The sequence below is a fragment of the Puma concolor genome, chromosome E2 (genome assembly GCF_028749965.1).
Source record: "Puma concolor isolate L17-30 chromosome E2, mPumCon1.1.hap2, whole genome shotgun sequence".
In the NCBI taxonomy this organism is placed as follows: domain Eukaryota; kingdom Metazoa; phylum Chordata; class Mammalia; order Carnivora; family Felidae; genus Puma; species Puma concolor.
The window spans coordinates 50,752,653-50,824,741 of record NC_141681.1 but is presented as its reverse complement, the minus strand read 5'-3'; the positions used below and the strand labels follow the sequence as shown (position 1 = coordinate 50,824,741).

The window sequence follows — 72,089 nt, the reverse complement described above, 5'->3', positions numbered from 1 at the left end:
ATCTAGGAAGGATTTCATTACTGATTTCTACCTTTATTGAATTTTGGCCAGAGAGTATACTTATATTATTAGTGTTTTGAAATTTGCTGCTGTTGCTCTATGGCCCAGTATATGGTCAAATTTTATTAACATTTTATATATACCCAAATAGATGTGTATTCTACAAAAAAAAAAAAAAAAAAAAAAAAAAAAACCTATTAGATCAAATTTCCTGATGGTGCCAAATTTTCCATACACTGTTTTCACTGTTTTACTGCATGTGTTTATTCTATTTGGTAATTGGAGAATATTTATCCTTATAGTTCTGCCTATTTAAAAAAATATATATATTTGAGGATATTTATTACAAGCATACAAAGACACATTTGTGTTATGTTCTTGGAAGATTTAATCTCTTTATCATTATGATTAATCCATTAGTAATTCCAGCATAGTGTTTTTGCCTTAAAGTTTACTTTGCCCATTATTTATGTTGTAGGTTTAAATGTGGTAATAATTTGGGGCACCTGGGTGGCTCAGTCGGTTGAGCATCCGACTTCGGCTCAGGTCATGATCTCACGGTCTGTGGGTTCGAGCCCCACGTCGGGCTCTGTGCTGACAGCTCAGAGCCTAGAGCCTGCTTCGGATTCTGGGTCTCCCACTCTCTCTGCCCCTCCCCCGCTCATGCTCTGTCTCTCTCTCTCTGTCCAAAATAAATAAACATTAAAAAAAATTAAAAAAAAATAAATGTGGTAATAATTTGTGGCCAAGGATGGTAATGACTTTCTTCCACAGAAAATTTTATTTCCTTCTGCTAGTTAGCTGTGAGGCCATCAGTGATCCAGGATCAGCTTAAAACACTCCTGGAGATAGAAATGACTTAGAGCTGGGCTGAAGGCCTACTTCCCTTTCACTCTGACCCTCAATGTGCATCGCTTTGGAGGCCTCTACATAAGACAACAACTAAGGGGAAAATTAAAAGACAGATTTGTCAGGGAGCTGTCTGACAAATCCAGTATATGAGAAAATTCAGTACATGAGAAATCCAGTATATGATATAGCTTTTTTAGCAGGCCAAGAGGATGGCAAAAAGGAGTAACAGAAGTCAGTTCTAGATTACAACAGACTCAAAGACTCATGCAATGATCATGCAATGAATGGACAGGTTTCGATATTGATTCAAGGAAACCAAGTGTGAGGGACTCGAGAGAGAATTGGGAATTTCAAATAAGGATAGAGTAAATTAATATTAAGGAAGTGTTGTCAATTTTGTTCAGTGCATTATGGTTATATAAGTAAGTGCTCTCGTGTGTTTGAGAAATATATGAAAATATTTTGACAAGATGGACTTGTATTTAATTTAGTTCAGTAATAAAAAGGAAAGAAAATAAAGTGAGATGAAACAAGTGGGGCAACATGTTGATAATTGTTGAAGATGGAAGATGAGTTTCTGGACATTTAATTGTTTTTTCTCAGTGTGTGCTTTTTAAAAATTTCATAATAGAAGAATATTTCATTCTTGTGCAAGAGAAAAGCAGACAACACACACTTTCTGGGTTTATGTGTGTGTGTATTTTCTCTTGGTGGTGGTGGTTCTAAACTTTTCCTGGACTTGAGTCCGTATCTCACAAAATAAATCATGGCTTCTCTGATTTCAACTGGTTTGTGGAATAATGAGGCATGTGGCTGATTTTTTTTCGTATTTATTAAGAGCAAGTTAAAAGTAGGTGATGTGATACCTAACGATGAACTCAAAGAAGAAACATTTTCAAGATTTTATACAGGATTTACTCCCTTTAATACTGTAATGCTCTCTCCAACTCCCTGACAGTGTAGCTTTCACTTATCTAAAGAGACCACAATTCTTTAGCGTGAGCAATTAAAACCAAGGAAATTTGAGAAGTTTTTGCCGTATCCGCATTATGACCTGATTAACGTTTGTGCTTTTGTCATTTCTTGGTGCCCTGGAAACAACTCAAGCCAGCTAACATTGAGTTCCAGATGCATCCAGGTGTACATGGAACAAAGGAAATTCAGTCCAGGTAAGACTGAGATAGTGTTCCTTAAATTTGGTGTCCGGTGCAGCTTATGCCAATCCTCCTTCAAAATCTTCTACTCATGGCTTCCACTTTAGGATGGTTTGTATTTTCTTTCTGTATTTCAAGCTTCACTTTTCTCTCCTTCACAAGATATTTTCTTGACCACTGCCAAATTTGTATGGCTACATGTATAATTTTTAAAAAGTGAGAAAAAGAAAAGGGAAGGCTAGGCTTGACCAGAGGCACAGAATTCATCTACACTGAACCTCATTACAGGTTTCCACTGTCTGAAAGTAGGGCGTTCTAGAGTATCCCCAACTTTCTGAACATTGGGATTACTTCGTTTTTATGAAAGACTTACATTTAGTGTGGTAATGGCTTTTTTCGTAACAGTGAAAATGCTCTTTGGATTTCTTCTGGGTAGCAAAGTCAGGTACAAACCTAAGTCTTTTATAAAAGCAAAGTGGGGTAAAGCCAGGGATACTTGTATTCAAAACACCAAAGGGCCACCAGGCCAGAAGCACAACTGCGCGTCCAGGAGTGTAGAACGTTAGTGTAGAAGATCCATGTAGCTGAAGAAACTTCTACGCCAGGCAAGCGTGTCAGTGGCGCTCAGTCCACCAGAGATCTGGGCTTTTTTGAGACATTTCGGCTCCAGAAAGATGTGTCTATGGAAAAGTACTCAGTGTGGTAGTCCACATCTCTGACGGAGTGTCGGGACTGTAGTTAATGTTGTCCTAGGGCATTGCAGGAAGCAGAGTCCAGACGCTCCCAGTGGCCCCTAGCACACCAGCCCCTGGGAGGCGTGACCCGTGGCCTCTACTCTACTCTGACACTCTGGAAAGCAAGAGTTCAGGAGCTCCGAACAGCGGGAAGGAGGCACTTCTGCCCCCAGGGTCGGAGCAGTAGATGATATCCTCTCGGGCATTCTGGGAAGTGTAGTCCGGAACTCCGTGTAGTCTCAGACACTTCCGCTCCCACGAAGCAGGTGCTGGGGCATTCTGGGAAGTGTTGCTCTACAGCGGCCGGTGGTGGCTGGCACTTCCGGCCCAGGTGTGGGAGGTTATGGCCATCGTTCCCCTCCCACTGGTTGTCAGTTAAGCATCCCGCAACCCTTAGAACTTTTCCCCCCTGCTCTTGAGGCAGCAACAACTCAGTAGTCTGTATGAAGGGGGAGAGAATGGATATTTGAGGTATGGGGAGGGCAGCTGTAGTTCCCTTAGGCCGAGTCTTCTCCCGTTTGGGGAGGTTCTTGCCTCCCTGGGGCGGGTGCGGCTTGAGTGTCTCCTCCCTCTCGCCCAACTACCAGCCGCTTCCTGGCAGGACAACATTGGGAAGAGTTACGTAGTCTGTGCCTTGTTTGCTCATCTGTAAAATAAGTAGATGATAGTGCCTTCCTAATTAAGTGTTGGATTGCTTGGTGTGGCTCGCTCTGGCAATGGTGATATTTCACAGCCTCCTTTCCTTCCGCACTCTTGACTTCCCCAGGACGGTGTGGAAGTGGAGGCAGTGACCCCTTGGCTCCTGGCAGCAGGGCCCTATGTAAGTAGGACTTGGCATTCTTCTTCTACAAAGATATTTACATAAATCGGAGAAAATGTGGGATGTGTCCTTGGTCGTGAGCAATACTAGTAATTAAGCCTTGGTTTTTAAGTTCCAGTCTAAACTTTCTAAGCTTTCTTTGTACTATGAAAATTAATAAAGAGAAATCTCACTTAAATGGAGTGGGGAGATGGGGCGCCTGGGGGGCTCAGTTGGTTAAGCGTCTGACCTCCGCTCAGGTCATGATCTCAGGTTGGTGGGTTCCAGCCCCACTTCAGGCTCTGTGCTGACAGCTCAGAGCCTGGAGCCTGTTTCAGATTGTGTCTCCCTCTCTCTCTGCCCTTCCCATGCTTGTGTTCTGTATGTCTCTCTCTCTCACTCTCTCTCTCTCTCAAAAATAAATAAACCTTCAAAAAATATGTTAAAATATGGAGTGGGGAGACCAGAAAAGGGAGCTCTCACCCCCTACCATTTGAGGTCAATCACAGGAAGAACTGCCAATTACAGACCCCTACAGAAGAACAGGAAAGACTCACTTACAGGCCCCAACAGGAAAAGAGATACCATGCATCTCCTACAAGAAATCCACTGCCCCAGCACCATAGCCAATGAGAAACCTCATCACTCTGGACTGTTGCTTTTCTCAAATGGACTTTATGCAAAGCAACCTCTCCCAATTCCCTCCTTCTCCGTAAAGTAATGTGCCTCTCCTTTGTTTGTTGGACTTACCTATAGTTTTGATATAGCTTCCATGTCCAAATTGCAGTTCTCTGCTATTCCCAAATACACCCCTTTTTCCTAGTAAAATAACTTTTGTTTTTAAGGTCAACAATACAAATTACTTTAGGGTGACCCTATGAAATGTGTATTTGCTGTTTAGGAATTAATGCTTAAGCTTTTAATTTACTTTAAAAACAAACCTATAACATGAGACTATAAGTAATAGCATTTATGAGAAAACTGTATTTCCATAAACAGATTTAAGAAGAAAGGTGGCAATATTTTACATTTTTGCAGATCTCTTTAATTTCTGACTTTAAGAAAACAGGTGGATTTTTGTATCTTCTGTGTTCTATCTGTTGTGATAATACTGTTTTGGTTAAGTAATGAAGAAAATCCAGCCTCCCACAGTTATAGTTGGAAAAAGAATTACCTTAATAGATTACAGATAATATTCTTCTTTGATACTGCACCAAAGTTCGACAAGTGATAGTTTTTTAAAGGCTATTGCAGTGTAGAGTCTGAAACCATATCGGGTACTTTTTGTATTCCATTACATTAAGAATCCTTTAGTCTGTCTTGTACTTTGAGTCTTCTATCCATTCATGGTTTTGTGACATTATGCATTGCTCATTTAGAGAATATTAAATCGCTGAGTTTTGCAGATCTTTCAAATACTGACATTTTTTATCTTACAATATCTTTCTCAATTTTTTATTTAAACTCTAACTAGTTAACATATAGTGTAATATTGTTTTCAGGAGTAGAATTTAGTGATTCATCACTTATATATAACAGTGCTCTCCCCAACAAGTGCCCTCCTAATGCCTATCCCCCATTTAGCCCATTCCCCCCGACTCACCTCCCTTCCAGCAACCCTCAGTTTGTTCTCTGTGTTTGAGTCTCTTATGCTTTGTCTCCATTTCTGATTTTATCTTATTTTTCCTTCCCTTCCCCTATGTTCATCTGTTGTGTTTCTTAAATTCCACATTTGAGTGAAGTCATATATTTGTCTTTCTCTGGCTGACTTCTTTAGCTTAGCATAATATGCTGTAGTTCCATCCATATTATTGCAAATGGCAAAATTTCATCCTTTTTGATCACTGAGTAGTATTCCATTGTGTGTGTGTGTGTGTGTGTGTGTGTGTGTGTGTGTGTGTGTGTGTGTGTGTATTACATACACACACATACACACCACATCTTCTTTATGCATTCATCAGTCAATGGACATTTGGGCTCATTCCATAATTTGGCTATTGTTGATAGCACTGCTATAAACATGGGGAAACATATACCCCTTTGAATCAGCATTTTTGCATCCTTTGGATAAATACCTAGTAGCACAATTGCTGGGCTGTAGGGTAGTTCTAATTTTAATTTTTTGAGGACCCTCCATACTGTTTTCCAGAGTGGCCACACCAGTCTGCATTCCCACCAACAGTGCAAAAGGGTTCCTCTTTCTCCACATCCTCACCAACATCTGTTGTTTCCTGAGTTAATTTTAGCCATTTGACAGGTGTGAGGTATACCTCAATGTGGTTTTGATTTATATTTCTCTGATGATGAGTGATGCTGAGCATCTTTTCATGTGTCAGTTGGCCATGTGGACGTCTTTCTTGGAAAAGTATTCATGTCTTCTGCCCATTTCTCCACTGGATTATTTGTTTTATGGGTGTTGAGTTTGATAAATTCTTTATAGATTTTGGATACTAATCCTTTATCTGAGATGTAATTTGCAATATTGATTTTTTCCTTTGCTGTGCAGAAGCTTTTTTACCTTGACGATGTCCCTAGTTCATTTTTGCTTTTATTTCCCTTGCCTCCAGAGATATGTCTAGTAAGAAGTTGCTGTGGCTGAAGGTCAAAGAAGTTGCTGCCTGTTTTCTCCTGTAGGATTTTGATGGTTTCCTGTCTCACATTCGGTCTTTCATTCATCTTGAATTTATTTTTGTGTATGGTATAAGAAAGTGGTCCAGTTTCATTTTTATGCATGTCACTGTCCAGTTTTCCCAGCACCATTTGCTGAAGAGACTGTCTTTTTTCCTTTGGATACTCTTTCCTGCTTTGTTGAAGATTAGTTGGCCGTACACTTTTGGGTCCATTTCTGGGTTCTTTATTCTGTTCCACTGATCTATAGACACATTTCTTTAGAAATAAACTAGCACTGGGGTGCCTGGGTGGCTCAGTCAGTTGAGTGTCCAACTTTGGCTCATGTCTTGATGTCACAGTTCATGGGTTCAAGCCCCACATTGGGCTCTGTGCTGACAGCTCAGAGTCTGGAGCCTGCTTTGGATTCTGTGTCTCCCTCTCTCTCTGCCCCTCCCCTGCTCGTGCTCTGTCTCTCAACAATAAATAAATGTTAAAAAAAATTTTTTTAGAGAAATAAACTAGCACTAATGTGTGGCTCCTGTACATGTCACGTGGTGTCTTTAATGATAATGATGGTAATTACTAGCATCTATTGATCACATATTAACAGGAAGAGCCTTGACTACTTTGCATGTATTAATTTGTGTATTTCTATATGAACCTGGTCTTATTTTACAGATGAGAGAACAGAGGCATGGCGAGGTTACTTGAACAATGACTTGTGCTAAGTGTCACACAGCCAGGGATAAACCTCAGTGGCCAGGTTCCATTCCACGTTCTCTTGGCCATTACACTCTGCTTTCATTAGGTTGTAGGGGCACCTGCGTAGCTCACTTGGTTAAGTGTCTGATTCTTGATTTTGCCTCAGGTCATGATCTCACAGTTTGTGGGTTTGAGCTCCACTTCAGGCTCCACACTGTCAGCATGGATTGGCATTACTTGGGATTCTCTCTCTCCCTCTCTCTCTCTACCATTCCCCTGCTTGCACTCACGCTCGGTCTCTCAAAATAAATAAATAAATAAATAAATAAATAAATAAATAAATAAACAAACAAATAAATAAATAAATAAATAAATAAATAAATAAATAAACTTTAAAAAAGGATGTAAAGTAGGCTTGGAAGCTAATGAGAATGAGGCCAAATCTGAGTAGGAAGCATCTTGAAGCAGAGGATATTTAAACTGAGAATAATTAAAGTCTAGATGCCAGTTGAGCAGGGAAGGAAGGCACGATAAAATAAAAAGAACAGCACAAGCAAAGACCTCGAGGCCTTTGTGGGAAAGCAAGGGACACACTCAGGCTGGAAATTTAGAGTGGAGAGAAGGTTTAGAGAGGGAGGGGAACGGTTCTGACCTGGAAAATTTCTGTGAATTGTGTGTTTATCCTAAAGACACAGAGAAGCCACAGAGGTATGTCATGCAAGAACATAACCACATTTCCATCTTAGACCGAACACTAACAATAAGAAGCCAAGTTAATTGATCAGGGGTAAATATTCTGAGAAGTTAAGGCTCAGACTCTGGATCCAGACTTGCTAGTTTTGAAACTGAGTTCTAACACTTATAACCTTGGGCAGGTTACTTAATCTCTCCGGGCCTCAGGTTCAAAGATGTAAAATACGGGCAATGTTATCACACCCTTCATAAGGTTGTTGTGTGGGTTAAAAGGGACTATGTATACATGCTGTGTGAGCCAAAAATGAAATCCTTGTAGCAGACATTTTAGTGTAATATAAAAGCATGACAAAAGCAAGAAAATGTTGGAAGGAATATATGGGGCACCTATAGATATTTTAAGGTACTCCCTTCTCTCTCATTCCCTTCACTTGTCATTTGAAACTTCAGTGTTACCTTTTGTTAACCTTAAAAATACAACTGCCAGTTATTTTATGAGCAAAATTGGGTTTATTTGGGAATGACAGAGAATAGCAGAGAATTCCAATTCAGGACAAGCAAGCTGCAGCAAAACCATAGACATGTCTCCAGAACAAAGGAGAGGAACAGTCTATTATGGAGGAAAGGGGGAAATTGGGAAGACGGTGAGAAACAATGTCCCTTGGAGTAAACTGGGAGTTTAAAGCACAGTGGCTTTTCATTGGTTGAGTTGTGGCAGTCTCTCATTGGCTGGGCTGTTGCAGAGTGGGGGCAGGGGAAGGGAGGGAAGCCTCCTGCTGGGATAGTGAAGTAGAGTCCACCTGCACAGTGTGTCTCTTCCCATTGGGTCTGCAATTGATGGGGAGTGACAGACCATGAGAGCTCCCCCTGCTGGCCTCCTTTCTCCATTCTAAACAAGAATTCCTTTTATGAATTTTTAACTTTGAACAAACACAAATATCGTGTCTGAAGACTACTTTTTAAATATCTAGTTAACATGATTTCTTTATCTTTCAAATTCAGAAAGCCCCTTGGGGTGGAGGGTAATAAGAATTGCCTGCATTTAAAAAAAAAAAAAGCTGATCTGGGGGAGCATGTGAGTGGCTCAGCTGGTTAAGCGTTGGACTCTTGGCTTAAGCTCAGATCATGATCTCACGATTCATGAGTTGGAGCCCCACATCATGCTCTGTACTGACAGCACAGATCCTTGGGATCTCTTTCTCCCTCTCTCTACCCCTCTCCCCCACCCCTCGAAATAGATAAATAAACTTTTTAAAAAGTGAATAGAAAAAAAAAAAAAAGATGATCTGGTAGGTCTAAAATAAAGTCAGCCTTTCTACTCTGAGTATTTGCCCCCAAGAGCACTTACAAATCATGAAGCTACCCTTTCTTCTTAGAGACACCTCTGCTAGTATCTTATAATGGAGAGACACAAGAAGCTGACAATCTGCCTGGCATGCTGGGAACCCATGTGCGATTCCTTTACTCCTAGTGAGGCAGGTTAGCATAGGGGTACCAGAAAGGACTCAGGTCACCAATCACCTGGGTTCTCACCTAGTGCAGTGGTTCTCTGCCCTGACTGAGTCCTAAAATCACCTAGGGTCCCTCCCCAAATTACGGATGTCTTGACAGATTCTGATTTAGTTTTAGAAGAGGCTTATGTAATTTTTTTGTTTATGTGCATATAAAAAATATTTTATTTATAATTATATATAAATACAACATATATATATAAATATAATGAATATACATATTTCAGATTCTAATTTAGTTTTAGAAGAACTTTAGGCAAGTTTTGAGCGTCCCTGAAATTTTAGCACGCTGCCAGGGTTGGGAGATACTATCTTGGAAGTTAAGGCTCTGGGTAAAAATCCTGGCTTTTCTGTTGGCTACTGGCTTATCAGGAAAAAGTTCCTGAACTCTCTCTGTGCCTTAATTTTCTTATCTGTAAAATGAGGATAACTATTGTCCTTATCTCCATCTTATTGCTGTGAATCAAACAAGATATTAAATATAAAGCACTTAAATTACTGCCGTGATATGCGTAAGTGTTCTATAGATGTCAGCTGCTGTAATTATTATTGGCAGAATTTTATTAATGTTTACATTTCATTATGGGATGGAGACTGCCAGCAGTCAGTCAGGCGTGGGGAGGATTTCTTATTTTTACAGTGAGCAGCAAAGAAGGCCACCCAATGTAAAATAACCAATTTTCCATTGACATTTGAGCAGAGACCTAAGGAAAGCGAAGAGTCATCCATATGCTATCTTCAGAGAGTTCCAGGCACAATATAAGCCCCTTTCAAAGGGTGGCTTTCAGAGTTTGTGTTGTGCCCTGTTCTTTTCATTCTCCCAGGCTCTATCTGTGTTGTGAAAGATGAGCTTTTTCACTCCCCGCCCCCCCCCCCCCAGAATTTATGGAGCTCTGAATTACTATTTGGTTGTAAAATAATGTATGTTATCACTTCTGCTTTCTTTCCCCCTTCATTTTCATGGAGAAACCATCTCAAAGGAGCCAAAGGGCCACTCTCTGCTTAAACACTGCCTTTCAGGAGTGGGTGATAAGGTACCTTCTCCCAAACTTGCAAGTTATTCCAACTATCCCAGGGCCTCACAGTCCCTTGGACATTGGCATCTTTCCAATATGATACTCAAGACAGAAAAAGGATTTAAACTCTGTATGAAAATATCCCCTGGTAATCTATCTGTAAACATTTTACTAAACATTTTGAGCAGAGCCCCGAAGTTCCGATGTGCAGTCTGGCTCTGATTCTCAAACGCTCTGGTAGGCAGAGTTACATAGAGGCTGTTTACCAGGCACCCACCACAACAACAGAAGAAACTTTTAATGACTATTACAGGGAGGGAGGTGAAGTTCTCTAAACATGTCCTGCTAAGTCATGTAGCACTGAATTGAAAAGTTCATTGGAAAAAAAAAAAAAAGAAAACGACCTCAAACATTTAGATATCAGTATAAATTTAGAAACTTTGGAATAATAGTGAAAAACATTATAGAAAATAAAATTCTGAAATTATTTTGGAGGTTGAGAGTTCATAATAGTGGTTAACTAACTTATAAATGGTTATAAATCTAGAAAATATGATTAGATATACATGTTGTGCAGTAAGATATAAGCTCTATGAACGCAGAGACTTTGTTCACTGCTGAAGCTACGGTCTTTGCTTTTTGCCCCGAAAGCATATATTTTTTTAATATTTATTTTATTGCTTTAATTCCAGCACAATTAACATACAGTGTTATATTAGTGTCAGGTGCACAGTACAGTGACTCAACAATTCTATACATTATTCAGTGCTCATCACGATAAGTGTGCCCTTGACCCCCTTCACCTATTTCATCCATCCCCCCATCTACCTTCCCTCTGGTGACCAGAAGTTTGTTTTCTATAGCTAAGAGTCTGTTTTTTCATTTGTCTTTTTTTTTCTTTGTTTCTTAAATTCCACATACTGGTGAAATCACATGGTATTTTTCTTTGAATGAATTATTTCACATGGCATCATACTTTCTAGATCCATCCATATTGTCACAAGTGGCAAGACTTCATTTTTTTTTTTTTTTTTTTTTTTTTACAGATGAATGATATTCCATTGTGTATGTATTTACCACATCTTCTCTAGTTGTTCATCTATCGATGGACACTTGGGCTCCCTCCATGACTTGGCTATGGTAAATAGTGCTGCAGTAAACATAGGGGTGCATATGTTTTGTTTTGTTTTGTTTTCACTTAGTGTTTTTGTATTCTTTGGGTAAATAACCCGTGGTGGAATGACTGGATCAAATGGTAATTCCATTTTTAATTTCTTTTTTTTAATGTTTGTTTTTGAGAGAGAGAGCACGAGCAGGGGAAGGGCAAGGAGAGAGGGAGACACAAAATCCGAAGCAGGCTCCAGGCTCTGAGCTGTCAGCACAGGGCCTGACATGGGGCTCCAACTCACGAACTGGGAGAACATGACCTGAGCCGAAGTCGGATGCTTACCCAACTGAGTCACCCAGGCGCCCATATATTTTTAATATCTTGAGGAACCTCCGTGCTGTTTTCCACAGTAGCTGCATGAGTTTACATTCCCACAACAGTGCACAAATGTTCCTTTTTCTCCACATTCTTGCCAACATTTTTTTTTTCTTGTGTTTTTTATTTTGGCCATTCTGACAGGTGTGAGATGATATCTCACTTTAGTTTTGATTTGTATTTCCCTGATGATAAGTGATGTTGAGCATCTTTTCATGTGCCTGTTGGCCAACTGTGGGTTTATTTATGGCCTCTCTATTTTGTTCCATTAATCTATGTGTTTATTTTTGTGTTAATATTATACTGCTTTTATTACTATAGCTTTGTAATATATCTTGAAATCTGGGATTATGATATCTCCAGTTTTGTTATTTTTCAATATTGCGTTGGTATTTTGGGTCTTTTGTGACTCCATACAAATTTTAGGATTATTTGTTCTAGTTCTGTGAAAAATGCTATTGGTTTTTATAGGGATTGCCTTAAATGTGTAGAGTATTTGGGTATTATGGACATTTTAACAATATTTGTTCTCCCTGTGCATGAGCATGGAATATGTTTCATTTGTTTGTGTCATCTTCAATTTACTTAATGAATGTTTCATAGTTTTCAGAGTACAGGGCTTCTTTCACTTTCTTGGTTAAGTTTATTCCAGGAATTTTTTTTTGCAATTATAAATGGGATTGGTTTCTTAATTTATCTTTCTGCCACTTCATTGTTAGCATATAGAAAAGCAACAGAATTATGTATATTGATTTTGGATCCTGTGACCTTCCTGAATTCATTTATCAGTTCTAGTAGTTTTTTGGTGGAGTCTTTAGGGTTTTCTATATATGATATCATGTCATCTGCAAATAGTGAAAGTTTTACTTCTTTGCTGATCTGGATGCTTGTCATTTCTTTTTCTTGTCTGATTGCTGTGTCTAAGGCTTATGGTACCATGTTGAATAAAAGTAGTGAGAGTAAACATCCTTGTCTTGTTCCTAACCTTAGGGAGAAAGCTCTCACTTTTTAACCGTTGAGTATGATCTTAGCTGTGGGTTTTTCATATATGGCCTTTATTATGTTGAGGTATGTTCCCCCAAACCAACTTTGTTGAGGGCTTTTATCCTAAATGGATGTTGTACCTTGGTAAGTGCTTTTTCTGCATCTATTGAAATGATCATATAGTTTTTATCTTTCCTGTGTTGATGAGCTGTATCACATTGATTGATTTGTGAATATTGAACCACCCTCTTATCTCAGGAGTAAATCCCACTTGATTGGGGTGAATGATTTTTTTAAATCTGCTGTTTGATTCAGTTTGCTAATATTTTGTTGAGGATTTTTGCATCTATGTTCACCAGAGATATTGGCTTGTAGGGTTTTTTTTTTGTAGTGTCTTTATCTGGTTTTGGTATCAGGGTAATGCTGGCCTCAGAGAATGAATTTGGAAGCTTTACTTTCTCTTCTATTTTTTGGAATAGTTTGAAAAGAATAGATACTAATTCTTCTATAAATGTTTGGTAGAGTTCACTTGTGACTCTGTCTGGTCCTGGAATTTTGTTTGGTGGGAGTTTTTTGATTACTGATTCAATTTCATTGCTCATCTATTCAAATGTTCCATTTCTTCCTTATCCAGTTTTGGTAGGCTATATTGTTTTAGGAATTTACCCACTTCTTCTAGGATGTCCAGTTTGTTGGCATATAATTTTTCATAATGTTCTCTTATAATTGTTTGTATGTCTGTGGTATCAGTTGTTATTTCTCCTCTTTCATATCTGATTTTAGTTTGAGCCTTCTCTCTCTCTCTCTCTTTCTACTTTTATTCAACATAGTACCATAAGCCTTAGTCACAGCAATCAGACAAGAAAAAGAAATGACAAGCATCCAGATCAGCAAAGAAGTAAAACTTTCACTATTTGCAGATGACATGATATCATATATAGAAAACCCTAAAGACTCCACCAAAAAACTACTAGAACTGATAAATGAATTCAGGAAGGTCACAGGATCCAAAATCAATATACATAATTCTGTTGCTTTTCTATACGCTAACAATGAAGTGGCAGAAAGATAAATTAAGAAACCAATCCCATTTATAATTGCATAATCCTCTGGCTAAAGGATTATGAATTTTGTTGATCTTTTCAAAGAACCAACTCCTGGTTTCATTGATCTTTTCTATTGTTGTTGTTGTTGTTGTTGTTTTGTTTTGTTTTAGTTTCTGCTCTTATCTTTATTTCCTTCCTTCTACTGGTTTGGGGTTTTGTTTGTTCTTTTTCTTGTTCTGTTAGGTGAAAGGTTAGGTTGTTTTTTGAGGTTTTTATTCCTTCTGGAGTAAGGCCTGTATTGCTAAACTTCCCTTTTAGAACAGCTTTTGTTGTCTCCCAAAGATTTGAGACTATTGTGTTTTCATTTTCACTGGTCTCCATGTATTTTTTTGATTTCCTCTTTGATTTCTGGGTTGACCCATTCATTGTTTAGTAGCATATTATTTAACCTCCATGTACTTGTGTTCTTTCCAGATTTTTTCTTGTGGTTGAGTTCTAGTTTCACAGTGTTGTGGTCAGAAATGATGCATGGTATGACTTCAGTCTTTTTTAATTTGTTGAGACTTGTTTTGTGGCCTAACATGTGATGTATTCTGGAGAATTTTCCATGGGCACTCAAAAAGACTGTATTCTGCTGTTTTAGTATGGAATGTTCTGAACATATCTGTTAAATCCATCTGGTCTAATGTGTCATGCAAAGCTACTGTTTCCTTGTTAATTTTCTTTTTGGATAATCTTACCATTGATATTAAGTAGGGTGTTAAAGTCCCCTACTATGGTATTATTCTCGGTTATTTCCTTTATGTTTGTTATTAGCTGCTTTATATATTTGGGTGCTTTCGTGTTAGGTGCATAAATATTTACATTGTTATATTTTCTTCTTGGATTCTTCCCTTTATGATTATGTAGTATCCTTGTCTTTTGTTACAACCTCTTTTAAAGTCTATTTTGTACAATATAAGTATTGCTACTCTGGCTTTCTTTTCATTTCCATTTGCATGATAAATGCTTTTCCATCCTTTCACTTTCAATCTGCAGGTGTCTTTAGGTTTGAAATGTGTCTCTCATGGGCAGCATATAGATGTGTCTTGTATTTTTATCCATTCTGCCATGTGTTGTCTTTTGAATGGAGCATTTAATCCATTTAAATTCAAAGTAATTATTGATAGGTGTGTACTTATTACCATTTTGTTATTCATTTTATGCTTTCTCTTTCTAGTTCTTCTCTATTCCTTTATTCTCTTGCTCTCTTCTTTCATGGTTTGCTGGATTTCTTTAGTGACATCCTTGGAATCTTTTGTCTTTATTCTTTGCATATTTATTAGTGGTTTTTTATTCGTGGTTACCATTAGGCTTGTATATAGCACCTTCTGCATATAGCAGTTGGTGGTCATTTAAGTTTGAACCCATTCTTTATTCCTCCCTCCCCCCAACCCCATGTATTAGGTAAATGGTGTCATACTTTATATCCCTTTATTTTGTTAATCCTTTGACTTATTTTTATAGATATATTTAATTTTGCTGCTTTTACGCTTCCTACTTTTCTTACTCATGCTTGTGGCCTTTCCTTTCCACTCAGAGTCCCCTTTAACATTTCTCATAGGGATGTTTTAGTGGTGATGAATTCCTTAACTTTTCTTAGTTTTTGAAACTTTTTTTTTGTCTTGGAAACTCTGAAACTCTTTATCTCTCCTATTCTGAATGACAGCCTTGCTAAATAGAGTTTGTTTTGCTGCAGGATTTTTGTTTTCTTTCCGCACTTTGAATAGATCATGCCACTCCCTTCTGGCCTGCAAAGTTTCTGCTGAAAAATCAGCTGATAGCCTTCTGGGATTTCCCTTGTATGTAACTGTTTTCTTTTCTCTTGCAGCTTTTAAAATTCTCTATCACTACTTATTGCCATTTTAATTACTATGTGTCTTGGTGTGGATTTCCTTGGATCGATTTTGTTGAGGGCTCTCTGTGCCTCCTGAATTTGGATTTCTGTTATTTTTCCAGATGCAGGAACTTTTCAGCTATTATTTCTTCAAACAAATTTTCTGCCTCCTTTTCCCTCTCTTCTCCTTCTGGGGTCCCTATAATGCAAATGTTGTTATGCTTGGTGGTGTTGCTTTTTATTATTCTTTTTTCTATCTCATGTTCAGTTTGATTGCTTTCCATTACTCAGTATACCCATCACTGATCCATTCTTCTACTTCCTCTAATCTACCCTTTATTCCCTGTAGAGCATTTTCAATTTCACTTTTTGAGTTCTTCATCTCTGGTCCTTTTTATGTTTTGTCTTTGTTGAGGGACTCACCAAGGTCCTTCACTCTTTCTCAAGTCCAGTGTGTATCTTTATGACCATTTCTTTAGATTATCTGTCAGACATATTACTTGTCTCCATTTTGTTTAACTCTCTTTTGGTATGATTTTGTCCTTTTCTCTCATTTGTAACATATTCCTCTGTCTCCTCATTTTGTCTAACTCTGTGTGTCTGTTTCTGTGTTAGGAACGTCAGCTATGTCTCTTGCTCTTGAAAGTAGTGACCATATGAAAAAGAGGTCCTGTAGTGCCCTGAAGTTCAATGTCCCCTATTCACCAGAAACTTGCACTTCATGGATGTCTCCTACATGTGTTGTATGCACCCTACTGTTGTGGCTAAGCCACATTTGCCTTCAGTCCAGCCATCTGCACTGACTCTTTGCCTGTTGTAGGCATAATTTGGTCTCTGTGTTGTTAGGGGGCCAGTCTGGGGCCACCTTGGGCCTGAGTTGGGTCAGACCAGGCTTTTTCCACAGATTTAGTAGCACTGAACTGCAGGGTGCTCTCCGTGTATTGTCCCCTAAGAAGTTTTCATTGGTTTGCAGGGCCTGCAATCAGACCAGATGTCTGTCCCTAGCCAATTGCTTGAGCCACAATTGGACTGATATATGTGCTTATCTTCCCCTCTCTCTGGGAAAGGAGTCACTTTAGAGTGGTGGTACTGGCCTCTGTTGGGGCTGCTTGCATACTGCCATATTTGTGTCACCACTTTGGATAGACTCCTGCTGAGGGCACGTTGGAGATGTTGGTCTACAGGAGAGTACAGGGGCGGGGGCAGCGCATGATGTTAGCAAGGTTTACACAGGTCTGTTGTGGGGGACCTGTAGCCACTTAGGAATACTGCATAAGGTAGGTCAGAGTGTGTGAGTCTTCAGGAGAGTGTGGGGATGGGGCATGCTGTTCGCAAGCTAGGTGGAGAGTGTTGACACTATGCTGATTCCCACAGTTGTCTTGTATCTAGACTGGGGTTGGGGGGAGGGAAATGGTTTCCACCAGTTCTTTTGTTCTTGGAGAAGTCTCATAAAGATCTTTGTCCCTCCAGCACATGTTCTGAGATTAGTAAATAAATCCCCTTCCTTTGAGCCTCAGGTGTTTTTCAAACTGCTGCTTCTAAGCTATATCTTGGTGGGGCTGTTTGTTATGCTCTTTTTAAGGTCAGGGACTCAGTTTCCTATCAACCTCCACTTTTCCCAGATCTGAGCCCCACTGATTTTTAAAGTTCTAGGTGTTAAACCCCACTGACGGTAAGAACTCATGAAATTAAGTCCCTCTGATTTTTAAGCCAAATGTTAATGGGGATTTGTCTTTCCAGTGTGGGTCCCCTATGCCAGGGTTGCCTAGTGTGGTCTGCTCCTTTCCTTTCTCTCCAACTGAGGCATCCTCTTGTGTATGATCCTGCAGGTCAGTTTGGTTCCTATCTGCATCTCCACCCTTCCTACCCTTTCTTATGTGGTCTCTTCTCTACATTTAGGGGTGGAGAGTCTGTTCTGTCAGTCAACAAATCACTTTCTGGGTTATTTACACTGATGTGGATGTTATCTAGGTGTATCCAAGGGATAGGGTGAACTTAGGATCCCCCTACTCCACCATATCCCCCCCACTTCCTGAAGCTACATCTTACCACTGGTTAGCACTTTGTAGCTGCGCCCAGAACTTATTTGTTAAATGGGTAAAAGGGAGAAAATTATATTGAGTTCATCTCAAAAATTTCATGTAAAATTTACTCAGAAGAATCCTGCAAAAGGTCTTAATATAACTAATACAGGTAAACAGTCAAAATGAAGAAGACCATTGACTTTACTGGGGCTTTATTATGTAGGCATGGTCGAATGAATCATTAGTCTTGGGGCTCAGTCTCCAGTCTCCTTCCCCTCCATAGATTGATATCACCTGGTTCAAAGTACCAGCCCTCAATCACATGGATAGTCTTTCTGGTGTGATCAGCCCCCATCCTGAGTCATCCATTATCATAAAATTATCTTGCCCTCCCCCCAAAACTCATCTGTCCGGTGTAAACTGTCAGGTGTGGTCTGAGGGAACCCTCATAAATAAGAAAGACTCCCGTCACTTAGCAGATTCTAAGGATTTAATGGCTATCTTCCAGGATCTGGGGACAAAATTCAGCCAGCCTATTAATTATATAGGTGCACACAATTTAGAATTGTTATATGTTCCTGGTGAACTTAACATTTTATGATTATGAAGGGTCTCTCTAGCAATGTTTTTAAAACATGTGTTGGGGCGCCTGGGTGGCGCAGTCGGTTGAGCGTCCGACTTCAGCCAGGTCACGATCTCGCGGTCCGTGAGTTCGAGCCCCGCGTCAGGCTCTGGGCTGATGGCTCAGAGCCTGGAGCCTGTTTCCAATTCTGTGTCTCCCTCTCTCTCTGCCCCTCCCCCGTTCATGCTCTGTCTCTCTCTATCCCAAAAATAAATAAACGTTGAAAAAAAAATTTAAAAAAAAAACGTGTTGATTTAATTCACATTTGATAAAAGTCACCCTTTTAAAGTATACAATTCAGTGGATTTTTAGTATATTCACACAATTGTGTACCTCACCATTATTCTCCCTCCAGAACATTTTCATCACTCCAAAATGAAACTCTATACCCATGCACAGTCCCTCCCTATTCTGCCTATCCACCCCCAGCCCCTGGCAACTCCTAGTCTACCTTCTGTCTCTATGTATTTGCGTATTATGGACATTTCATATAAATGGAATCATACACATCCTTTTGGGCTGATTTCTTTTACTTAACATAATGTTTTCAAGGTTCATCCACGTATCAGTACTTTATTCTCTTTTTATGGTCAAGTTATATTCCATAGTATAGATAGACCACATTTTGTTTACCCATTCATCAGTTGATGGACACTGGTTTCCACTTTTCTGGATATTAATATAATGGGCTTCGAACATCCGTGTGCAACTTTCGCGTGGTCTATCAATAGTTTTTGACTTAAAATATATTTTGTCTGGGCGCCTGGGTGGCGCAGTCGGTTGAGCGTCCGACTTCAGCCGGGTCACGATCTCTCAGTCCGTGAGTTCGAGCCCCGCGTCGGGCTCTGGGCTGATGGCTCAGAGCCTGGAGCCTGTTTCCGATTCTGTGTGTCTCCCTCTCTCTCTGCCCCTCGCCCATTCATGCTCTGTCTCTCTCTGTCCCAAAAATAAATAAACGTTGAAAAAATATATATTTTGTCTGATATTGTATTTAAAAATTTGTCAAAATAATTTCAGGCTTAGGGTGGTATCTTTTTTCCAAAGAGGATATTCCCTTGACCCTCAGGTACCCGAAGGTATTAGCAATTCGGGATTCCTTTTACATAGTTTTAAGGTTACAGCTGATTTGGACTTGGGCTGCAGACCCCTACCAGGGCAGATCTGTATGCTATTCACTCTTACCTCCAGGGTTCAGTGGTTCCTGGTATCCAACACAAAATATAGGAGTTTTATCAGTTATCCACTCTTGGCAGGCCGTGGACTCCAACTTTTATAACCCTGGAGTCATCACAGTGTCAGAGATGAGTGCCTTGCTTCTCAGCCTTACCATTTTCAGAACTGGCCAGTGCCCCTCAGGGGAAAAAGGGCTCCAAGTTCTCCTGAATTTCAGAACTTATTCTCCTGAAATTCTGTACACACTGTTAGCTTACTGCTGCTTATCAACAGACTCTGTGTGTGTGTGTGTGTGTGTGTGTGTGTGTGTGTGTGTGTGTGTGTGTGAAATTAATGGGAGTTACCTATTTTGCCATTACTCAAAGTGGAAGCCTCTGTTATATTTTTTTGTCAGTCATTTTTATCTTTCCTATTATCAGGTTGATCCTGCTTAATATATAAAACAGCAAAACAAATGTTACCAAATGTTTTTATTTTGGGGAAGAATCTTTTGATCTTAAAATGGTTCTTTTCTTTAAAATCACCATTTTTCACATATTTAATGTTATCTATTTTCCTATTCAGAGGTGCATTGCCCAGGATTTGAATTGGCTTCAGTTGGTGTTCAGATATTTTCACTATCCTCCATGGTCTTTTTGTCCAGAGAGATAAACTCAAATCTATCAGGACTTTAGATTTAAACTTTTAGGAATTGAATCACTATACTATACACCTGAGCTAATATAACACTGAATGCTAAATAATTGGGATTAAAATTAAAACTTTAAAAAATAGGGGCATCTAGCTGGCTCAATTGGAAGAGCATGAAACTCTTGATCTTGGGGTCATGAGTTCAAGCCCCATGTTGGGTGTAGAGATTACTATAAATAAATAAATAAATAAATAAATAAATAAATAAATAAATAAATAAATAAACAAACTTAAAAAATAAACTTTAAAGGAGATACATAGAAGAACAAATTATTTAATGACACAAAAAATAATTGGAGAGATCCAATTATTTGGATCCAGTTAACTGGGACATCATGACAACTGACCCAATTCCTCCACAGGTCAAAGATCTGAAAAGGTAAACTGAAAGGGCTGTATTCAAGGATAAATGCGCCTGAGTAGATAAACGGAATGAACAACTCTGGATGCTGACTTGAACAAACCAGTTATGAAAGATTTGGGAGGTAATTGGAAAATCTGAATAGGGATTGGGTATGTCAAAAGGCAATTTCTGCATACTGAATGAAACAGCGCAGGATGAGTTTACGGCAAGGCTTTTGACCTGCAAACCAGGAATCTCAAAGCTACAGAAACAAGAGTTCTGAGTTGTTCACAGGCTAAGGGGTATTTATGGGACAAATATGGAAGTCATTTGTCTTTTTTAGTTGATTGGTTGCCCAGTGGTCTTCTTTCTTATTTGGATCAGGGTAGCTGAGTCAAGGAAAGGAAGTCCAGACATAGCCGTGAACAGACTTGGCATTTGGGGATTGACTGGTGTCCTCCACTGATTTCTGAGATGAGCTGTAAATTCCTGTAAGGTTAGGTTAAGTTTCCTTTTTGCACCTGCATTAACCATCTCCATTTTGTCCCTGACCTAAGAGACTCCATTTTAGTTTGGTTCTGCCACCAAACTAATGTGAGTTTGCTCCTTGGTGAGTTACAGATAGAGACAACACCAAGTGGAGCTGTCACACAAAGGAAATTTTATTTGCAGCAAATAAGGAGATCACAGGGAATAACTTCCAAAGCTGTGACTCCCCTGGCAGCGGTGAGAGGTTTCTTCTTGGGGTTTAGGATGAATATTCAGTAGGAGGAGCTTTGTCATTTTATGCAAAGGTGGGCATAAGGTCGTGCATAGGCGCTTAGAAAACATGCCTACACATGCATCCTATGTTATGTTAATGAACTCTTGTGCTTCTCTTCGGGTGGAGACTTCAATAGGATAATGAAGCAGAGGTAACTGTCGGACAAGGAGAAGGGGCTATGGGCATGCTCTGAGAGCCAGTATAAACTGGATGGGGCCTTGGGCTCTTTATCTCAGGTGAGGAATGAAAGGTCTTGTTTACTTTGGAAAGCTCCCAGGAGCTTCTTTCCATTTACTAGAAGGGATGCTGCTCAATTCATGAATGGTTACATAAAGCCAATTAGATTTTTTAATTTACTTGGCTTTTTTTTTTTAAACACAACTCATTTTTTTTTTTTAAATGAAGTTCAAGATATTTCTCCTTTAGGCATAATCAACATTTGTATCTACTTTTTGTATATTCTTAGCATATTGGAATGAATAGATCATGCCACAAAACGGTGTCAAGAGCCCTTAGGTGCCTTGTGGAATAAAGGAGGCAGAGGAGTCAAACACACTCCCTTTACCTCTGTGCCTTCCCCTCCGCACGAGACACAGGGTGGAACAGCTATGGTCACCGAAGACTGAAATTTCCTATCTACCTACCTCCTTTACCACCGTCTACCATCTACGTTAACATAAGTGTTCAGTCGTCATTAGCACACGTTTACTACTCCAGGGGATTCCTGTCCTAGCAAAGTGCTTGATTGTTCAACAAAGGAACTTCCACAAGGTCCATCAATTCTTCAATCTCTGCAAAAGAAAGCAACCGTTGGCACCTAAAAACCCTTGCTGTTCTCCCCAGTCCTGGCCTACGCGAGTCTAATCCAAGTCCATCGCACTGAAAGACCCGCCTGCAACCGAACTTGCAATTCTCAGTAAATTCAACCTTGACTTCGTGTCCGTGTCAAGGTGCCGTGTCCATCGCGGTGGTGTTCTCCGTCCCTGCGATTAGCAATAAACTCCGTGTATTACCCGACGGTGGTACTGGAGATATCGGGGAGCCGGCATTTGATACAAGTTTGAGATCCAGCCTTCCCCTAAAAATTTTGGTCCGTTTTTCTTCAATACGACCGAATTTTTTTCAACTCGCAATTTTCTCAGGCGCTCTAAGAAATGAATAAAACAAAAAGAAACCTGACACTTACAGCACCAGCGAGGTAACCCAACCTGAAGCCGCTTTACACCCAAACAAGAGTCAGCTGTTGGAAGCGCGGTCCCGCAAGCTGCATCCTGGGAAATGTAGTCCAGGAGTTGCGTGAAATCGGAGGCGCTTCCGTTTGGGCATTCTGGGAAGTGTAGTCCAGGAGCGGGGTACAGTCGGGGACACTTCCGCTCCAGGAAGGCGAGGTCGGGCCGAGATTGTTGGCAGGGAGGTGAGTTAACCCCGCGCCCCTGCGGTCCCTCCGAGCCTTCTCGGCCTCGGCGTGAGGCCAGCAGCCGCCGGGTCCTCGCTCATGGGGCATGGGAGTCGCGGCGGAGGGCGGGGACGGAGGCAGCGGCGACGAAGCCTCCGCGTGGGGGCGGGCGCGCGTGGCGTGCGGAGTTTGAAGGTCTCCCGCGCTCTCCGCGCCCAGAGCTCTCCTCCCTCACCCCTAGAGCCAGCTGTGCGTGTGTCTCGAGGTGACACACTGGGCCAGTGATTAGCATTTCCCTGCCTCCGTTTCCCCCTGGCTGAAAAGGGTTAGTGCCTGCCCAGTAGTGTTCTTCCAAGAATTAGATGAGATTATATACGAAACGCTTAAAACCAGTGCCTAGTGCCTAGTAAAATGTTGGGTGGTGCCGGGAATGCTGTCATAATATCGGGCCCCCTGTTATTTAGAAGCTCCTGAGAGGCTGGCATTGGGGGCGTGGGGTCGGAGCCCCGCTGCAGCTCCACTGGCCCTTCACCGATCTCTGCTGTGGGGCCGTTCCGGGATTCGTGGACTCTTCCCAGACCCTTGGTTAGGAAGGAGAGTTATCTTCAGCTGGATCCCGGGGAAAGTTCTTTGTGGCTGATCCCAGAGAAACAGTCCTGCGCACGACTTCGCAGAGTGCCTGCGGTGTACTGAGTCCTTAAGTGTTGAGAACGTGTAATAGCTGCGTGTTGTTCATTTAAGATGCAGCAGGATTTCTTAGTCTGCGGTTTCAATCAGTCATTTCCTGCATGCATATGGGAGAGGAAACTTTGTTGAGCTTAATAACATGCTCAAGTAATTACACCTATTAAAATGCTGTCATTGGGGGGAAATCATGGCAGTTTTTCATTAGCAGCAGAACAGATTATCTGGGGCAACCAGTCGGAATTAGACTTTCCTAGGGGCTCCTGGGTGGCTCAGTCGGTTGAGCCTGCAACTTGGGCTCGGTCGGGATCTCACCGTTGGTGAGTTTGAGCCCCGAGTCAGGCTCCGTGCTGGCAGCCCAGAGCCTGGAGCCTGCTTCAGATTCTCTGTGTGTGCCTCTCTCAAAAATAAATTAAACGTTAAAAAAAAATAATAATAATTAGACTTTCCTAGGGTATCGGTGACTCGCCACCTGGAGCCTTCATCTCTGAATCAGTGGGTTTCTGAAAAGATTTATTTTCTAGAAAGCACATTTGCAAGGGAAGTTTTGGGAAGCATAAAAGCATCTGCCTGTCTGACACCTTAGGGAATAGGGAATACCCGCATTATTATTATACCCATTTACAGGTGACTGGATTGAGGCACAGAAAGATTAATAATTTGCTCAAGGTTTACACTGGTGGTGAGTAGAAAGTAGTAAGTAGAAATGCAGAGCTTGAACCCATGCGCCTTGGCCCCGTTAAGTTATACTGCCTGCCTGCTTCTCATTTCCTCTGAGACCCAGGCTCAGGAATACTCTGGAAGCTACCAGGAGCACTTAGGTGAGGGACTGTTCCTGAGCTCAGGCAGCCGCCTGGGGGAACCCAGAGGAAGCTGGAATCCAGCCCCTGGTCTACAGGGGCACCTCTTGGGGTTCCCACAAGTGCCACGTGGACTGACGGCTCTCTCACGACGGCTTTCCCATCCACAGCTTTGCCTTCCCAGAACTCTGCCCTTCCCCAAAAGGAAAAGGAGAAAAAAATGACCAAATTCCAGGTAAGTTGGTTTTGCCTTTCTGTTCCTTAAAATGACCTCTCGTTTCACAAAGCGTGGACGCATTAACCCCCTACTTGGGAAGGGTGGAAGCATTTACCCTCCTACTTGGCAAGAACCCCAGGCACTTGAATAATTGTTGTGTACCAGCCTCTTGTTTTTTGTTTATTGCCAAATAACAGCGTGAAAATTGATATTTAAAAAACTTAAAAAAAAAAAAAAACTTGCACGTTCTAAACATGTTTACAAATGAACAGTTTTAATTGTGCCGTATTCTTTCCCATTTGTGTTTACGTGTCTGGACTTGTAATCACAGTTTAAGTAGCATTTTGGATTTTTAATATTTTATTTCTTTTAATGTGTATTTCGTTATCTTGAGAGAGAAAGAGAAAGAGTGTGAGTGAGCAGGAGAGGGGCAGGGAGAGAGAAGGAGAGAGAACCCCAAGCAGGGTCTGAGCTGTCAGTGCAGAGCCCGACACAGGGCTCAGTCCCACGAACAGTGAGATAATAACCTGAGCTGAGATCAAGAGTCTCAACCCACTGAGCCACCCAGGTGGCCCCCATTTTGGGTTTTTAAAATGCAACTTGATAATTACCTACAGTGTAAAGGGTCACATTATTTTCTGTAATTTACCTGCTGTTTTACCCCATTCTCCATATAAAACCCACATGGATTTTACCATTTTTGAGATGTTTACAATAACAATTTGCTTACGTATAACCTTTCACCCCATACAGAAATTCTGAGAAGTCAGTCATTTTTTATTTCTCTTGAAAGTTCTGGGGACTCGATTGTTTTCTCACATGTGGTGCCTCATTCATTGTGATAAGAATGTCTGCAGTATGGCTTGGTGCAGCAGAGTCTGCCAGAGACTGAACTCAGAAAATAATTTTAGTTTTCAAACAGCAAGAGCTAGATTCTGAGAGCGCCTCGCTGGCTCAGGGTAGAGCGTGTGACTCTTGATCTTGGGGTTGTGAGTTCAAGCCCCACATTGGGTGTACAGGTTACTTAAAAATGAATAAGTAAATAAATTTAAATACTTCTTAAAAGCTAGATTCCTTTTTTTAATTCTAAGTTAAATCATGTGTGTATTATATAGTTAAATTTGTTTTATTCGTTGATGCGTTAGTATGTTTTGAAGAAGCACATTTTTTTTTAAATTTTTTTTTCATGTTTATTTTTTGAGAGAGAGAGAGACAGAGTTTGAATGGGGAGGGGCAGAGAGAGAGGGAGACACAGAATCCGAAGCAGGCTCCAGGCTCTCAGCTGTCAGCACAGAGCCTGATGTGGAGCTCGAACCCACAAGCTGTGAGATAATGACCTGAGCCGAAGTCAGACGCTTAGCTGACTGAGCCACCCAGGCGCCCCAGCACATACTTATTTTTAAAAATCTTGAGCACTAGGGATTTGCCAGGCATTTACTCTGTGGAACAGCTGTGTGAGGATATACCTGGTCTTCTCTGCGTTTTCACATGAAGAAACAGGTTTGTGAACCTTCAGATACCTCCTGAAATCCACTCGGTTCCCAGCTGACCCTAAAGTTCCCATTGCCTAAGTCGGGAGTTTCAGGTGTCCGATTAGGGTAAATGGAAAGACCCAGAAGAAAAGAGACTTCTCTGTTCGGGGACCTCAGGCCAGGCTACATGTGTGCTGGCAGATCTGGTGGATGGGGGTCTCCAAACATAACATTGTCATCACCTGATTCCTTTTCTTAGTGCCTGTCTCTTCTGTGTCAGACGTGTCAAGTCGTTGTTTAGTACACAGGTGCTCAGAACTCCAGCTAGAATTTTTATTTCCACGCAGAAAAAGTTATGACACAAATAGGAAACAGGAGTTGGGGCGGGGGTGGTGGCTAAGAATTTATACATGCTAGAAAAAAGGCTTGATATTCTCAGTAGGAATTTTACTGATGCATAAGATACTCCGGTAGGATTATGAACAAAGGAAATGAACAGGTAATATGTGAAAACAAATGGAAAGATGATCTTTTATTATTATTTGAGCGTAGTTGCCACACTGTGTCGAAAAGACTATGTTCTCGTTGTTTTGTTTTGAAGATTTTATTTTTAAATAATCTCTACACCAAATGTGGGGCTCAAACTCACAGCCCTGAGATCAAAAGTCCCAAAGCTCTACCAACGGAGGCAGCCAGGTGCCCCCAGTTTGGGCCAGAGTGTAGAGAATCCAGAATACTTGTAATCTTTTACAGGAAGAGTTAATGGGGAAAATTGCCATTATATTAACAAAATCAGGGTGCATATTTTTCAAGAGTGCAAATGCCACTTCCTGGAACTTATCCTAGGGAAGTAACAGGACAGTTGGCTGAGATCTGTATAAAAACTGTATAAAGGGCACGATGCTACCTGTATACAAGGTATTTTTCTCCTTCTTCCCTCTCCTTCCCCTCCCCTGCATGGCCCTAGCGTGTTTGGTAAGACTGTGGAAGGGGAAGAGGAGAAACTATGAGAAGAGTTGCTCGGTTCCCTCAGAATCAGGAACGGCTTCCCCCATATCTCCACCTTCTCTTCCCCCGTATCTCCACCTTCTCTTCCCCCGTATCTCCACCTTCTCTTCCCCCGTATCTCCACCTTCTCCGTGCTGCCCCGCTCCCAGTGGCCATGGGGTGCGAGCTCGAGGTTACGTGTGCTTGGTGTTGTAGGAGGCGGTGACGTTCAAGGACGTGGCTGTGGTCTTCACGGAGGAGGAGCTGGGGCTGCTGGACCCCACCCAGAGGAAGCTGTACCGAGAAGTGATGCTGGAGAACTTCCGGAACCTGGTCTCTGTGGGTGAGCGCAAGACCTTTCTGTCACTCATCCCCTCGAGCAGGGTTTCTTCACCTTGGCACTGTTGGCATCGGGGGCAGATATTTCTTTGTCGTGAGGGCCGTCCTGTGCCTATTGAGATGTTGATGACATCCCTGGCCTCCGCCCACTAGTTTAAGGCTTCAGGGCTCCTCAGAGACCAGGGTTTCCCAGTCCCTTTAGAACATGGAGACAAGATGTTTCTAGTCTTTGTTCCGAGGCAGACATGGTCTCGTGTAAATGAACTGTAAATGAACAGTTAAGCTTGTCTTCGCCTGGCTCCATATTTCAGGCATCTTTTTTAAACTTGTAGATCATGAGCCACTGGTGGGTCAGGACGTTCGTAAATGGCACCGACTATCTTCTAATCTAGAATACTTACAGGACAGAGCTCCTTAGCGGGGGTTCACCTTGACGCGTTAAGTTCAGCTGTTTACATTGAGGGGTGTCAGACGGGGAAGGATGTGAGGAAGACAGACAGTGGTTAGAAACCGTTCGTTTGGTCATTTATTTCAGTAATTTGTGTGGTAAGAATAGATTTCTAATGATGCCAAGCGTACTGCTCACCGCGGGTCGTGACGGAAAAGTGTTTGGTAACCACTGCTGCGGGGAGGGGCAGAGCCTCACATTACGGGATGGGAACCCACGGTTTTCAGTACTCGCGCCCTTCGTGTTTTCACTCGCGTCTTCTCTTTCCACAGGGCATTCATCCTCCAAACCAGATGTGATATCCCAGTTGGAGAGAGAGGAAAAGCTTTGCATGAAGGAGATCCACACCCAAAGGGGTAGGCACTCGGGTGAGAATGGCGCGGCTCGGGTCCTGGCAGGGGACGGTCCCCTCGATCTGCCTGCGTCCTGGATAATCTCCATGCAGCAGCCAGAGAGGCCCCTTGAAAACCTCAGTCCCGCTGCGTCACACCTGCTTCAGTCCCTCCCCGGGCTTCTCCTTTTACAGAATAAAACCCAGCGTGTTCCAGGGGCCTGGAAGGTCCTGTGGTATGGGCTCGTTCCCCCAGCCTCACCACTCATTCTACGTTTTTCTCCCGTCACGTGCCCCTCCCTCTGTCTGCCAGCCTCACGGCACTCAGGTGCTTCTGCATTAGGACCTTTCCCGTTCTCTCCTCCGGCCGGAATGCTGCCAGCCGGTACACGTCTGACCGCTCTTGCTTTCTCTCTCGCTCCTGTCTATCCGAAGTCCTTCTATCCAAGGCCTTATCCGACCACCACTTCAAATGCCATCTCCCGGCACTCGCCGTGTCCCTGACTTGCCTTCATTTGCGCGTAAGCACTATACCACCAGACTTATTAGCATCTGGGATTTTTACATTGTGGTAAAATACACACAATACCCTTTATTTCAACCATCTTTAAGTGGGCCTTAGGTACATCCACACTGTTGCACAACCCTCCGTGCTGTCCATCTCCAGAACGTTTCCATCATCCCACACTGGAACCCTGCACCGTAAACAGCGCCCCCTGTTCTTCTCTTACCCCACTTCCTGGCGACCACTGTTCTCCTTTCCGTCTCTGTGGATTTGACTGTTTCACATACCTCATGGAAGTGGAGTCATGCGACATTTGCCACTTGCACCTGGTTTATTTCACTTAGCATAACGTCTTCAAGGTTGGTTGTGTTGTAACGCATGTCAGAATTTCCTTCTTTTTTATGGCTGAGTAACGTCGCGTCGTGTGCACCTATCACGTTTTCGTCATCCATTGATGGACATTTGGGCTTGTACCATTTGGTTATGGTGAAAAATGCTGCCGTGAAGATGGGTGTACAAATATCTGTTCAAGTCCTTGCTTTCCATTTTTTGTGTGTATACCCAGAACAAAAGTGTTGGATCATGTTAGCAATTCTATTTTTTTTTTTTCCTTGGGAGAGGAAGGGAGGGGGAGAGAGAGAGAGAGAGACTGCAAGCAAGTTGGGGAGGGCAGAGCGACAGAGAGGGGGAGAGAGAGAATCTTAAGCAGGTTCCATGCCCAGCACAAAGCCCCAGGGAGGCTCTATCTCACGACCATGAGATCATGACCTGTGCTGAATCAAGAGTCAGATGCTTACCCGACTAAGCCACCCAGGTGCCCCTGGTAATTCTGTTTTTAATTTTTGAGGGACTGCCATACCGTTTTTCACGATAGCTGCACTATTTTATGTTCCCACCAGCAATACACAAGGGTTCCAGTTTTCTTCATCCTCACCAACACTTGTGTTCTGTGGGTTGTTGTTTTTTTTTTTTTTTTACGCTTAATAGCCACCCTAATGGGTGCAAAGCTGTACCTCGTTTTGATTTGCGGTTCTCTGATAATTAGTGATATTGATCATCTTTTCATGTGCTTATTAGCCATTTGTGTTTCTTCTTTGGAGAAATATCTGTGCAAGTCTTTTGTCCATTTGTGAGTCCAATTGTTTGTTTTCCTTTGAGTTTTAGGAGTTCTCTGTGTTCTGAATACCAATCCTGTTTCAGATATATGATTTGCAAGTATTTTCTCATTTTTTTTTTTTAATTTTTTTTTCAACGTTTATTTTTGGGACAGAGAGAGACAGAGCATGAACAGGGGAGGGGCAGAGAGAGAGAGGGAGACACAGAATCGGAAACAGGCTCCAGGCTCCGAGCCATCAGCCCAGAGCCTGACGCGGGGCTCGAACTCACGGACCGCGAGATCGTGACCTGGCCGAAGTCGGACGTTTAACCGACTGCGCCACCCAGGCGCCCCAAGTATTTTCTCATTTTGCGTGTGGCCTTTTTACTCTATTGACAGTGTCTTCTGATGCACAAGAGTTTTTAATTTCCATGAAATTTTCAAATTTGTCTGTGTGTTTTCTTCCCTGTGCCTTTGGTGTCCTAGCCAAGAAATCATTGTCAAATCCAGTATCACAAAGCTTTTGGCGTATTCTTTCTCCTAGGAGTTTTATAGTTTTTGCTCCTATGTTTTGCTTTTTGATGCATTTTGAGGTAATTTGTGAATATGGTGTAAGGAAAGATCTGACTTCATGCTTTTGCGTGTAAATAGCCAATGTTTCCAGCACCATTTATTGAAAAGACTGTTCTTTTCGCATTCAATGGTCTTGGCACCCTTGTCAAAAACCACTTGACTGTGTATGCAATGGTTCATTTTGGGGCCTTCTAGACTATTCCCTCGGTCTGTATGTCTTTATGCCAGTACCACACTTTTTTGACTACAGCAGCTTTATAGTAAGTTTTGAAATCAGGAATTGATTACCTCCAACTTTTTTTGTTTTTTAAAGGTTGTTTTGGCCACTCAGGGTCCCTTGAGATTCCATGTGAATTTAGGATGGGTTTTTGTTTCTGTATTGTTGGGATTTTGATAGAGATTGCATTGAACCTGTAGGTCCTTTGACCATGTAGCACTGATATCTTAACAATAGTAAACCTTCCAATTCAGGAACATGGGCTGTCATTCCATTTTTTTAATGTTTTTTTTTTTTTCTTCAACGTTTTTTATTTATTTTTGGGACACAGAGAGACAGAGCATGAACGGGGGAGGGGCAGAGAGAGAGGGAGACACAGAATCGGAAACAGGCTCCAGGCTCCGAGCCATCAGCCCAGAGCCTGACGCGGGGCTCGAACTCACGGACCGCGAGATCGTGACCTGGCTGAAGTCGGACGCTTAACCGACTGCGCCACCCAGGCGCCCCTTTTAATGTTTTTAATTTATCAGTGTTTTGTACTTTTCAGTGTGCATGTCTTTCACCTCCTTGGTTCAGTTAATTCCCAAGTTTTATTCTTTTTGGTGCTATTGTATATGGATTTTTTTTTTTTTTTAATTTACATCCAGGTTAGTTAGCATAGGATTTCAGGAGTAGAATCCAGGCATTCATCCCCTACATGTAACACCCAATGTTCGTCCCAACAAGTGTCTTTCTTAATGCCCCTTGCCCATTTAGCCCATCCTCCCACCCACAGCCCCTCCAGCAACCCTCAGTTCGTTCTCCACATTTATGAGTCTCTTCTGTTTTGTCCCCCTCCCTGTTTTTATATTATTTTTGTTTCCCTTCCCTTCTGTTCATCTGTTTTGTCTCTTAAAGTCCTCATATGAGTGAAGTCATATGATTTTTGTCTTTCTCTGACTAATTTCACTTAGCATAATACCCTCTAGTTCGATCCACGTAGTGGCACATGGCAAAATTTCATTCTTTTTGATTGTTAAGTAATACTTCATATATACATATGGTATGTATGCATATATATTATATATTATATTATATTATATTATATTATATTATATTATATTATATATATTATATATACATACACACATATATACACATACCACATCTTCTTTATCCATTCATCCATCGACGGACACTTGGGCTCTTTCCATACTTTGGCTACTGTCGATAGTGCTGCTATAAACGTTGGGGTGCATGTGCCCCTTTGAAACAGCATACCTGTATCCCTTGGGTAAATACCTAGTAGTGCAGTTGCTGGGTCATAGGGTCATTGTATTTTTAATCTTTTGAGGAACCTCCATACTATTTTCCAGAGTGGCTGCACCAGCTTGCATTCCCACCATCAGTGCAAAAGAGATCCTCTTTCTCCGCATCCTCACCAACATCTGTTGTTGCCTGTGTTGTTAATGTTAGCCATTCTGACAGGTGTGAGGTGGTATCTCATTGTGGCTTTGATTTGTTTTTCTCGATTTCCTTTTCTGATTGTTCACTCTTTGTATGTAGAAATGCAACTGGTTTTTGTGTGTGGCTTTGTATCCTGCTGAATTCATTTATTTTAACAATTCTTATGTGGAATCTTTCAGGCTTTCTACATATAAGATCATATTATCTATGAACATAAATGATTTTACATCTTTCCTCCCAATTTCCATCACGCACCCCACCCCCAACTCTTACTACCATAAATCTGATCTCTGTTTCTGTAAATTTGATATTTTTAGATTCCACACATAAATGAGATCATAGGGTATTTGTCTTTCTGTGTCTGACTTATTCCACTTAGCATAATGCCCGCAGAGTCCATCCATGTTGTTACACATTTTCTTCTTTTTTATGGCTGAATCATATTCCTGTGTGTGTGTGTGTGTGTGTGTGTGTGTGTGTGTGTGTGTGTGTGAGTGTGTGAGTGACATTTTCATTATCTGTTCATTAGTTACGAACACTTGGGTGATTTCCATGTCTCAGCTATTGTAAATAATGCAGTGAACGTGGGGGTGTAAATATCTCTTTTGAACCATGATTTTGTTTCCTTTGGATATATATCCAGAAGTGGCATTGTTGGATCTCTTTTTTGATGCACGTATTTACAGATAAAAATTTTCTTCTTTGCAATGCTTTCACTGCTTCCCCTAAGTTTTGGTACCCTGGATTTTCATTTTCATTTGTCTCCAGATATTTTCTAATTTTATTTGTGATTGTTTTTCTTTGATTCATTGGTTATTGATAAGTATGTTTTGAGTTCCACATATTCGTCAGTTTTCCAAGATTTCCTGCTTTTGATTTCTAGCTTCAGTCCATTGCGATTAGAAAAATTTGTTGTATGATTTCATTCGATCTTTTAAAAAAAATTTGTTAAAGACTTGTTTTATGGCTTCACATATGGTCTGTCCTGGAGAACGACTTGAGAAAAATGTATATTATGCTGTTGTTGGGTGGCATTTCCTGTGTATGTTAGGTCCAGTTGGCTTGTAGTGTTAAGTTCTCTATTTCCTTGATCTTTTGTCTAGTTCTATCCATTACTGAAAGCAGGATATTGAATGTTCCTTCTGTTACTATCGATAGCTATTTATCCCTTCAATTCGTCTGTCTATATTTGCCTCATATATTTGGTATTTTGATGTTTAGTATATATCCATTTGTAATTTTTATATCTTCTTGGTGCATTGACTCTTTTATCAGTACAGATTGTTTCTTATAAGTTTTTGACTTAAAACTCTTTTTTGTCTGACATCAGTTATAGCTATCCAGCTCTCTTTTGCATGGGATATCTTTCTGTCCTGTCACTTTCTGTTTTTCTTCTTCTTCTTTTTTTAATGTTTATTCACTTTTGAGAGAGAGAGGGTGTGAGTGGGGGAAAGGCATGGTTGGGGGAGCAGAGGATCCATAGCGGGCTCTGCGCTGACAGCAGCAAGCCCGATGCGAGGCTCAAACTCATGAACTATGAGATCGTGATGGGAGCCAAAGTTGGACGCTCAGCCGACCAAGCCACCCAGGCACCCCTGTCATGTCACTTTCAAGCTATGCGTGGTCTTAGATATAAAGTCTCTTGTAGACAGCTTATAGCTGGATCATGTTTTGTTCTGTTTTGTTTAATCCATTCCTCCAGTTTATGCCTTTTGATTGGGGAGTTTAATCCATTTACATTTAAAGTAATTATTGATAGGGAAAGACTTTTGCCATTTTATTTGTTTTTATATTTGTTTCAGGTATATCATAAAGCTTTTTTGGCCCTCTTTTCCTTCATTATTACATTTTATGGGTGTGTTTAGTTGACTTTTTTTTTTTTCTTTTTTTGTAGGGACACATCTCAGTTCTATAATTCTGATACCAGTTCTAATAAGTGGAGGTTATTGCCATACTAAGCAATTAGTCAAGATTCCAGCTGGGTGTCGTACATTTCAACTCAATTCTGACACCATCTGTCTGGATACAGCGTCAGATCCTACAGGTTAAGGGCTCAGTTCTATAAGATCCCGACCCCTCACCCTTCACCCCCTTTCAGAGGCCAGTGATAAGGCCAGGTTGTTAACTGTGCTTCAGAGGTTCCCTCAACCCCAACCTTGGGTTCAATTAATTTGCTTTAGTGGCTCACAGAACTCAGAGATACCGTTTACTTACTAGATTATCAGTTTATTACAAGGGGATATAACTAAACAGCCAGATGGAAGGGACGCATAGGGCAAAATATGTGGGGAGGGGTGTGAAACTTCCAGGCACTCTCTGGGCTCACCACTCTCCCTGCATCTCCACATGTCCACCTACCTGAAAGTTCCCCAAACCCCCTCCTTTTGGGTTTTTATGGAGGCCTCGTTAGTTAGGCGTGATCGATTAGGTCATTGGCTGTTAGTGATTGGTTCAGCTTTCTGGCCCTCTCCCTTCCCCCAGAGGTCAGGAGGTGGGACTAAAAATTCCAGCCCTGTAATCAAGGCTGGCTTTCATGGCAACCAGCCTCCCATCCTTAGAGGATTTCCAAAAGTCACCTCATTAACCTAAACTCAGATGTGGTTGAAAGAGGTTTGTTAGGAAGTATAGGACACCCATTTCACCTTTATGGAAATGGAAGGATTTCAGGAGCTTAGGAAAAGAGACCAAATATTATAACAAAGATGTTCCCATTGTTCTTTTCTCTTAGGAAATTCCAAGGATTTGGGGATCTGCGGGCCAGGAACTGAAGACCAAAATATGTATTTATTATAAATCACAATATCCCATTTTATAGCATTCAGTGGATAGGTTTTATATATATCTTTAATTTTTCAGAAGTGTTTTATTTTTTTTGACACTGTATATTTCATTTCTCAGTTGTTTGCTTCTATCTCCTAGGAATACAGTTAATTTTTGACATCAACCTTGTAGCCTGCAGTCTTCCCATATTGGTATATTCTAGAGGCATTATTGCACATTCCTAAAGATTTTCTATGTAGAAGATCATGATGTACAAATGTATATTCTTTCTTCTTTCCGATCTGAATGCCTTTGGGTTTTTTTTTGTTTGCTTGCTTGCCTCAAGGCAGGTGAACAGCGTCAGTCTTTCAGCACTGATAATGGCGTCGTCAGCTGTAGGTTTTCTTTTTCGGTTGAGTTCCCTTCTGAGTTTCAGAGTTTTTATCATGAATGGGTAATAGTATACGCATATACATCTTTCGTAAAATACTGAGGTGATCATTACATTTTCTCTTGTATGTTGTAAATACGATAAAATGCATTGGCGATTTCACATGTTAAAACAACCTTGCGTTCCTCCTATTAAAACCCAAAATTCGGCTGACTAAATTTTAAAGATCTTACTGGCTTTATTCAGTGATTCCTGAATCAGGCAGCATTCAGGAGAGCAGATAGAAAAGCTCCCTCAGGAGCTATATAAAGTAAAAGACTTACAGGCAGAACGGAACACGGACAAGGAAGTTCTGTGAGGCACAAAAGCAGGTTGGTCATTTGCAAGGTTACTTTCCCTTTAGGGGATGGCAGGCTACCTAACTAGAGCAGATCAGGGGATTCCCGATTGGTTTAAGATTGCATTTCTGGGTGAGCCACAAATTATACTAAGTCTTGGTTTGGGGGCATGAGGCTTAGCATATGCAACTCCATTCGGGGCCTGTCGTCTTGTCTTTAACGCTGGGATTAACCCCACCTATTCATGATGTACTACTATTCTTTTTATTATGTTTGTAGAAACAAACAAGATTTGTTCTTTATTAAGGATATTTGTACTTTTGTTAGGGGGGATTTTGATTTGTAACGTTCTTGGGACTTGATATCTTTGTCTGGTTTTGATGTCGAGGTAATACTGGCCTTACACAAGTGACATTCAGGTATACCTTCCTCTTCTGTTTTCTGGAAGGGTTTGGGTAGGACTGGTATTACTCCTTTCCTGAGTGCCAAGTGGAATCCACTGGTGAAGTCGTCTGGTCTTATTGTGAGAATGTTTTTATGAATTAAATCCCTGAACTCTTTAGATTTTTTGCTTTTCTTGCTACAGATTTGGTTATTTGTATGTTTCAGGGAATTAGTACATCTTATCTAAGTTGTTGAATATATCCCCTTATTTTAATGCCTCTAAGATCTGTAATAATATCCTATCTTTCATAACTGATACTGAGTTTTCCCTATTGTTTGTTTCTATTTATTTGATTTTTACTCTTCTTTCCTACTCTTTTCACGGCGTCTTGAGATGGAACCTTAGGTGTTTGATTTTAGACCTTTCTTGTTTCCTAATGTAAACGTTTAAGCTATAAAAGTATCTCTGAGTGCTATTTAGCTACACGCCAGAAATGGTGATATAATGTTCCTTCATCACTATTTCAAAGTGTTTTCTAATTTCCCATGCAATTTCCTGTTTGACGTGTGGGTTGCTTAGAGTGTATTTAATTTTCGTATTGTTAGGACTTTTCTGGATGTCTTCACTGTGGTTTCAATCTAGTCTTTTTATTGACATCCAGTTGGCATACGATGATACATTCGTTTCAGGTGTGCAGCATAGAGAGTAGACAACCGTATGCAATGTCTGCCATCTGTCACCATACAGCACTGTTACTATGCCATTGCTGTACCTTTCATCCCTGTAAGTCCCCCATTCCGAAGTCGGGATCCTACACTTCCCACTCCCCTTCACCTGTTTTGCCCATCCCTCACGCCCCTCCAGCAGTCACTAGTTCCCTGTATTTATGGGCCTGTTTCCATTTTGTTTGCATGTTTTGACTGTTAGATTCCACCTATAAGTGAAATCGAGTTATTTCTCTGACTTAGTTCACTCAGCATAATACCTCCTAGGTCTATCCATGTTGTTGCAAATGGCAAGATCTCACTCTTTTTTATGACTACTATTCCATCGTGTGTATGTATGTCCGTGTGCGTGTATGGACACACACACACACACACACACACACACACACACACACACACCCCACATCTTCTTCATCCTGTTGATGGACACTTGGGCTGCTTCCATGTCTTGCCTGTTGTAAATGATGCTGCGGTAAATATAGGGGTGCGTGTATCTTTTTGAATTGGTGTTTTGTTTTCTTTTGGTAAATATCCAGTAGTGGAATTACTAGATTATATGGTAATTCTATTTTTTTTTTTTAATTTTTTTAAATGTTGATTTATTTTTGAGAGAGAGAGACAGAGCAAGAGCAGGGGAGGGGCAGAGAGAGACAGAGGGAGACACAGAATCTGAAGCGGGCTCCAGGCTCTGAGCTGGCAGCACAGAGCCCGACGCGGGGCTGGACCCCATGAACCGCGAGATCATGACCCAAGCCGAAATTGGATGCTTAACTGACTGAGCCACCCAGGCGCTCCATATGGTAATTCTATTTTTGATTTTTTGAAGAACCCTCATACGGTTTTCCACAGTGGCTGCACCAGTTTACATTCCTACCAGCAGTAGGCAGTGGTTCCTTTTTCTCCACATCCTCATCAATGCTTATTATTCATCTTTTTGATACTAGCCATTCTGACAGATAGGATGTGATATCTCATTCTGGTTTTGATTGGCATTTTCCTGATGGTAAGTGATGTTGGGTGTCCTTTCATGTCTCTTGGCCATTTATATGTCTTCTTTGGAAAAATGTCTGTTCAGGTCTTTTGCCGGCTTTTGAATTGGGTTATTTGTTTTTTTTTGGTGTTAAGTTATATGTAAGTTGTTTATATGTTTTGGATATTAATCTCTTCTCAGATATATCATTTGCAAATGTCTTCTTTTAAGGAGGTTGCCTTTTTATTTCACTGATGGTTTCCTTTGGTGTGCAAAAGCTTTTTATTTTAGTGTAACTCCAGTAGTTTATTTGTTCTTCTGTTTTCTTTGCCTGAAGAGATAGATGTAGAAAAATGTTTCTAAGGCCAGTGTCGAAGAGATTACTACCTGTGCTCTCTTCTAGGATTTTTAGGATTTCGGATCTCACACTTAGGTCTTTAATCCATTTTGACTTTATTTTTGTGTGTAATATAAGAAAGTGGTCCAGTTTTCCCAGCACCAAGTTATTAAAGAGACTGTCTTGGGGCATCTGGGTGGCTCAGTCAGTTAAGTGTCTGACTCTTGATTTTGGCTCAGGTCATGATCTCACAGTCGTGAGTTCTCTCTCTCTCTCTCTCTCTCTCTCTCTCTCTCTCTCTGCCCTTCCCCTTCTTGCACGTGCACACAAGATCTCTCTCTCAAAGTAAATAAACTTTAAATAAAAGAAAGACTGTCTTTCCCCCGTTGTATATTTTTGCCTCCTTTGTCAAAGATTAATTAACCATATAAGCAGGGGTTTCTTCCTGGGCTCTCTCTTCTGTTCCATTGATCTATGTGTCTTTGTGCCACTACCATACTATTTTGATTACTATAGCTTTGTAGTGTATCTTGTGGGATTGTGATACCTCCAGCTTTATTGTCACTGGTTTTGAATTTAATTCCACTCTGGTCAGAGAACATACTCATCAGTATTCCAGTCTTTTGAAACTTTTTTCATAACCCCTGGATACAGTTATTTTGATGGATTTTGCATGTGTATTTGGAGAAAAAAATGTGTGTTCTATAGTTGGGTGCAGTGATGATCTATAAGTTTCATTTTAGTTAAAATGGTTCATTTTAAGGGTTCAGAGTTTGTATTGTTTCACTGATTTTTTTTTTTTATGGTCGAATTGTTTCACCAACTAAGAGAAGTGTGTTAAAATCTCTAACTCTGTAGTTTTGTCCATCTCTCAGTTTCTGATTTTGCTTCGTGTGTTTTGTAGCCTTTGTTAGATACGTATGCGTTTGTAATTTTTACATCATTTTGCCATATTGACCCTTTTATTATGGCTCTCTCTGTCTTTAATAGTGTTCTCTTTTTGTTTCCAGTTTGTATTCAAATTCCAGTTAATTAGCATCAAGTGTAATATTCATTTCAGGTGTAGAATTTAGTGGATCCTCATTTACATACAACACATGCAACACCCAGTGCTGATCACAAGTGCCCGCCTTCATACCCATCACCCATCTAAGGCATCCCTTTGCCCACCTCCCCTCCAGCAACCCTCAGTTTGCTCTCTAGAGGTGAGAGTCTCTTACGGTTTGCTTCCCTCTCTTTTTTTTTCCTTCCCCTTTGCTCGTCTATTGTGCTTCTAAAAATTCCACACGTGAGGGCAGTCATACAGTAGTTCTCTTTTTCTGATTTATGTCACTTAGTATAATACACTCTACCTCCATCCACATCTATTTCGTAGAGTCTCTTTTTATCTGATACTAGTTTAGCCACTCAATCTTTCTTAGGCTTTGCATGATATATTTGTATGTCTTTTATTTTTTTTAACGATGCGTATTTAGAATAGGTGTCTTGTTGACAGTGTATAGTTGGATCTTTTCTTTTTATGTGATCTGCCAACATCTGCCTTCCGATTTTGGGGTAGTACATTCACACACAGTGTAGTTATTAATACGGGTGTGTTTACATTCATCATCGTGCCTTTGGGTCTTCTCTCTTTGCTCATCTGTTGTTTTCTGTAATATTTTGGGCAGATTAAATATTTTTTGGTGTTTTGCTGTAATGCCTCTCATGACTTCGGGCTGCCGCTTTTTTAGTCCAGGCCCTGGGGTCTTTGCTACGTCTGCATAGTCAAGAGATCTGCCAAAGATGTGGGTAGGGTTTATAGTCCTAGTTAGGGACGGACCCTCTGTGGCTCCCTTACCTTTGGTTTTTCTCCCCTAAATTTCCGGTGGTGTTTCCGACCTTGAGTTGTGACCTTTGACACTTCAAACTGTGTTTGGGTTAAGTAATAGCACTGAGTCAACAGAGAATCAAACTCACAAATCTTACCCTGTGCCATTAATGGTGAGCCAGGGATTTGGGAAAAACTTAGATTAATCTTACTTCTGTGGCTTTCTGGCTTCCAGGATTTCCACCCTAAATTTCCTGTTCCCCAGCCCTGAACAGTTTTGACTTTTTCTTGCCAGATCTGGAAGGGGGGTTAATTTGGGAAGCACTCTAATGCAAAAGAAATCTTTAAAAGTTGTGCACAATTCTCATGCCCACTTGTAATCTCTCCCTCTCTCCCCTTCTTCATGTCCCACACCCGTCCCCAAGCAACTACTGGTCTACTTTCTGTCACTCTACAGGACTTTTTTTTAATTAAAAAAAAATTTTAATGCTTAATTTTGAGACACAGAGAGACAGACACAGAGTGCAAGCAGGGGAGAGGCAAAGAGAGAGGGAGGCCCAGAATCTGAAGCAGGCTCCAGGCTCTGAGCTTTCAGCACAGAGCCCGATGCGGGGCTCGAACTGACGAACCATGAGATTGTGATCTGAGCCAAAGTCAGACCCTTAACCAACTGAGCCACCCAGGGGCCCCTAAAACTTTTTTTACATTATATGGTGTTTTTTCTTTCCCTTGGCTGTCTTATTTTACTCAGTATAGGTTGAGATTCACCCGTGTTGCATCTATCCATAGTTCATTCCTTTTTATTGCTAATTAGTATTCCAGTGTGAATATACTACGATTTGTTTATTCGTTCACCTGCTGACGGGTTTGTCCAGCTTTGGGCTATTACGAGTGAAGATGCTGAATATTCTTATATATGTGTGTGTATTAGCATACACCTTCATTTTCCTTAGGCAAGAATAACACATGGAATGGTTGGATCTTGTGGTTGGCATATGTGTGTTACTTTTTATTCATTTTTTTCCACTGGTGCGTATTTAAGTCTATAAATACATTTTTATTTTTATTTTCATTTTTTTAAAATTTTTTTACATTTTATTTATTTTTGAGAAACAGAGTGAGACAAAGCGTGAGTGGGGGAGGAGCAGAGAGAAGGAGACACAGAATCTGAAGCAGGCTCCAGGCTCTGAGCAAGCGGTCAGCACAGAGCCTGACGCGGGGCTCAAACCCACAAACTGTGAGATCATGACCTGAGCCGAAGTCAGACCCTCAACCGACTGAGCCACCCAGGCGCCCCTATAAATACATTTTTAAAATAGGTTTTATTTTTCACCTAACTTTTAGGTTCACAGCAAAATTGAGCAGAAGATACAGAGAGTTCCTCTAGACTACACCCACGTGCAGGCACACACACAGCCTTCCCTGTCAACATTTGATACTAGAGTGGTACTTTTGTTGCAGTCGATGAACCCACCGGGATACATCATCATCGCCTAGTGTCTATACTTCAGAGTTTCCTCTTGCCGTTGTGCATTGTAGGAGTTTGTACAAATTTGTAGTGGTATGTATCTACCATTACGGTATGATCCAGAACAGATTGCCTTAAAATTCTCCGTGCTCTACCTGTTAATTCCCCCTCCCCTCTAAACACTGTCAACCAGCGATCCGTTTGTCTCCATAGATTTGCCTTTCCCAGGATGTCAGGTGGAATCTTAGAGCTTTCAGCTATTTCAGATTCACTTCTTTCACTTAGCAATGTGCATTTAAAGTTCCCTCAGGGCTTGTTAGCTCTGTTCTTTTTAGCACTGGACGATAGTCCATTGTCTGGATGTACCACAGTTTATTCATCCATTCAACTTGATGGCTTCCAAGTTTTGACAATTATGAATAAAGCTGCCGCAAACATCTGTGTGATGATTTTTGTGTGGACGTACGTTTTCCACTCATCTGGTAAGTGCCAAGGTGCACTATTTACTTTTGTGGCTTTATAAGAAACTGCCAGACTATCTTCCAAAGTGGCCATACCATTTTGCATTTTCAGCAGCAGTGAATTGAGGCTTCCAGTTATATACTCACTGGCAGTGATGTTGACCTTTGGGATTTGGGCCATCCTAATAAGTGTAGTGATATCTCATTTTGATTTGCAGTTCACTAAGGACATGTGATGTTGAACACCTTTTCGGAGGCCTGTTTGCTATTAGTATATTTTCTTCGGTGATGTGTCTGTTCAGGGCTTTTGTCCATATTTTAAACACATTGTTTTCTTATTGTTGGCTTTGACGAGTTCCTTTGCCACATATATTTTTTACAAATATTTTCTCCCTGACTCCTCTTATTCTATTGACGCGGCTTGCACAGAGCAGAAACTTCATTTAGGAGTTTGCTAGTTTTGCGTTTACATTAAGGTCTATGCTTTGAGTTCATGTTTGCGAAAAGCTTAAACTCTCCGTATGGATTTTTTTTTTTTTCGCATGTGAATGTCCGGTTGTTCTAGCACCGACTGTCTTTGCTTCATTGTATTGCCTTTACCCCGTTGTCAAAGATCGGCTGATTATATTTGCTTGAGCCCTATTTCTCACGTCTTTATTCCACTCCATTGGTCCATCTCTTCTGTCGCCAATTCTACACCATCTTGAATACTGCAGCTCTATAGAATAGGTCTAGGTGTTGCTTAACGCGTCTTCCAACCTTGTAATTCTCCTTCAATACTGTGTTGGCTCTTCTGGGTCTTTTGCGTTTCCGTAGAAACTTTTAAATCCATTTGTCGATATCCACCAGATGTCTCGCTGGGATTTTGATCGGGATTGTGAGGGACTGACATCTTGACAGTCTTGAGGCTTTTTATCCCTGAACATAGACTCTTAGGGGGTGCTAATGTAAATGGTAATGCTGTCGTAATTTCCAATTCCACTTGTCCATTGCTAGTGTATAAGGGAGCAATATACTTTTCTGTATCAATTTTGTGTTCTGCATCCTTGCTATAATTGTTTATTAGTTCCAGGAGGTTTTTTGATTGATTCTTTGGGGGTTTCTACATAGACAATCACATCATCCACCAACAACGTTTTATTTCTTCCTTTGCAATCTGTACCCATTTGCGTTAGCTGGGACTTACAGTACAGTGTTGAAAAGGAGTGCTAAGAGGTTCCTGATTTTAGCGGGAAGGTTTTATGTGTCTCACAAAGATACTAGTTAGATGTCCTTTCTCCAGTTGAGGAATTTCTTCTATATTCCTGGTTTGCTTGAGAGTTTTTATTATAAACAAGTATTGGATTTTATCAAATGCTTTTTCTCTGTATCTTTTGATAGTCTTATGTGATTTTTCTGTAGTTTTTTTCATGTAATGGATTAATTTCCCAGGGTTGAACCTTTCCTACATGCCTAGTATGCTTGACCACGGCGTCTAATTCTTTTTATGCATTTGTTGCATTTGACTTGCTAATATTTTTGGAGGATCTTTGGCGTTGATGAAATATATCAGTCTGTAGTTTTCCTGTAATATCTTTGTCTGATTTTGGTATTAAGGTAACGATGGCCTCATAGAATGAGCGAGGAAATATTCTCATCGCTTTTGTCCTCTGGAAGCTATTGTAAAGAAGTAATATAATGCCTTTCTTAAACGTTTGGTAGAATTCACAAGTGAACACATCTGGGCCTGGTGCTGCTTCAAAAGATTAATGATTCAGCTTCCTTAATAGATACAGGCCTAGGGCCCCTGGGTGGCTCAGTCAGTTAAGTGTCCGACTCTTGGTTTGGGCTCAGGTCATGATCTCACAGTTGGTGAGATTGAGCCCTGCGTCAGGCTCTGTGCTGGCAGTGCGGAGCCTGGTTGGGATTCTCTCTCTGCCCCTCCCCTGTTCGTGCACGCTCTCGGACTCTCTTTCTCTCAAAAAAAGTAAACTTGAAAAAAATACAGATGTAGGCCTATTCAGATTGTTTCTTCTTGTATGAGTTTTAGCAGATTGTGTCTTTCAAAGAATTGTTCCATTTCATCTAGATTATTAAATTTGTGGGCCTGGAGTTATTCATGGTATCCATTTGTTATTCCTTTCGTGTCCATAGTATCTGTATTGATGTCTCCTTTTTCTTTCCATTTTATGGAGCTATAATTGACATACAGCACCGTAAAATTTTAAGGTATACATCATAATGACTTGACTTAATATTACAAAATGATTACCATAGTAAGTTTAGTTAAAATCCATTACCTGTTAGAGGTTTTTAAAAAATGGGGTTTTTTCCCTTGTGATGAAAACTTTTAGGGTTTATGCTTTTAGCAACCTTCAGATAGGTCACATAAGCAGTGTTAACAATATTCACCGTTCCATCGCCAGTACTTATTTACCTTATCATTGGAACTTTGAGCCTTCTGGTCCCTTTCATCCAGTCCCTCCATCCCTGGTAACCACAAATTCGATCTCTTCCTCTGAGTTGTTTTTACATCTACCTACAAGAGAGATCATACAGTATCTGTCTTTGCCTGACTTATTTCACTTAGCATAATGCCCTTGAGGTCTGTCTGTGTTGTCATAATGGCAAGATTTCATTCTTTTTTATGGCTGAATAATATCCTCCCCCCCTTATACACGACCCGGTTTCTTTATGCATTCATCCATCGATGGACCCTTGTTTCCACGTATTCGCTATTGTAAATGCTGCTGCAGTGAACATGGTGCAGATCTCTCCGACAGGCTGATTTTGTTTTCTTCAGATATATGCCCAGAACTGGAATTGCGAGGTCCTGTGGTAGTTCTGTTTTAGATGTTTTGAGGACCCTCCTTACTGTTTTCTATACTGGCTGCGCCAGTTTACAATCCCAACGACAGTGCACAAGGATTCCCTTTCGTCCACATCCTCACTTCTTATCTCTCGTCTTTTTGATGCCAGGAATTCTAACGGGCATGAGGTTGTATCTGCTTGTGGTTTTGATTTGCATTTCACTAGCGATGAGCGATACTGGACATCTTTTCACGTATAGGTTTCTCCTGCTCTCTGAACGTAGAGGGTTCCTATGAAGTCTTCTGTGAGCCAAAATGGCTTAAAGAAGCAATTACCAGGACGCCTGGGTGGCTCGGTTGGTTGGGCATCCGACTCTTGATTTTGACTCAGGTTATGATGTCACAGTTGTGAGATCAAGCCCCGCATCCGGCTCTGTACTGAGTGTGGAGCCTGCTTAAGATCCTTTTTCTCCCTCTCCCTTTGCCGCTCCCTCTGCTCACGTGCTCCCTCTCTCTCTCTCTCTCAAAAAAAAAAAAAAAAAGCAGTTACCAGTCATTTATATGGAACATTTTTGACTGTTTTGACTGTTCCCAGACCCAGAAATTCCTCTCTCTTAGGCTTTCTGCTACCTAGGACACATCTTGCTCGTGGGTGCACAGATGAAGCACAGGTGCTCCCAGCCACGGTTAAGGCTATAGTGGCTTCAGCACTGAGATGCTGCCTTCAGTTCCGGAGCTTAGCCGTTGGCCCCTTGGGGCGCGCGCTGCCTCTGTCACGGCTCACCGCAAAACGAAAGCTAAATGCTATTTTCACTTTTCACCTTTTCTCATAAAAGTGAAAACGCTCTTCGGATTTCTTGTGGCTTAGCAAATGCCTGGACTCACGTACGTTCTTTGTAAAAGTTAAGCGGTGTAGCACGCACTTTCAAAAAGCAGGTGGTGCCTTGGGGCGCCCGGGTTGCTCAGTCGATTGAGCATCCGCCTTCGGCTCAGGTCACGATCTCCCAGTTCGTGAGTTCGAGCCCCGCGTCGGGCTGTGTGCTGACAGCTCAGAGCCTGGAGCCTGCTTCGGGTTCTGTGCCTCCCTCTGTCTCTGCCCCTTCCCTGCTCATGCTCTCTCTCTGTCTCTCAAAAATGAATAAAGTTAAAAAAAAAAAAAAAAGTGGTGCCTCTAACTGTTGGCTATTTGAGTACAGGTGTACCTCTCTCCAGGTGGGTTTTTATGCTCCTGGTATTTGTGTGGTTTTTACAAATTGAAGGTTTGTAGCAACCCTGCATCAAGTCTGTTAGCACTGTGTCTCTTTTTTATTATTTTTAAAAGCTTTTAGGGGCGCCTGGGTGGCTCAGTCGGTTGGGCGTCCGACTTCAGCTCAGGTCACGATCTCGCGGTCCGTGAGTTCGAGCCCCGCGTCGGGCTCTGGGCTGATGGCTCAGAGCCTGAAGCCTGTTTCCGATTCTGTGTCTCCCTCTCTCTCTGCCCCTCCCCGTTCATGCTCTGTCTCTCTCTGTCCCAAAAATAAATAAACGTTGAAAAAAAAATTAAAAAAAATAAATAAATAAAATAAAAGCTTTTTAATGTTTATTTTGAGAGAGCGCATGAGAGCGTGCAAACGGGGGAGAGTCAGAGAGGGAGCGAGAGAATCCCAAGCACAGAGCCCGATGTGTGGCTTGATCCACACATCCCAAGACCGAGAGCTCAGGACCTGAGCCGAAACCAAGAGTCCCGATGCTTAACTGACTGAGCCACCGGGCACCCCAGCGCTATTTTTCCAACAGCCTTTACTCACTTCATTTCTCTGTGTCATATTTTGGTAATTCTCACAATATTTCAAACTTTGTCATGATTATGCCTTATTCCTCATCTTTGGAGGAAAGTGTTTCATCTGATTTTAGAATTTTAAGTCAACCTGTCATTCTTGAAACAATCACCAGCTCATGATTTTGTGCCCTTTTTATACATTGTTGTGTTTATTTGGCCTAACTTTGTAACCACGATCCTGAAAGATACTGGTCTGTAGTTGTCTTTTCTTGTAATGTCTGTGTCTGATTTTGGTGTCAGGGTGATGTTGGCCGGATAAAGTACATTAGGAAGTAGTCAGTCTTAAACACTTCGCTGGAAGAGTTTGTATGTCATTAGTATTATTTCTTCCCTAAAGGTTTGGTAAACTTTCTACATGAAGCCACGTGGGCTCTGAGTTTTCTTTGTGGAAAGGTTTTAAAATACGAATTTATTTTATTTCTTTGATACAGGGCTATTCAGATATCTTCTTAGATCAGCCTTGTTTTCTCTTTCAAGAAATTTGTCCTATTTCACTTTAATTTTTTAATTTATTGGCATAAAGTTAATAATACTCTCTTTTAAAAAAATTAATGTTTATTTTTGAGAGAGAGAGAGAGAGGGAGACACAGCATCTGAAGCAGACTCCAGGCTCCGAGCTGTCAGCACAGAGCCTGCCATGGGGCTCAAACTCTGACCATGAGATCAGGACCTGAGCCAAAGTCAAGACGCTTAACTGACTGAGCCACCCAGGCGCCCCTCTTGTATTTTAATTGTGTGTAGAATCTGTGTACCAATCTGATAGTCTGCTTTCATTTAATTTTCGTATGTACCGAGAAGCGAATTTGCTGGATGATCTTGGGTATTGGTAGGTTTTTGGAACCTGTTTCTGTGGTGGCTGCATTGTTTTACGTTCCCACCAACAGCACTCGGGATTCCAGTTTCTCCTCATCCTGACCAGTACTTTGTTTTCTGGCTTCTTTTGTTTCCATATAGTTGCCTTACAGTGTTACTTTAGTTTAGGGTGTGCAACATAGTGGTTCAATTTCTCTGTACCTTATGCCGGGCTCACCACAAGCGTAACCTCCGTCTGCCAACCCACAACACCATTATGATATTGTTGGCTGTGTTCCCTGTGCTGTGCCTTTTATTCCCATGACTGACTCATTCCATACCTGGAAGCCTAGATCTCCCACTCCCCTTCACCCATTTTGCCCAACCCCCTACCCCCTCCTCTCTGGCAACCATCAGTTTGTTCTCTGTGTTTAAGGGCTGATTCTACTTTTTATTTTTTAGATTCCACATATGATGGAAGTCGTACGGTGTTTGTCTTTCTCAGTTTGACTTATTTCACTCAGCCTAATACCCTCTCTGTCCATCCATGTTGTTGCAGATGGCACAATCTCATCCTTCTTTATGCCTGCGTAATATTCCACCGTGTATATACCCATTTTCTTTATCTCGTTATCTATTGATGGACACTTAGGTTGCTTCCATATCATGGCTATTATAAATAAGGCTGCAGTAAACCTGGGGGGGGGGGCATATACCTTTTCAAATTAGTGTTTTCATGTTCTTTAGGTAAACACCCCATAGTGGAATTATTGGGTGATATTTCTGTTTTTAATTTTTTGAGGAACCTCCATACTGTTTTCCATAGTGGCTGCACCAGTTTACATTCATTCTGGGTTTATTCGTTAGGTTTGTTTTTCTGATAGTGCCCATCCTGGTGGGTGTGAGGTGGTAGCCTGTTGTGGTTTTCGTTTGCATTTCCCTAACAGTCAGTGATGAGCATCTTTTTATGAGCCTATTGGCCATGTGTTTATCATCTCTGCAGAAATACGTGTTCACGTATTTTGCCAATTTTGGGGGGTTTGTGTTGTTTTATAGGAGATACTTATACACTCTTTATATTAATCCCTTATCAGAAACATGATTTGGAAATATTTTCTCCCATTCCTGGGTTGCCTTTTCACTCCAGTATTTGCGTCCTTTGATTTGTGGAAGTTTTTAATTTTGATACAGTCTCGTGTATCTCTTTTTACTTTTCCTGCTCATGCTTTGAGCAAGTAATCACATGATCCCATAACAGGAAGCTTTTCCCCTTTTTTCTTCTAAGAATTTTACAGTTTTAGCTGTTTAGGGCTTTGGTGCATTTTGAATTGGTTTTTGAAAGATGTAAGGTAAGAGCCCAACTTGATTCTTTTGCAACGACATGGGGATTTCCTAGCACCACCTGTTGGAAAGATGTCCTTTCCCTGTTGAGTGGTCTTGGAACCCTTGCTGAAATCCTTTTGACCATATATATGAGTGTTGATTTCTAGGTTTCCTATTTTATTCTGTTGGTCTCTATATTTGTCTTTGTAATTGATTTTTATTTCATATCATTCATTGTTAGTGCATAGAAATAAAATTTCACAAAAATTAGTTGTGTCTGCAACTTGGCTGAATTTGCTTATTGCTTCTTAAGCATTTTCTTTGTGGAATCTTAAGGGTTTTCCACAAATAAAATCATAATATGTGTCAACATTTTTACTTCTTTCCAATTTGGGTGCCTTTTTTTCTTGCCTCATTTCTCTGACTCAGACATTCAGTACTGTGTTTAATAGACATGGCAAAAGCAGGCATCCTTACGTTGTTCCTGCTGATGGAGGGAGAGTTTCCAGTCTTCCACCATCGAATATGATGTTTGCCGTGAGCTTTTCACATATGGCCTTTATTTTGTTGAGATATTTTCCTTTTATTCCTGGTTTGATAAGTGTTTTTATCATGCAAGTTTATTCAGTTTTGTCCGTTGCTCTTACTGAATTGAGATGATCATGTATTCTTTTCTTCATTGTGTTGTGGTATATTACATTGGTTGATTTTCTATGTTGACCCATCTTTGCGTTGTAAGAATAATTCTCCCTTGGTCATGGTGTATAAGCCTTTTATTTTGCTATTGAATTCTGTTTTGTTGAGGATGTTTGCATCAGTGTTCATCAGGGATATTGGCACTTAGGTTTTCTTTTCCTTTAGTATCTCTGTCTGGCTTTGGAATCAGGGTAATGCTTGCCTTCTAGAATGAATTTGGGGCTGTTCCCTACATGTTAATTCTTCTTTAAATATTTGGTTGAATTTTCCAATGGAGCCATCTGGTTCTAAGCTTTCCCGTGTTCATTCTTCTTTGTAATTACTTTTGTAGTTTAGATTTCTGTTCATGATTCTGTCGTGGTAGTTTGAGGGTTTCTGGGCATTTGTCCACTTCATCTAGGTTATTTTTTTACATATACTTTTTCATAGTATTCTTTTAAAGTCCTTTATATTTCTATAAAATCATTTGTAATACCCCCTTTTTCTCTTGATTTTGGTAAATGTATTAGCAAAGGTATGTGGTCATGGTCCTGGACTTTTCCTTGTTGAGAAGTTTATTGTTACTGATTTGATCTCCTTACTAGTTACAGGTCCATCAGATGTTGTGTTTTTCTCATTTAGTAATGGTAGGCGTTTTCCTAGGAATTTACCCACTTCATTTAGCTTATCCAATTTGCTTGCCTACAAATATTCATAGCTTTTTCTTAGAGTCCTTTTATTTCTATAGGGCCAGTAAGATTGTCCCACTTTCATTTCTGATTCTAGCTGAGTCTTCTACTTTTCTTAGTTAATGAAGCTAAACCTTGTCCATTTTGATCTTTTTTGAAGACCAGCTCTCTAATTTTTCTCTCTTTATTGTTTCCTTCTTTCTGTTAGCTGTGAGTTTAGTTTGATCTTTTTCCAGTTCTTTAAGTTGTAAAGTTAAGATTTCTTTTTTAATGTATGCATTTGTAGCTATGATTTTCCCTTCTAGCACTGCTTTACCTACAGATCTCATCAGTTTTGATATGCTGTGTTTTTGTTTTCATTTGTCTCTAGGTATTTTCTTATTTCCCTTTTGATTTCTTCTTTGATCTATTTTATGTTAATTTCTCCTTAGTTGTGGGTTTTCCTGTTTTCCGCTATTGTCTGGTTTTCTTGCATTGTGACTGGAAAAGCAGTTTGTATGACTTAACATAGGCCCCGCTGATGTATAATTATAATGTTCTAGTCTTCTGTCTCCTTATTGGTGATCTTTTCAGTTGTTTTGTCCATTATTAAAAGTGTGTATTGAAGCCTCTTAATGTTATTGCAGAGCTATTTCTTTTGATTCTCAGTGTTTGCCTCCTATTTAAGAGCTCTGATGTTTGGTGCATGTGTGTTTGTAATTGTTAGGTCTTCTTAGTGTGTTAATACTTTTATCATATTACAGTGACTTGTAATCATTTTTTACTTAAAGTCTTTTTTTTTTTTTTTTCCTGTTATTAGTATAGCCATCCCTGCTCTCTCTTGGTTACTCTTTTGGCCTGGAATATCTTGTTTCATCCTTTGACTTTTTACCTGTGCACATCCTTAGATTTCAGGCGAGTCTGTTACAGGCAGCATATAGTTGGGTCGTGTGTTCTGAAGCCATTCTGTCAAGCTGTCTTTCGATAGGGGATTTTTTTTTTTTAAACTTTTTTTATTTATTTCTGAGACAGGGAGAGACAGAGCATGAACAGGGGAGGGTCAGAGAGAGGGAGACACAGAATCCGAAACAGGCTCCAGGCTCTGAGCCGTCAGCACAGAGCCCGACGCGGGGCTCGAACTCACGGACCGCGAGACCATGACCCGACCCGAAGTCGGCCGCCCAACCGACTGAGCCACCCAGGCGCCCCTCGATAGGGGATTTTAATCTTCATGTCTTACAGCTTTGTTTGTTGTTCATTTCCTTCCCTACTCTTTTTGTGTTATTTGTAGTTGATGCATTTTGATTCTTTTTTTGGGTGTACGTTCTTTAGGACGTTTATGTAAACACCATGGTAACCACAAAAAAAAAAAATACCTAGGGGCTCCTGGGTGGCTCAGGTCATGATCTCACAGTCCGTGGGTTCGAGCCCCACGTTGGGCTCTGTGCTGACAGCTCAGAGCCTGCTTCAGAATCTGTGTCTCCCTCTCTCTGACCCTCCCCTGTTCATGCTCTGTCTCAAAAATAAACATTAAAAAAAATTTTTTTAAATACCTAAAGTTATTAAAACAATCTGTTTTAAACTGCTGCTAAGAGCTTAACTTCAACCACGTACAAAAACACTTTTTACAACTTCTACCTTCCCTTGATATTGCTACCAAAAAGTATATTGTGTACCCATAGGATTTTAAAGACAGTAGCAGAATTAAAAGTGAAGTTAGGAACCGAAATTATACAGGTTTTGTCTTTTAAATGTTTATTTTGAGAGAAAGATTGCCAGTGGAGGAAGGGCAGAGGGAAAGGAGAGAGAGCCCCATGACTGTGAGGTCATGACCTGAGCTGAAGTCAAGAGTCGGATGCTTAACCCTCTGAGCCACCCAGGCACCCCTAAAATTATACAGGTTTTTAAGTGTCTCCATATATTACCTTTAGCAGAGAACTTCATTTCTTTCTAACGTGCAAATATTGTCCAGTACCCTTCCAAACACTCTTTTAGTGTTTCTTGTAGGTCAAGTCTAATGGAAATGAACTCCCACAGATTTTGTTCGTCTTGGAACGTCTGTTTCTCCCACGTTTTTGAAAGACAATTTTACTGGAAATATGTTCAGTTGTCTGATTTTTTCCCTTCATTAATTTACATATATCATCCTACTGTCTTCTGACCTGCTAGGTTTTTGTTGAGAAATCCGCTCGTGATCTTATGGAGGATCCCTTCTGTGTGACGGACTGCCCTCTGCTTGCTCCTTTCTAGATATTTGACTTTGCACGGTTTGGTTTTAGTGTATTTTAACGTAGGTCTTTTGGAGTTTATCCTGTGGAAGTTTTGGAGTTTCTGGACACTATTACTTCAAATTAGTTCTCTACCCCCTTTTCGTATCCTCTGGGACTCATACAGTTCATCCCCTTGTCAGCTTGAAGTCCCTTCAGCCCTGTTCATTTTTTCCTTTTGCTTTTTCAACTTGATGATTTCCTGTGACCTGGCTTCCAAGTTCATGGATTCTTCTGCCTGTTCAAGGCTGCTGTTGAACTCTCAGTGAAGTTTCCAGTTTTGTTACTGCATTGTTCAGGTTCAGAATTGTGTTCAGGTGTCATTTTCGTGATTTTATGTCGTTATCTTGTCATGTCAGTATTTCTTAGTTTATTGAGCATATTTAAAGCCTTTAAAGTCTTTGTCAAGTAAATTAGAGTCCTGTTTCTACAGGTTTGGTTTTTTAGAGATACTTACTCTCCTTTGCATGAGTTGAGTTTCTTTGTTTGCCTTGTGATCTTTTGTTGAAAATTAAGCCTGTGGGGTCGGGGGACAGCCACCTGTCTGTGGACTGGCTGTGTGCAGAGGAAGACCTTCATTAGCCTGACATTTTTCTGGGGTGCATCTTCCCTGGACCCTGGTCTGTTCCATCATTCCTTCCCATCCCTCACCACCCCCGCATGTGTGGCTGCTTTTGGACATGTTGATTTTTCCCACCTCTGCTTTTTTTCAGGACCTCAGGTTTTGGTTATATTCCTCTGCCTGATCATTTCTTCCCCCCAGGTGCCCACAGGTCTGCAAACTCCATCACAGAACCGTGCCCCTCTTCCCACCAGTGCTCAGGCAGCAGCAGCCCCCAAATCAGTCAGAACATTGCCAGCACGTTCTGCTCTTTGCTTCCTGAGAGAGGAACCAGGACCCGGGCGGCCTCCTCCCAACCTCCCCACACGCTCACCAGGAGGGGGTGGGCGAGCAAAACCTCTGGGAAGTTTTGCAGCTTCCGGTACAGCTTTTATTTGGCTAAATGTTATCTTGGTTGCTGCTGCTTCTTAACTGGTTTTCCAAGTTCTCACAAAGTCATTTTTGTCTGTGGTGTTTTACTTGTCGTTCCTGGATGGGAGCAGGGCTGGACCTTCCCACTCTGCCCTCCTGCTTATGTCACTTGCTCCTTTGGCCCTCTGAGTATATTTTGGACAGTCCTAAAGACTCTGGCATTGGCGTTACCCATCGTGGACAGTTCATTTCTGCCATTTTATTTTATTCCCTCCAATCTAGGCCATATTTTTCCTGGGGGTTTTGTATGCTTTAATTTTTTTGTTGTTGTTGCAAATTGGGCATTAGAAAAAACATCTTTTGAGACCAGCTCTTGTCCAGGGAAGGTCTTCACTAATGTGCAGGGTGCGTTCTGAACCCTGGGGTCTCCCCAGGCATATTCTGAGCATGTGTCTTGCCTGAACCTATGTGTGTGGTTTTCAATTCCTTCATATACAAAGACTCCCAGAGACGGTCTCCCTAACTTTTTGAGGACAGAGCTGTTCTCTTGTAGTCCTTCATACAGAATCTCTGTTCCCAGCCTTCTGCAGGTCTCTAGTCCCCCAGCAGACCCCAGATGGGTTGGACTATCACAAAGTCTGCTCTGTCCAGTTTGAAATAGGGAATTGGGCTCCTGGATCCTTCAGACAGCATCTTACCATAAGCAAAACTGCCAGTACGTTTACAAGTAGCTGCGTACGGAGAACGCCCAAATGATCCCCAAGGAAAGACGCATGCTTAGAGAAGGGGCTCCTGGGTGGCTCAGTTGGTTGAGCATCTGACTTCAGCTCAGGTCATGATCTCACAGCTTGTGGGTTCAAGCCCCAAGTCAGGCTCTGTGCTGACAGCTCAGAGCCTGGAGCCTGCTTCAGAGTCTGTGTTTCCCTCTGCACCCCACACCTGTGCACGCATGCTCGCTCTCTCTCTCAAAAATAAATAAATAAAAGACCTGAGAAGACCTTAAGCCCTCACTCTGGGCTGATCCCAAATTTTGTTCCCTGTTAAATGTGTGGGTTTTTTTCCACTGGATATTCTATTGTTTGCTGTAGACCTTTGTTTTTCAGATATTTTAGCTAGTCTCTTTTTTTTTTTTTTTTTTTTTTTTTTTAATAAAAATGTTTCCTTTGCGGAACAAGGGCTTGGAGCTTCTTAATTCACCACCTTGCTGATGTCAGTCTCTCTGTCCCTGATTCTTTATTCTCTTTATCCCTTCAGGAGGCAGGAATCAAAACGAGAAGGAGACTCTTCACGAAGCAGGAATAAGGTGCCTTTCATTGGGAGAGTTTTCATGTTGGCAAATCAAGAGACATATCGTGAGCAAATTCACCAAAGATCAAGACTCCAAGATAAATATTCAAGGAAAGAGTTCTGAGTTCCCCGAACAGTGTGATTCCCCCTGTCAAGTGGGAGCAGGAATATGTATTCAGGCTTCCGTGGAAGACAGCTGTATAATGAACCTTATAGAGGATCATTCCAGTATTCTTGAAAATCAAGAATTTCTGGCTGGGAGAGTTCAGAATTCTTGGAGTAAAATATATCTCAGCGAAACACAGAATTACCAGAGAAGTTGTAAGCAGACTCAGATGAAAAACCAATTGTGTATATTTGCTCCATACGTTAACATCTTTAGTTGTATCTCACACCACCATGATGGCGATAAACCTCACAACGAAGACTGCGGTAAAGACATCTTAAAGGTGTCCCCTCTGGTCCAGCAGACCTACCACTGTCATCAGTGTGAGAAAGCATTCAACGATGGCCCCAGTCTTGAACTTCATCAGCAGGTACACTCGAGAAAGAAGTCCTCCGAGTACGGCGCACACGAGAAGGACGCCCGCTATAGCTCAGCTCTGCCCATTCCACAAAGTGTTTACACAGGAAAAAAACGCTATTGGTGTCACGAGTGTGGGAAGGGTTTCAGCCAGAGCTCAAACCTGCAGACTCATCAGAGAGTGCACACAGGGGAGAAGCCCTATTCGTGCCTCGAGTGTGGGAAGAGCTTTAACCAGACCTCCCATCTTTACGCCCATTTGCCCATTCACACAGGAGAGAAGCCCTACAGATGTGAAAGTTGTGGGAAGGGCTTCAGTCGTAGCACAGATCTTAACATTCACTGCAGAGTCCACACTGGAGAGAAACCTTACAAATGTGAGGTGTGCGGGAAGGGCTTCACCCAGAGATCACATCTTCAGGCCCACGAGAGAATCCACACCGGAGAGAAACCATATAAGTGTGGAGACTGTGGTAAACGCTTTAGTTGTAGCTCAAATCTCCATACCCACCAGAGAGTCCACACGGAAGAGAAACCGTATAAGTGTGATGAGTGTGGAAAGTGCTTCAGCTTGAGCTTTAACCTTCACAGCCATCAACGGGTCCACACGGGAGAGAAACCATATAAATGCGAAGAGTGTGGGAAGGGTTTTAGTTCAGCCTCAAGTTTCCAGAGCCATCAAAGGGTTCACACGGGGGAGAAACCATTTCGTTGCAACGTGTGTGGTAAAGGCTTCAGTCAGAGTTCCTATTTTCAAGCTCATCAGAGAGTCCACACTGGAGAAAAACCATACAAATGTGAGGTGTGTGGGAAGCGCTTCAATTGGAGCTTGAATCTTCACAATCATCAGAGGGTCCACACAGGAGAGAAACCTTATAAATGTGAAGAGTGTGGAAAGGGCTTCAGTCAGGCCTCCAATCTTCAAGCTCATCAGAGTGTCCACACTGGGGAGAAACCATTCAAGTGTGATGCGTGCCAGAAGCGGTTCAGTCAGGCCTCCCATCTTCAAGCCCATCAGAGAGTCCACACGGGAGAGAAGCCATATAAGTGCGATACATGTGGCAAGGCCTTCAGCCAGAGGTCAAATCTTCAAGTCCATCAGATCATTCACACTGGAGAGAAACCGTTTAAATGTGAGGAGTGTGGGAAAGAATTTAGTTGGAGTGCGGGGCTCAGTGCTCATCAGAGGGTGCACACAGGAGAGAAACCTTATACATGTCAGCAGTGTGGTAAAGGCTTCAGTCAGGCCTCCCATTTTCACACACATCAGCGGGTCCACACTGGAGAAAGGCCATACATATGTGATGTCTGTTGTAAAGGCTTCAGCCAGAGATCACATCTTGTGTACCATCAGAGAGTCCACACTGGAGGAAATCTGTAGAAATGTGAGGTGTGGGGGGTGGCCTTCGGTCAGAGTTCACATCTTCATCTCCATTGGAAAATCGACGCTAGTAATTGTAGAACGGTTCCTTCAGAACTCAGAAGCCTCAAGGAATCTTCACATGCAAGCAGTCTGTGAAGTGCTCTCTTTTAAGGACAGCTGGGTGCTGAGTTCTTTGCGAATCGGATTTCACAGACGAGAGAAAACCTTTTCCATAAATACGGCCAGTGTTTGTGCCAGCATTCTGAATGTCCCAATTTTTCGAGATGCAACATAAAAGCACTTCAAAATTCACCCCAGTCTACCCAGGAAAAAGGCCTTATAAATGAAGATTAGGGGCAGGACTTTAACAAAAGTATAGTGATGGACAAGTAAAATTAATGTCATTGGCAGTGTAACCTCCATGTAGGGAGGGATGTTTTTCACTACTTTATCTCTACTGTGTAGAAAAGTGCGCTTGGCTCATAGATGCCCAGCAATTACCGGACAAAATGGAGAAAATCTATCATTAGGACAGATACAGTAAAACCTTGGTTTTATGTGTGCCATACATGAGCATAATTCATTCCAGAAACATGCTTAATCCAAAGCAGTTGTATACCTAAGCCAATTTCGTCATAAGAAATAACTCGGATGATTTGTTCCACAACCCAAAAATATTCGGATAAAAATGATTACAATACTGTAATATAATACAAAATCATAAAATATAAGGAAAAATAAATTAACCTGCACTTACCTTTGAAAACCTTAGTGGCTGGTGTGAGGGAGACAAGAGAAAGGAGGGTTACTGTGTAGGATGACGGTCACTGTCACTAACGGAATCACTGCTATCTATTGGTTCAATGGACTCTTCTTCTGCACAGGGCCCTTGTATGTGGTCGCACGGATGTTGGCTACATACAGTATTAATAAACTCTTGTCATATACTGTATTTAATGTAACTGGCAAGAAGGCAGCAGAGGAAAGGGTCTCAATCTGTAGGCAGCCTGACCTAGAATGAAGCAAAGCCTTCTTAAGCTTACTCTTGTATGGAAAAGCAAAGGACTGTCCATAGGTGCTTTGAAGTGATAAAAATACACTAGTGCCTGTTGTGGGTACCTTCCAACATTCTGAAAAATCACTGATTTCCGCCGAACACCACAGCCTGAGACTGAGCATCTGAGCATGGGAATCCTTCGGTGAGAGAGAGAGAACCATTGGCTCACTTGTGATCACGTGACATTGGGCATCACCTACGACTCGTATTGCAAGACCTCCCTCGTCTATCAAGTTAAAACATATTAGAAACGTTTGCCTGTCTTGTGGAACATTTGCAGAACAAGATACTCGCAGTCCAAGGTTTTACTGTATTTGAAAATTCTACTCCCCTACCCTGAATTCATAATAACATACTTCAAAGGAATCCTGCAAGTAGCCTTAATGAGATTAATTTCAGGAGATACTCAAGTACAGAAAATTACATAATACTGCCATCCATAATAATGCAAATTGGGATGGCACTGGTGAATGGCCCCCATCCCCAATCTGGCCCTGGTTCTTTGTAGTGTGTCAGCCCTGTTGTACAGTGTAATATTTAATGTTATTAATTTGTATTTTATAGACTGAAAAATACTGTTTTTAAGCAATCTAATAACATGATACAATTTATATGCTTGGGAATTTTGGACCCTACTCCATTAAGGTAGATTTCACTGTTAACTCTTTAAAAGTGTTGAGTAGTTACTAATGACAAAAAGTTTTTTAGTAAACTTGAATTGTTAACAATTGGTTTCTTCTCCTTTTTCCATTTAGGCTTAGGTCAGCTTGCCTTCTCTCTGCATAAGTCCCCCATCCAGACCTCTGTAGGCAGGGGCTTTAGCAGATTTCAAGTACATTAATTTTGTCACACCCCGCCCCCCACCAAAGGGAGTATGGAGCAAGAAGCCTGTTGAATTTTATTGAAATTTCATTAAATGTAACAATTTAGATGGATTACCATTTGCACAGCATTCAGCATTCAGTGCCTCTTGTTAGGAGCGAACACCATTAGCTGGTCAATATATATCATAATACCCTTTGACCTGGCAATCATAGCACTAGAGGCTTTGCTTAAAAGATTATAGGGAAAGTGGGAGTGGACACAGGATGCTTATACTTAATTTTATAAAAAAAAAAAAAAAATGCTTAGCAAAATATTGGAGTAAATATGTTCTAATGATATACAACTGCAAAAAAAAGATAACGACCTTGATCTATAATGGCTGGTAGAGAACCATCTTTCATGAGAAAACTAGGTTAGCGCCCTCCCAGTATGTGTGGACCAACAAATATGTATACCTACAGATGTGCTTATGGATGGCTTTATCTCACCATATGTCACGGGAACCTGTTTACAGAGATGCATGAAAGGATGTTCATTGTTTCATTATTGGTTATAGCACAGTTTGCATTCATCAGGTGGGTTGACAAAACAGTTTATGGTTTATCTATTCAGTGCAATACTATGCAAAATCACATGAAAAATAAACTTATGGTTACTAATACTGGTAAATACCCAGGATATGCAAATAAGAGTGGCCAGAGTTTTGTAGGAGATAGATGCATGTCAATCTATTATGTCCCCTTTAAAAGTAATCAGATCATATTCATACCTCTAGATATACTGTGCTATGTATGTAGAATATTCTCATGTATACGTATGATACAATTACCTTTAAAAGGGGGGGTATTAGAGTAAAATTTTAACTTGTTTTGAGAGCATTTTAAAGCCTTTATTTTCAGCGTATTCTAAACATTCAGAAAAGATGCAAGAACAGAATTCCCATATATCCTTAGGTTATCCACTGTGATTACAGACCAACCAGATCATTCAACTGTATAATACCTGAGTTGAGAGGACCCACACAGCTTTGGTTCCTTGGGCATGTCTTTCCATCTCTGTGGTCGCAGAGCCACTTCATACTGACTGGACACTACGTGGAGGCTCAGAGTATCCTAACAAAAATCAGCAGAAGTACTATGGCCTCGTCTAATCTACCCTCAGAAGTTACAGTGTTAATTTGAGGAGGCAGTTACAAAAACCCATCCAGGATCAAAAAAAGGGAGCACGGACTCCACCTTTTGATAAGAGGAGCGTCAAGGAATTTGCAAACGTGTCTTAAGATTACCATACTTGGTTATAATGTTTTCTAATCTACAGCTTATTCAAATTCCACAGTTGTCCCATAATATGTTTATGACAGTTTTTTTTTTTTTTTTTTTTCTCTATTCCAGGATCTAATCTTAAGACAGGTCGTTAAGTTGTCCTGTTCCTTTAATCTTTAAATCTGGATCAGCTCCACGGTATTTCTCTTTCATGAAATCAGTACCTCTGAAAAGTATGGGCTATTTTGTAGACTATCCCTAAATTTTGGTGTGATTTCTCATGATTAGATTCAAATCAGTGTGGCAAGCATGTTCCATGAATGACACATACTTCTCAGTGCATTAAACCAGGAAACATATTTATCAGTGATCCTAGTTTTGATCATTTGAATAAACTGACAACTTCAAGGTTTCTCCACTATAAAATTGCTGTTTTGCCTTTGATATTAATAACTAGTTTGTGGGGAGATTTTTGTGTAACAACTACCTTATTACAATCTTTCACCTGCTAGTTTTATTGTTGATATCTTTGGTCTGAATCAGTTATTACTGCGATGATTGCAAAGCGATGGCTTTCTTGCTCCGTCATTCCTCCTATATCTAGCAATTGGCATTCCATCATTACAGGAGCTTTCCCTTCTCCCCTGTGTCTCTTTTCTATATGTATCATCAATATGAACACTTGATTTCTGGTCTAATAGCATTTTGGGTTTATCTTGTATACTGCCTGCTGCAGCCACAGATTCTACAAAGACCTGATTCCTTTGAGTGGAATGGTACTTAGAAACCAACATCTGCGTGCTATGTGTTATCATTATTGGGGTATCAGTCCTTCCTGTATATGTATGTATGTGAAAAATGAAGATACCTTCAACTTCAAATAAGTATGTCTAGTCTGTCCCTATTCCATATTAACTTCTTTTGCAATAGTCGGAAATCAGTTCCCACGATCATCAATCTGTTTACTGATTATTCAATCCTTTAATACACAGCAAGTAGTTTTGAGTTGCTAAACAATAGCATTGTGGGGGTAACTGGGTAGCTCGGTCAGTTGAGCATCCAACTCTTGATTTCAGTTCAGGTCATGATCCTACGGTCATGGGGTCATGCCCTGCATGAGGCTCTAAGCTGAGCATGGAGCCTGCTTAAGATTCTCTCTCTCTGTCCTCCCCCACTCGTGCGTGCTCTCTCTCAAAAAATAAAACAATAGCATTGCAAAAAATAAACCTGGCTGTGTTCAGGACTTGTTTACAAGAATTTTTCTCTTTAAACCAAGTATATAAAGTACTTTAAAAGTAACTTTGTCTATTTCTTTTTTGTTTCCATTCAATCTAGTTATATTATTCATTTGAAATAGATTCTTTTCTTTAATGTTTATATTCCCTTTCAAGCTCTCCGTATCTTGTGATTTACAAAAATTGGTAAATGAATTAAGTTCTGATGAAACTCTAGTTCCATAAGTACCCTAATATGTTTTTATTTGTATTGATTTCCTTTAGACATATGGTTAGACATATTTATTAAAGTTTTTTATTTACCTCCTTAGAAATATACAATAAGTACTTTTCATTTTTTTCATGAAATTAATCTTTATATTATATATTCCTTTGTGTAGATAGGCCACAGGAATGGGGAGGTTAAAATGCATGGTGGAAATTGGGTGGATTCACAGAAGTTTGGTGGTTTACAAATGGTCAAGTCTTTGTATTTTCTTTATATTTGAAATAATCCAGGATTAAAATAAAAAATATGTGTGTATATTTATGTACACATATAAATATAAATCTATACATCAATATATGAAAAGAGAACTAGTGAGTATAGACTTTTAGGGTCAGAGAAAGTTTACCAAACTCTGCAGTTGATGTGCAGTTGTAGTTGCTCTGAGACTTGGACAATTTACTGGAAAAAAGCTGCCTGTTGATGAGGCATTCTTAATAACTACCATGAAATTTCAATGAAGAAAGTTGTCCCCGACCAAGGATTCTAACTCTTCCAAATTGTCTCTTTTCTCTCACATTCCTTGTACTAGTTACTAGACTTGGACATGGGGTAGGTATCTGTTGTTCATTTTCCCTTCCAAACCATTATCTCCATCTCCCCTCTGCCCATTAATTTGCACAAACTACCCACTGTTCCTTCATGCAGCTATCAACCAATCTTCATTCTTCTTGTCCCTTGATTTTATCTCCAGAACGAGTCCTGTTACCCTGCCACTACTCTTGTCACACTACTTGAAATTATATCCACTTCCAAAAACCTGGACTCTCAGTTCTTTGACTGCTGTGCCACCAATGGTCTTGTCTTCCACATCACCTCAGCCCCTGACTCCAATGGTAACATCTTACTTACAAGAAAGTAACCAGAAACCCTCTATAATCTCAAACATTCCAATCCAATCACCAACTGTCATTTTACCAGCCTATATCCTCTTTATTCTCATTTTAATAACTTTTAGAACTCACAAGGACCTAAAATTCATCACTCCTACTCGCTTTCACTCTCCCACCTTAATTTCCCCTATGTGTGGAAAGAAGATGAGACTTCCCTTAAATCCCAATGCCCAAAACTGTGTCTCATGTCAATCTCTAACAGCAAGGAATACTTCACGAGTGTTTATGTTTCCCAGTCTATAGAAAGGCAGGGAAGAGGAAACTGGGTTAGGAATATATGCTAGATGAAGCAATCTACAGTTTGTGGTCCAAATAGGCTGTGACTTAAGTGTTTTTGCACACTAGCTCCAACCCCAATTTATTATCTTTCACGTAAGAGTCATATTGCAGTTCTAGTGAGAATAAGGCTATTACAGTAATAATGCCAACACTCAGGATTTTTACAAAATAATTTCAGGGGTGCCTGGGTGGCTCAGTTGGTTTAACATCCAACTCAATTTTGGCTCAGGTCATGATCTCACAGTTCATGGGATCAAGCCCCACATCAAGCTTGTGCTGAAAATGCAGAGCCTGCTTGGTATTCTCTCCTTCTCTCTGCCCCTCCCCTGCTTGTGCTCTCAAATAAACTTAAAAAAAAAAAATTTAAGACTTTGGAGATTGATCAGTTGCTATAATTAGTTATCTGTGCAACATCTCATGAATTACCGTGATGTAGTTGGAAAACACTGCTTTAGAGGTGAACTGCTTAGTGTGTAAATATATGTAAACAAGTAACCATATATGAAGTATAAGAATGAGAGAAGCATTTTAAATCTGCTGACCAAATGGTCCCTGTTGCACCAAACTCCAGCAGATGACAAGTATAAGTTCTAGACCAAATAGTACAAGAAAAACTATCCAAAGGCATTTGAGAGTGAACAAAAGGCACGCAGATTCTGGAGATGGTCAACACTTGGAAGAAAGAAATAACACAAGGTCAGTTTCCTGATTTTCATGGCTTTTACCCAGAGAGCAAGTCCAGTCTGCAGTATTTTGGTCAACTAAAACGTAGATGGAAAATCATAAGTTTTCCAACAAAATTGTTCAAGGCCTACACAACTGCTGCTGGAAAATAAAGTGTGTAGAATATCCTGGAAGAGGGCCAGAGAGGTGAAACCCCAAGTTCTGTATATAAGCATTTCCCAAATGTCTTGTTGACTCCTCAACTAGACAGAGGAGACAAATAATCCAAGCCAATACTAACAGAAGTTAATTAAAATTTGATCTACCACCCACAGGAAAGGGAACATTTTTGGTTTGAGTCCAGCTAAATTAAGTGCCTAATAAAAATATAAGAAAAGAAAATAGAGGAACATAATGGAATCCAGAGTTTCTGAATATATTAATCACAATGTCCAGGATATAATTCAAAATTACTAGATATGTGAGAAAACAAAAACAGGAAAACATGACTCATTTTCAAGAGAAAACACATCTATGGAGGTCAACACTGCAATGATCCAGATGTGGGAATTAGACAATGATTTTTTTTTTAATTTTTTTTTTCAACTTTTTTTTTTAAGTTTATTTTTGGGACAGAGAGAGACAGAGCATGAACGGGGGAGGGGCAGAGAGAGGGAGACACAGAATCGGAAACAGGCTCCAGGCTCCGAGCCATCAGCCCAGAGCCTGACGCGGGGCTCGAACTCATGGACCGCGAGATCGTGACCTGGCTGAAGTCGGACGCTTAACCGACTGCGCCACCCAGGCGCCCCGACAATGATTTTTAAAAGCTATTATAACTATGCTTAACATGTAAAGGAAACTATGCTCACCAAAGAAGGAAAAAAAAAACAAGAAACCTTAGCTGAAAAATAGAAACTATCAAAAAATAACCAAATAAAAGGTCCAGGGAGAAGACAGTGGAGGAGTACCCTAAGCTTACCATGTCCCACAGATACATCTAGATAACACCCACATCACTATAAATACTCCAGGAAATGACCCAAGGACTGGCAGAACAGACTCTCCAGAGCTCCATGTAGAGAAGAGGCCACATCAAAAAGGGTAGGAAGGGCAGAGACATGAAATCTAAATAGACTTATGAAATAGGCTGCAGGAGGGAGGGATGCCATGGGTGCAGAGAGGGGAGAGGACCAGACCCCATGCCAGGTACCCCAGCCATAGGGGACCCACACAGGAAAGATAAATCCCCATGACATTGGGCTTTAAAAACGAGAGGGGCCAAATTTCTTTAGTTTTTACAACCAATGGGGCTTAACAACTGGAACTTTAAAAGTCAGCAGGTGGCTCTGCAAGAGCTTGGAGGGCAATAGGAAATGGAGTCCTCACCCTTAAAGAGATAGCACAACAAACAGCCCTAAAGAGATACAGCAAGAAGCAGCAGTTTGAAAAATGCCTGGGGTATATGAAAAGGAGATTTATTAATCTCAGAGCATGTGCTGGAGAGGCAGATATCATTGGGAGACTTCTCTGGGAACAAAGGAGTTGGTAGATGCCATTTCCCAACCCTACCCCCGCAGCCTAGATATACACAGGAACCAACATAGCACCAACACTCCCTACCTAACTTGCTAACACAACACATCCTGCCACACATGGTGTGGACCTGCCCTGGCCTAAGCAGGAATTCTGGGTGGCTGCAAGTCCCCTCTTAGCTGACCGGTGCTGACCTTGCTGGTATCACTCACTCTGCCCCCACATCTCCTGAAGATCTGCCCACCCCCCACCCCCCCCACCCCTGCCATAGGGCTTTGGCCAGATCCTATCCAAAGAAACATCCCCAATAAAGACCAGCACCACTCCAAAGTGACTCCTGCCCAAAGAAATGGGGAACACAACCACACACACCAGTCCAACTGTGGCCCCAGCAGAGGGCTTGAAGGCAGACATTGGGCCTGACTGCAGGCCCCATCCACCAATGAAAGCTTCTCAGAGGACAACACAAGGAGAGTGCCCTGCAGGCCAGTGCTACTGCGTCTCTTCCAATGATAAAAACTCAGTAAGCTAGGAATAGTGGGGGACCTTCCTGAACTTGATAAAGAACATCTACAAGAAAACCTAACACAACATAATAAATTAATGGTGGTAAGCTAGAAGTTTTCCTCTGAAGATCAGAGATAATGCAAACGTGTTCACTTCACCATTCCCATTGAATATTGTACTGCAAGTCCTAGCTAACAAATAAGAAATGGAAATAAGAGGTATGCAGCTTGAAGAGGGAGAAATTAAACAGCCTTTGTTCACAAAGACTATGTAGAAAATCCCAAAGAACTGAAAAAAACAAAAACAAAAAACAAACACCTCCTCCTGGTTAGAGCAAGGTACAGGATACAATATACAAAAGTCAATTTCTTCCCTGTGTAACAGCATGGAAAGTTGTAGTTTGAATTAAAAGCAAAATACCATTTATGTTAGCTCCAAAAATGGGAAATACCTATATATAAATCTAATAAAATACGTATAAGAACCACATGAGGAAAATTATAAAGCTCTGGTAAAAAAAAAAATTAATGTCTGGGGCGCCTGGGTGGCTCAGTCGGTTGAGCGTCCAACTTGGCTCAGGTCATGATCTTGCAGTTCGTGAGTTCAAGCCCCACGTCAGGCTCTGTGCCAAGAGCTCAGGGCCTGGAGCCTGCTTCGGATTCTGTGTCTCCCTCGCTCTCTGCCCCGCCTCTGCTCATGCTCTGTCTCTGTCTTTCAAAAATAAATAAACATTAAAAAAAAATTAATGTCTAGATAAATGGAGAGATATTCCATGTCCTTGGACAGGAGGACTTAATACTGTCGAGATGTCCGTTCTCCCGATTAGATCTACAGACTCAAGATGATGCCAACAAAATTCCAGAATGTTATATTATAAATATGGACAAATGGACTCTAAAGTTTGTGTAAGAGGCAAGAGACTGAGAACAGCCTACAAAGGAAGAAGAATAAAGTCACAGACAGGACTGACATTACCTGAATACAAGACTTACTGCAAAGGCACGGTACTCAAAATGGTGTGGTACTGAAAAAAGAATAGACTAACAGGTTAATGGAATACAGCCCAGAAACAAGCCTACAAAATATAGTCAAGTGATCTTTGAGAAAAAGAGCAAAGGCAATAATATGGAGCCAAGAAAGTCTTTTCAACAAACAGTTGTGGAAGAACTGGACACCCACATGCAAAAGAAAAAAAAGAAATAAACACAAACCTTACATCCTTCGTGAAATCTTACTCAAAACGGATTGCAAACCTAAATGTAGAAATGTACAACTGTCAGACTCCCAGAAGATAAGAGAAAATCTAGATGACCTTGGGTTTGGCAATGAGTTTGTAGATAAAAAACCAAAACCACAATCCATGAAAGAAAAAAAATGTTAGACTTCCTTAAAATTAAAAACTCTGTTCTGCAAAAGACACTGTTGACAGAATAAAAAGACAAGCCACAAAATCAGAGAAAATACCTGAAAAACTCTTATCTAATAAAGGCTGTGTATCCCAAATATACAAAGAAGTCTTAAAGTCAACAACGAGCCAACTTAAAAATAAGCACAAGATCTCAACAGACACCTCACTAAAGAAGATACAGATGGAAAAAAAAAACATGTGAAAAGAGGTCATGTCATTGGGAACTTGCAAATTTAAAAAAATGAGATACCACTCTACACCTATTAGAGTGGCTAAAACACCAAATACTGGCAATACCAAATGTTGTTAAGAATGTAGAGCGCAAAAATGATATTTTATTGCTCGTGGAAAAGCAAAGTGGTACAGACACTTTGAAAGACAGTGTTTGGCAGTTTCTTATGAAGCTAAATCTAGTTTTGCCATATAATCTAGCAATTATGCTTCTAGGAACCTACTCACTGGGGTTGAAAACCTATCTATAGGGGCGCCTGGGTGGCGCAGTCGGTTAGGCGTCCGACTTCAGCCAGGTCATGATCTCGCGGTCCGTGAGTTCGAGCCCCGCGTCAGGCTCTGGGCTGATGGCTCAGAGCCTGGAGCCTGTTTCCCATTCTGTGTCTCCCTCTCTCTCTGCCCCTCCCCCGTTCATGCTCTGTCTCTCTCTGTCCCAAAAATAAATAAACGTTGAAAAAAAAAAATTAAAAAAAAAAAAAAAAAAAGAAAACCTATCTATATACCTCCAAATCTTCACACAAATGTTTATAGGAACTTTACCTATAATTGTCAAAAACTGGAAGGAACATGGTTGCCCTTTAATTGGTGAGTAGACATACAATCTATGGTATATTCTTATAATGGAGTGTTCCTCAATGATTAAAAACAAAGAAATGAGCTATCGAACCACCAAAAAGACACGAAGTGACTTTAAATGTATATTTCTATTTTTATTTTTTTTTAATTTTTTAAACTTTTTTATTTATTTTTGAGACAGAGAGACAGAACATGAACGGGGGAAGGGGCAGAGAGAGAGGGAGACACAGAATCAGAAGCAGGCTCCAGGCTCTGGGCCATCAGCCCAGAGCCCGACGCGGGGCTCAAACTCACGGACCGCGAGATCGTGACCTGAGCTGAAGTCGGACGCTCAACCAACTGAGCCACCCAGGCGCCCCTAAATGTATATTTCTAAGTAAAAGAAGCCAGTCTGAACAGGCTACATATTATAGCATTCCAGCTACATGACATTCTAGAAAAGGCAAAACTATAGAAACCATAAAAAGATCAGGGGGTTGAAGAAAATAAGAGGGGAGGTTAACTAAGTGGGACATAGAGTAATTTTAGAGCCGTGAAACTATTATGTATGATACTGTAATGGGAGATACAGGATATTATGTGTTTGTCAAAACCCATAGACCTGTACAACAGAAAGAGTAAATACTGAAGTAAATATAGACTTTAGTTAATAGTATGGATCAAGATTGGTTCATCAGTAGTAACAAATGTATCACGATAGCAAGATGGTAATGACGGGGGAAAAGGGGTTGGGGGAGGAGGAGGGAGAGAATGTATGGGAACTCCCTGGCTGCTTTATTTTTCTGTAAACAATAGAATTTCACTTAAAAAACAAATTAATTAGGGCCACCTGGCTGGCTCAGTTGGTTGGGGGTCCAACTTCGGTTCAGGTCATGATCTCGCGGTCTGTAAGTTCAAGTCCCACATCAGGCTCTGTGCTGACAGCTCAGAGCCTGGAGCCTGCTTCGGATTCTGTGTCTCCTCTGTCTCTCTCTGTCTCTGTCTCTCTCTCTCTCTCTCTCTGCCCCTCCCCTGCTTGCTCACACTCACTCGCTCTCAAAAATAAATTCAAAATTTTTTTAAAAAACCAAATGAATTAATTAAAAAGACAATAACAAAAACAAATTCACTAGATTCCTAAAATAACAAAATGCTAACAACAGAGAAAAGTATCCATGGCCTTGAAGACAGATTAATGGAAATTATCAAATTTGGGGGCACATGGCTTGCTCAGTCAGTTGGGCATCCAACTCTTGATTTAGGCTCAGGTCATGATCTTGTGGTTCGTGGGATCAAGCTCCATGTCAGGCTCTGTGCTAGCAGTGTGGAGCCTGCTTGGGATTCTCTCTCACTCCCTCTCTCTCTGCCCCTTTCCATGAACTCACTCACTCTTGCTCTCAAAATAAACAAACTTTAAAAACAGAGAGAAATTATCAAATCTGAAGAACAGAGATAGCCCCAAATTTAAAAGAACCTCTGTGATCAGAAGGATAATCAAAAGGGATAACTTAGTGTATTTACAGTCCTAGGAGGAGGGGTAGGGGGAATAAGGCAGACAATAATTTTAAAAAAATAAAGATGAAAAATCCAAATTTGGTGCAAGACATAAATCTACAGATTTAAGAAGTGTACTTCAAACAGGAAAACCAGACCTATCTATACTGCAATCAAACTAATAAAAACCAAGGATATAAATCAAATCATGAGAGCAGCTAAAGACAAATGACATTACAGAGGGAAACAATGGTTCAAATGACTGTTGGCATTTGGGGAAAAGTCCAATCAGAAAACAACGTGGGGCCAAAAAAAATAGCAGCACTGTCTGTAAATTGCTGCGAGGAAACACACACACACACACACACACACACACACACACACACACATCAGTATTCAGAATAATGTCCTCTCAAAGATATTTTCAAATCACAGACAACAGAGAATTCACTCCTAGCAGAACTGCACATCGAGAAATGTACATTTCCAAGCAGAAATGACACTAGAAACATGGACTTCCAGGAATTAAGGAAGAACACCAAAACTGTAAATATGTGGATAATTATAAAATGCTATTTTTCTTAATTTATTTAATATACATGATTGATGATGCAAAATAACATGTGGATGCGATACATGTAAAAAATATTTTTACAGGAAATGACACAATATTAACTTTAAGACAACTGTGAAAAAGAACGTAATCACTTAAGTAACTTAATGCAAATATGTACAGCCTGAATTAATACTGAATGCTCAAAAATATTCAATTAGCTCAAAAGAAAGCAGGAAAGAAGAAACAAAGGGGAAAAAAGGGAGAGCAAATAGTAAAACGGAAGCCCTAAATGTAACCATGTAAATAATGGCATCAAATGTTAATTAACTATACAAATGCAAGGATTGAATGGGTTAAAAATTCACTATACGTTGTCTTCAAGAAAGGCACCTTAAGCATAAACACACAGATAGGTTGAAAAGTCCATATGAACAGTAAATGTGTGAAGACTGGCAGTTATGTTAGTATCATATAAAGTAGATTTCCTCACAAAAACTCTCACAGAGACACAACAGGGAAATCTTACAATGATAAAAAGGTCAATACATCAGTGACACATACAATTATTAATGTTTTTTTAATATTTTTTAACGTTTATTCATTTTTGAGAAACAGAGCGCAAGCAGGGGAGAAACAGAGAGAGAGGGAGACACCGAATCCGAAGCAGGCTCCAGGCTCTGAGCTGTCTGCACAGAGCCCTACCCGGGGCTCGAACCCACAAACCCTGAGATCATGATTTGAGCCGAAGTCGGATGTTCAACCTACTGAGCCACCCAGGTGCCCCATAATTATTGTTTATGTGACAAGTCACAAGGTTTTAGAATACATGAAACAAAACTTACAAAATTAAAGGGGAATATAAGAAAACCTAAAATCAGAAGTAAAGATTTTTAACCTCTCTCAAAGAGTGTTAGAATTGGAGTTTTTTTAATTACATCTGAAGACAGATATGAACAATATCAACCACCTTGATCTAAGTGATATTTATAGAACACTATACACAAGAACAGCAGAATACTGTTGATGGTTACCTGGGAGTTTACAGAATAAATTTGGTAATGAAAGGAAACTGTATTAATCTGGGCATGTATTAACTTAGTCATTTTATATAAAAATACCCAAATTGTAATTTTTCTTCTTGGTACATTATTCATATAATAATTTGAAGTTTAATAACTTCTATTTTAAACCATTTTGCCAGTTTATCTCCTAGTGTGTGTGAATAACAACCAAATGATTTTTTTTTTTGATAATCTTAAATGTTTCACGAGAGAGAGAAAATAGGGGCACCTGAGTGGTTCAGTTGGTTAAGCACACAACTCTTGATTTCAGGTCATAGTCTCATGGTCCTGAGATCGAGTACCGTGTTGGAATTCACACTGGGCATTGAGCCTGCTTAAGATTCTCTCTCTCCCTCTCTCTCTGCTCCCTCTAACTCACACATGGGAGAAAATTTTAAAAAAGTGGAACAGGGGTGCCTGGGTGGCTCAGTCGGTTAAGCGTCTGACTTCAGCTCAGGTCATGGTCTCACAGTCCGTGAGTTCGATCCCCGCGTTGGGCTCTGTGCTGACAGCTCAGAGCCTGGAGCCTGTTTCAGATTCTGTGTCTCCCTCTCTCTCTGCCCCTCCCCTGTTCATGTTTTGTCTCTCTCTGTCTTAAAAACAAATAAACGTTAAAAAAAGAAAAAAAAAAGAAGTGGAACAGAAAAAAAAAAAAAAGAGAGGGATCCAGCTTCAGACAATGATGCATTTACACCATGATGAGGCTAATATGTTCTTTTTGCAAGAAAAAGGAAGAAAGTTTAGATGCAGAAAAAGATTTGGAATAGACCCATTCAAGGACTGACACATAGCTGGTTTTGAGAAAATTTGGTGCCTGGTAATTTTTAAAAGTTAAATTTAAAAGATAATTTTATTTTTTTTAACTTTTTTTTTTTTTTTTTTTTGAAAGAGAGACAGAGCTTAGGCAGGGGAGGGGCAGAGAGAGAGAGAGAATCTGAGCTGTCAGCACAGAGCCCAGTGCAGGGCTTGAACTCATGAACCATGGGATCATGACCCGAGCCAAAGTCGGACACTTAACCAACTGAGCCACCCAGGCACCCCTAAAAAATAATTAAAAAAAAAATTTTTTTTTCAACATTTATTTATTTTTGGGACAGAGAGAGACAGAGCATGAACGGGGGAGGGGCAGAGAGAGAGGGAGACACAGAATCGGAAACAGGCTCCAGGCTCTGAGCCATCAGCCCAGAGCCCGACGCGGGGCTCGAACTCACGGACCGCGAGATCGTGACCTGGCTGAAGCCGGACGCTTAACCGACTGCGCCACCCAGGCGCCCCAATAGTTTTTAAAGTGATCAATGATCAACTCTTTAAATACAGAAACAAAGGATCAGGTATCCACCAAATTAAACAAAATGCTCTCACTTCTAGGCAAAAAAAACCACCTCCCAATGAATTTATCTTTCCTTCACTTTGTTCCAAGGTGCGTCTCAAACAGTCTCGCTCACTTGTAAAAGCTCCCCAAGTGGCCAGTGCGATTCTAGATCGTCCCTCCAGAAAGTGTGCCAGTTAGGCAACTGTACAAGTTAGCGCTTTGAGTGAGGAAATGATAGAGGCAGCAGGTGGTAAGCCTGGAAGCAAGTTTTGTGATAAACATTGGGGTGCATGTGCCCCTTTAATGGATAAAGAAGAAGCGGTATATATCTACAATGGAATCTTACTTGATGATCAAAAAGAATGAAATCTGGCCAGTTGCAGCAATGTGGATGGAACTGGATGGTATTATGCTAAGCGAAGTCAGTCAGAGAAAGACAGATGTCATATGTGGAATTTAAGAAACACGACAGACGAACATAGGGAATAGAAGAAAAAATAAGATAAAAACAGACAGGGAGGCAAACCATAAGAACCTCTTAAAGAGAACAAATTGATGGGGCGCCTGGGTGGCTCAGTCAGTTAAGTGACCGGCTTCAGCTCAGGTCATGATCTCATGGTTCCTGGGTTCCTGAGTTCGAGCCCCGTGTTGGGCTCTGTGCTGGCAGCTCAGAGCCTGGAGCCTGTTTCGGATGCTGTGTCTCCCTCTCTCTCTGACCCTCCCCCGTTCATGCTCTGTCTCTGTCTCAAAAATAAATAAACATTTTAAAAAAAGAGAGAGAGAGAACAAATTGAGGAGTACTGGAGGGAGGTGGGGGAGGCAGGTGGGGGAGGGGGATGGGCATTAAGGAGGGCACTTGTTGGGCCAAACACTGGGTGATGAATCACTAAGTTCTACTCCTGAAACCAATACTAAACTGTATGTTAACTTGAATTTAAATACATTTAAAAACAAACAAACAAAAAAGAGGCCCCATGAGTACTGACCAGGCAGTAAGGATGGTGCTTGTATAACTTCATGTCTCTGGAGCTCAGCCAAAGCTCAATAGCCACCAGTTAGGGCAGACAAAACAAAACAAAGAAGTTCTCAGCGACGCAAACACTAGGGAAGAAGTTGTTATACCATTTTGATAGCGACCTGAAGCAAAGTTTGTGTCCAAAAGGCTATGGTCTGAGGAGACCCTCTGACTTTCCCAATCCCTACAGCAGCTTGACCAGAGTCATGGAACCTGTGCTCATTCTAT

At 40.9% G+C, this 72,089-nt stretch overlaps 1 protein-coding gene across 2 annotated transcripts; it reads left to right on the top strand.

Annotated features, from left to right (window-relative positions):
• Window positions 1-22,392: 22,392 nt before the first annotated feature.
• ZNF235 (zinc finger protein 235) lies at window positions 22,393-60,150 on the top strand. 2 transcript variants are annotated; one of them, XM_025914941.2, is made up of 5 exons: window positions 22,393-22,489; window positions 24,126-24,190; window positions 26,848-26,974; window positions 27,691-27,786; window positions 53,789-60,150. In XM_025914941.2, exons 2-5 carry the CDS (start codon window positions 24,176-24,178, stop codon window positions 55,723-55,725), a joined length of 2,175 nt encoding a protein of 724 aa, XP_025770726.1. In that variant the 5' UTR covers window positions 22,393-22,489; window positions 24,126-24,175; the 3' UTR covers window positions 55,726-60,150. The 2 variants fall into 2 exon arrangements, with proteins under 2 accessions (XP_025770726.1, XP_086546130.1); XM_086690004.1 differs by having other exon boundaries at window positions 22,394-22,489; window positions 27,691-27,774.
• The last annotated feature ends 11,939 nt before the right edge of the window (window positions 60,151-72,089 follow it).

Coding starts and splice junctions, on each gene's coding strand:
- ZNF235 (XM_025914941.2), top strand. Junction 26,975..27,690: donor CCGGAACCTGGTCTCTGTGG/GTGAGCGCAAGA, acceptor CTCTTTCCACAG/GGCATTCATCCTCCAAACCA. Junction 27,787..53,788: donor CCAAAGGGGTAGGCACTCGG/GTGAGAATGGCG, acceptor TTATCCCTTCAG/GAGGCAGGAATCAAAACGAG.